Source organism: Schistocerca cancellata, chromosome 5, assembly GCF_023864275.1.
Source record: "Schistocerca cancellata isolate TAMUIC-IGC-003103 chromosome 5, iqSchCanc2.1, whole genome shotgun sequence".
NCBI classification, from domain to species: Eukaryota; Metazoa; Arthropoda; class Insecta; order Orthoptera; family Acrididae; genus Schistocerca; species Schistocerca cancellata.
Genome location: NC_064630.1, coordinates 208,429,038 through 208,501,126, shown reverse-complemented (window position 1 = coordinate 208,501,126; position 72,089 = coordinate 208,429,038).

Genomic DNA, 72,089 nt, shown 5'->3' with positions numbered 1-72,089 from the left:
TGGAAATATTTAATAAATTAAGATTATCTCTAACTTGTTCTTTTGGTGCTTTCGAGTAAGTTTTAGCTAAATAAAAACAATCTATTCCTTTATCTCTTCCTCTAGTAAAATATTGTCTAATGATATCTTGATTTTCAAGAATGAAATCATCAAATACTACTACTGAATTATCTTCTTGTTCATCTAGTGGTATAATTTTATCATTATTTTCAATAAAAGTAGCAATCTCCTCATTATGCGTATCTCCTACTTTTTCACAATTTTTTATAAATTCTCAATATACTGGTTGGTCCAAACTTTTAGAATAAATGGATGGATGATTTTTTTTTCAATTTAACCAATCAGGTGCTAGGTTATAATTATCAATCATTAATGTTGTTTTCCCACAACCACTTGTTCCTTTGATCGCACATTGAATAGAATTTGGTAAAATTTTACCATGTTTATTTTTAATTTTTTCAGGCATTCTTATTTTTGGTTCCCAATCTGTCATTTATTTAATAAAAATTTTTAATAGTAAATGAGCATATTATTTTTGTTAAGTGATAAGTCATGGCTTCCCAAAAAAAGATTGACTGTATCTATACAAGACAGCTTTCACTGGCTGATTGTATTCAACTTTTTTAACTCCAAATAATACAGGAAAAATAATAAAGTGAATTGCGATGGAGAAGTGACAGAAATTCCTGTAGATCACCACATTTTAAAAATTTAGAAAAATTTATTCATTAAAAAAATCCAAATTACAGCAGATGTAATTCTAAATAGAAATAGTATTGAAACTGATGTAAAATTGTGTAAGGATATAAAAGAAGATAATATTGTGATTGTGCTAGGATTTAATAATCAAATTGTTAATACAAATGAGAAAATTGTTGCTAATGATTTTCCTAAAATTATTCCATTCGAATTAATTTATATAAATTTTAATCTAGCTGATGGGATGGTTGTAAAGCATATTGATCATTTCCATAGAAAAACTAATATTATTTCTTCATTCAAGCCTAATTCAGAATTTATTGGACCAATAATTCAAGAACCAAGTTATCCTGAATACATTCCAATTTTTGAACCTATTCAGGATTTAGAAATTACTGTAACAGATGAAAATGATAATTTGATTGATTTTAATGGTGTTTATGTAACACCAATTTTAGAAATGTCTTAATAAATTTTATTCTTATTAACATGAATATAATCGAGACTTATCAGTTCTACTCATTCTCACTGAATGAGAAGACTAAATATAATCTAAATATCTGCAGCAAAAACACAGAGGTTAACATAAAAATTGGAGGTGGTTATGTTCATCCTAATCATGCTCAGTTGTACATGAGTTTAAGTATTTTCAGAGCTGATGGTACTGATTTTCCATCATACAATGGAAAATCTAATAGAAGGTTAATTAATAACTATGTGGCAAAGCTTCTCAAGGTCATCACTATAATCAAAGGAAACATGATTTTGTCTAGAATGGAACATCCATTCATTTCTCGATATGTTCTTATGTGATTGACATCGACTATAGCTCATAAGTTAACCATGGAGGGTCATATCCTTCATAATGGTAAGATAAAAAGTAAGAAAAATAAAGTACTTTTCCACCAGATTTGTTTGGTATGTTTGTAAGAGATTATAAAGAAGTGATGTGGGAGGGTGATTTAACTGTAATTTTTACTTGGAGTTCAATTGCTGGAGATGCTATTCATAGATGGACTGTTAAATATAATGCTGGAGTTGAAAAGAAAATATACTGTTCCGAAAGAAGGTAAAATTGTAGTGGGATCTATGAAAATTCTCAGTTTCATCACAAAATATTAACGAGAATATTCACTAGAGCCAGAAGAATAAAGACTAAAAAATAAAAAATTCCAGTTTCTTTCTTTGAATCGCAAACAGTTGAAATAGCCAGATAAGATGGAAAAAGAGAAATTTTGAACTAGATATCACTCATTATTATCGTTATTTAGAGTTTGATATGACTATTTTATTTTTATTGTGTTTCAAACTAATCGAGAAAATAATCATCTACTTGATTCTTCTTTATTTGATCATGTTAAGTTGCAGAATATCTACATAAAGAATGAACAAATGAAGATTTTCCTCAAGAAATTTGTAATCTAGATCCACCAAATAATTATCAGAAAGCAAATGATGCTTACTTTCATTTTAAGAGAGGTGTTCAGTTGAATGATGATGTCATTGTAAACCACTTCAGTTTTATTCAAATTATCCTATTTTTGTCATAAATATGTCTAGAAGGATAAATGTATTATGCAAGCAGAAAACTGCAATGAAATTAGTTGTCACTTTTAGAGATAACATTCTGAAAGGTACAACTGACTATATAGTCAGTTCTGGTAAGAAAAATTTAACATATGATTCTCAGCATACAATTTTGAGAGAAAATTTTTAATATTACTATTTTTTATTCTATATAAATGAATGCTTAATAATGCAAGCAGTTCTAATTTGTTTAAAAATATTAGTGAGCTTGAAGTAAATGAATTGTATCACATTACAGGATGTGAATATTTAAAAACTAGATATGGAGAGAAAATTCTTAAGGAGCTTGACAGTAAATTTAAAATTATTTTGCCTGATAGGTTTAATAAAATAATAACTACCTTGGGCTTTCAAATTTTTAAAGATGGTAATATTAAGCTAAAATATAAAGGAATGAAGAGAACTAAAAATAATTACATCGAATTTTACGTTCTGGAGTTCATTATGTGAGTAGTTTTTGGTTTATTTAACTTTTATATTTATTTCAGCAGGTAGAGTGGGTTTGATCATTAAATAATGCCTTAGGCGCTGAACCTGCCCACTTACTACTAGCACACATGAGTGACTTACCAATGTCTTTCCTAAAATAAGCGAAAAACTACGAAGCAGTTTTCCAGGATGGGTTGTCACATGTGTTAAACATCTCCAAAATTATTGTGACGACAAACCGTGAACTTACGAGGGCAATTCCAAAAGTAAGGTCCCCTATTTTTTTATAAGTACACAGTCCTGTTTATTTCTACAATGGTTTACATCAGTTTACAGCTTGAACATTTAGCTATTTTTCGACATAATCACCATTCCTGTCGATGCATTTTTGTAGATGCTGTGGCAGTTTTAGTATGTCCATGTCATACCAGCTCGCCGCCATGCTGTTCAGAAAGTTATGTACCTCTTCTTTCACCTCGTCGTCGGAGCTGAATCGCTTTCCGGCCAAATGTTCTTTTAACTTAGGGAACAGGTGATAGCCACTGGGCGCCAAGTCAGAATTATAGGTTGGGTGGGTAGTTATGTTCCACTGAAACAGTTGCAGGAGAGCAACGGTTTGCCGAGTGATGTGTGGGCGAACGTTATCATGGAGAATGTGTACACACTTGCTCAACATTCCTCTTCTCCGGTTCTGAATTGCCCGTTTGAGTTTCTACAGAGTCTCACAGTACCTGTCAGCGTTAATTGTGGTCCCAGTGGTCATAAAGTCGACCAACAATACCTGTTTCCGATCCCAAAGAACGGTTGTCATGACTTTACTGGCAGACTGCGTTTGTTTGAATTTCCGTAGCTTTGGCGAAGAAGGATACCGCCACTAGCGTGATTGTTGCTTTGTCTCAGGTGTAAAGAGGTTTGCCCATGTTTCGTCACCCGTGACAGATGAGTCCAGAAAGTTGCCCTGTTCGGCTGCAAGACGGTGAATAAATGCTCAGGAAACATCAATTCGTTGCCGCATGTGGTCCTCAGTCAGCATCTGTGGCACCCATCTTGCGCACACCTTCTGGTAGTTCAATGTTTCCGTTAAAATTCTGTGAGCGGTACTTCGGGAAACCTCAGGAACCAACGTGCAGAGATCATCCAGGGTGATCCGCCGATTTTCATTCATGCTTTGCTCAACCTTCAACACTGTCTCCTCAGAAACTGACGGTCTCCCGCTCCTTTGTTCGTCGTGAATTTCGGACCGATCAGCTGCAAACTCTCTACACCACTTATGAACATTTTTGACATCCGTGAACGACTCACCATACACTTCCGTTAATTGGTGATGGATTTCAGTCGGCGCTGTGCCCTTCGCGATCAAAAACTGAATAACTGCGCGCAATTCGCACTTGGCGGTAACATCTAACAGAAGCTCAATTCTCAACGGCTGCCAAGCCAAGAATTAGTCTCAGCGTGGCGTGCGCATATTTACACACAGCGCGTGAATCACTCTTCATAACAGAAACGGAGTTCTGTACTTTTAAAAAAATAGGATACCTTACTTTTGGGATAACCCTCGTACATTTCAGACAAAAATCGAGCTGTAAAACAGACCTTGAACCTAACCTCAATGTTTATGCAAAATGACATAGTGCAAATGTAAAATAATATAAGGGGCGATCAAAAAGTTTTCATTTGAGGACGTTGCTACAGCGTATATGAAACTCATCGCGAATCCGATGCTGGTATATAACTGCAGACATGTGGGCAAGGTGTCTTTTACTACGTCTCCGCCACAAATGTCGTAACGTGAACTATGGTGACGTTATTACCAAATGCGTCCAAACAGGACTAACGTGCTGTTGTTCATCTTGACTGCCGAAGGACAGACACCGGTACACATCCTTCGGAGAATGAAGGATGTGTGTGGGGCAGCATGTCTCTCAAAAACCAGCTTAGTGAAATGGTGCGTAAACTTCACGATAACGCACGTCCCCATATCTCAGATGCCGTAACGCAGAAGTTATGTCAAGCGATGCGAATCACAAGTTTTGTTACTATAGCATAAAAAAGTCAAGTGACCGTATTTGAATGTTTCGAAACGAGAACGTCATGTTTCCTAAAGTTTAACTCTTAAGTTTAACATAATTACAACTGAGTGATGGGTCCTACGCAGGTCATTAAAATGAAGGATAATATTCTCACAAGGCATAGCATTAGTCAGAAGTAAAAAGAATTCCCACAACCAAAATACGACAACAAGTGTATGTTAAGATATAGGCCATGACACTACAGGAGTTTCTAAATGTGACTAATACTCACTCGTACACATCCTTTAGCACTCCTCAAAGAATCACAAACTCTTGCAAACTTGCCTGACTGCCCTCATATTTCGAATCATGCATGTTACAAACGCTCCTCTAACAACAGCACATTTTATGTTAGTCCTCTGTCTCTCTCTCTCTCTCTCTCTTGTCTTACGCAGATGTCCCGACAGAACAGAATGAGTGATCTGCTTGAAAATTCTTCTGTTCTTGAGAATTATTGCTAAGACTTTGTTTTTAATTTTTGTATATCTTATTGCTAATGAATGCAGCAGAATACTGGTCGCCTTTCTGCACAAGAGTCAAGGAGATATGATACAAACGCAGACTGTAATTTTGTCTGACATTATCTGAACGATAGCTGCTAATTCCTGAAAGTAAGCTCGTACTGTTAACAACAAATGACATTAAAGAAAATGAATAATGGAACACTGATGTCAGACTTTCCAGACTCCTGAACAGGGGGTCGGCAAGATGTCTGCGAGATTACCACAAATATTACTCCAACTGTGAATGGGAAGGGTAACCCAGAATATTATGCCTTGTGACGTAACCGAATGACTAATTTTCGTGTTCGACTATCACTTACAACAAACATTGCTCAGATGTCAAATGTAACAGCATTCAGCTTTTGAATAAGATCCTGAACATGGGCTTTCCACGACAGCTTACTGTCAACCTAAACACCTATGAATTTTGCTAATGATATGCCCATTCTGTGTAATCAAAATGTCAATTTTAGTTTAAATGTGGGGTAAAAAATGTAAAACCTGAGTCTTACCGTATTAAGCATCAATTCATTTTCTACAAACCATGAACTTACATCTTGAAATGCACTGTTTGACACGCAGCCTATGTTGAACACAACGTCCTTTACTACCAAGCCAGCAAACATAAATATTTTAAGATCATCTGTCACATTAGAACGCATATTGGTGCATATGCATAAATAAGAAACAACACATATGGAATGTCTCCATAACAAAATCCCTATTGACTCTATACTGCCTGACCTCCCAGACAAAGCCAAAGTTTGTGTTAATTAGAGGTAGAAATTGGGGTGGTGCATAAATCTCATTCCTTGTCGTTCACTAAGGGTAAAGTTCAACAGAGCGAGTTATTTGTTTTGTTTCGCGCAGAAACTGGCGGTAAACAGCACCTGTTAATTTGATGAATAAAGCGTGCAGCCCTGTGAGTGTCGCCGGCAGTTTCTGCTTACAAATTGATACCAAACAGAAGCTGATACTGTGTCTGCTGTTCTTCGCATGCAATAACAGGTTCTATTTCACTGTTTACGTTGTTCACACTATATGGAGTTAGAAATCTTGCTCTGATGCAAGCACAGTCTAAAAACAATACTTACAGAATGAGATATTTAGGAGACACTTCGAGTAATTTTAACAACGTTTTAACAATGCAGGTATCCATTTTTTACATAGTTTGCAAAAAAGAGGATATCTAACGCATTACTAGTGGAATGTATGTAAAATCTCTTGTAAGCAATCTTGAAATAATTAAAATTTCAAAATATGTATGATAACACTCACTTGGAGCGAAATTATCACTGGTATTCACCATAAAAGTAAGTACGTTCCCACAATGGCTATGAAATACTGCATAATGTCAAGTTCTGAGATGTAAACAAATGCTGTTCGAAACTTAACTGCCAAGTTCGAAGCTTTGCCTTGGTCTTAACACTTTCCTAATGAACCCTACGAAAACCCAACTACTCTTTACTGAATGATTGTACCAGTTGGCTTAATGCCACATCCTAAATGATGCGCATATCTTAACTAGATCATTACTTAAAATGCCACTTACATTCACATGAATTTTTTATAAACACAAAAATAGAGGAATCACAAACACTGCGAATACATATTTATATACAGGATGGGTTACCTACATTTTTAACCTCAAATTAGGTTGACCTGTTAAAGACGTTTGTAATCTGTTTTCTACTGGACGAACAGTGACGAAGGGCTCATGAAATAAACAACAACGTGTTCTTGCAAACCTTTATTAATACATATAAAAGTATCAATTTAATTTTTCTAAGTCATCTATGCTATTTTTTGCAACGTAAACGGCATATCTTGGTGAGACAAATACACACCATTATAACTTTCTTTGTAGATCTTGCTAGATCTACAAAGAATTCAATGTAGGGATTTTTGTGCAGTTGTTGCAACCGTTGAATGATCGGCCACCAGATAGCTTACATCACACTCCAATGAAACTCGCGCGGTCGTAATGTTTACCCTACTCTCTACTGAAACTCGTGTTGCCGAGGCCAGAGACTCTTTGCCTGTTGTTTGTTGTCCTTCACAAGAGTTTACTGAAGTGCAGTGGAGCCGCTGTCTGTGTAGATCGGGTAAACACTATTCAATTCTTGACACCTTGGTTACTGACATCAAAAAATTCTGAAAATCAAAGTTTTGCCCCCAGAAAATTTATGAGGAAGGAAGACTGCTACCAATGAAGCTTCAGAAGTAGCGGTTCGTACAGTTACTGTACTAAATCTCCAAGCCAGTTCTCGTCTCAAATACAAATAGAGGCAGGCATCAATCAAAGAAACTGTCTGCGTAATCTTCATACATATAAATATCAGCAGCTGCTTGACAGTGATTTTCAGCTTCTCTCTGAATACGGTCAGTGCATTCCCCATCAAGATAATAATGTTGTTTGGAAAGTACTATTTACTGATGAGGAAATGGCCAAAAAATATGGGAGTGTAAATTGTAGAAGCATGTACTAATTGTAACCTTCCAGTATAATAATTTTTTTTGTTAATATTTTAACTCGTGAAAACTGATAAATTCTGACATAAGCAGCGCTACGCTTTGGTGCTGTGAAATCAGTCTGAAAAAATCTTACCTCATGATGGTATCGCCGGATAACGCTGTCTATATATCTGCTCGTAAATGGCACAGCTTAGTGCAATTCCTGGCCTATCTACTAATAGTGGACAACATTCGTCTGAGATTTGAATTATTAGAAAAACTGACTTTGCTTAGTGACACAGCTACACAGCTGGTGGTCTGGTTACTAAAGGACAAATGACTATGATCTGAGAAATTTTCTGAACTATTTAAATTATACCTTCCTTTTTTGTTGAATTGTAAAAATTATATTCTGAAAATCTTTTACATTATTGATAAAGATCTGGCATTGCATTATATGAAAAATTCAATATTACAAATCTGGGTCAACTGGTGCTGACGAATCACAAAAAGATTGAAACAAATTCATATTAACATCTCAGACAAGTGACTTAGCTTTGCGCATGCCAATAAAAATAATAAAATTTACCTTGCAGTAAATGGCTATGAACTGCGCTGTGCCAGCGACAGACTACTACTGCACTGCAGCAGCGAGTGACTGCAAAAACTACCGGGACTGCTGTGACCTGCGACTCTATTGCAGCAAAGATGTTTTCTGTCGGAGGTAGAGCGTGAGCAACACATCGAAATTACATTTGCTCCAGCAGGGTGGTGAACCCCTTACATAATGGTCAGCGTAATCGAATATTGGATTTGTCAGGTGATCAAACCAACAAAAGTGAAGTGTGAACTGTGTGGAGTGACACAATCTAATAGCACGTGATCTGCCCTTATTTAGTTGAAAGTATAGTGTACAGTGAAAAGTACAGACTCTTTTGATAAATATTTTACCGTAGTTATTAGAAAATATATCATTGAGAACTCGTCAGATGATGTGGCTCCAACATAATTTGAAGCGATATTGACCGTTAATCGACCGTGACTGTTTCAAAACTTTGGAAAGGTTTTCAGGTACCACTACCACTCACAAAATTTGTTGACTACTCAATTATTTATCAAGCGAAATTTTTTGAGGTGATAAATGTCTTTTTAGTGCCAGGGTCATAAGGTATCACGTCGAAACATGACGCTAAATATATAATTTAGCAGTCAACAAATCTTGGGATAGATAGCGGTATCTGAAAGCTTTATCATGTGGTTCCCGCATGATGGATATCCTGCACTTAATTAGTCACAGGTAAAACCAGCTTATTTCAAACCGATGCCTATACAGAAACAGTCCTTATAACACTCCTGTCTGCTACTACTGTACCATAACCTCAATGCTAGAAACAGGTTGTAACATAAAACTATTTTGTAAAAGCAACTATGGCACAAAGCAACAGAGCAGTGTTACCCTCTGAGAGGAATTTTGTTATGTTGACCGTGTTGTTCCTAACGGAAGTGGCTTATAGGAAATGAAAGTCAGAATTACGTAAACATTCGAACAGTAACAAACGGAATTTTGCCTATCTGCACTGTTTAATGGATAAAGAAAATGGTCGCCAGCCTAACTAGGCAAGAGAATGATTAACATTCTCGTTCAAGAAAATATTTATTAGTAATTTTAGTGGATAAACACAACCTAGACTTAGCCACACGCGAGTGCAATGAACTCTGACACACATATGTTTTAAGATTGAAGCTAACAGTTAGAGCAGCACAAACTATTTGCAAAATTATAAGAGATACCGAAACACCCTATTACTTTCAGGCTTACTTAAAGTGAATGGTCTTTATAACATTACTATTAACATGCACTTCTAATACACAAGATACACAAACACTTAGCAAACATGAATATATATGAAACTTCCTGGCAGATTAAAACTGTGTGCCCGACCGAGACTCGAACTCGGGACCTTTGCCTTTCGCGGGCAAGTGCTCTACCAACTGAGCTACCGAAGCACGACTCACGCCCAGTGCTCACAGCTTCACTTCTGCCAGTACCTCGTCTCCTATCTTCCAAACTTTACAGAAGCTTCGGTAGCTCAGTTGGTAGAGCACTTGCCCGCGAAAGGCAAAGGTCCCGAGTTCGAGTCTCGGTCGGGCACACAGTTTTAATCTGCCAGGAAGTTTCATATCAGCGCACACTCCGCTGCAGAGTGAAAATCTCATTCTGGAAACATCCCCCAGGCTGTGGCTAAGCCATGTCTCCGCAATATCCTTTCTTTCAGGAGTGCTAGTTCTGCTAGGTTCGCAGGAGAGCTTCTGTAAAGTTTGGAAAGTAGGAGACGAGGTACTGGCAGAAGTGAAGCTGTGAGCACCGGGCGTGAGTCGTGCTTCGGTAGCTCAGTTGGTATAGCACTTGCCCGCGAAAGGCAAAGGTCCCGAGTTCGAGTCTCGGTCGGGCACACAGTTTTAATCTGCCAGGAAGTTTCATATCAGCGCACACTCCGCTGCAGAGTGAAAATCTCACTCTGGAAACTTCCCCCAGGCTGTGGCTAAGCCATGTCTCCGCAATATCCTTTCTTTCAGGAGTGCTAGTTCTGCTAGGTTCGCAGGAGAGCTTCTGTAAAGTTTGGAAAGTAGGAGACGAGGTACTGGCAGAAGTGAAGCTGTGAGCACCGGGCGTGAGTCGTGCTTCGGTAGCTCAGTTGGTAGAGCACTTGCCCGCGAAAGGCAAAGGTCCCGAGTTCGAGTCTCGGTCGGGCACACAGTTTTAATCTGCCAGGAAGTTTCATATCAGCGCACACTCCGCGGCAGAGTGAAAATCTCATTCTGGAAACATCCCCCAGGCTGTGGCTAAGCCATGTCTCCGCAATATCCTTTCTTTCAGGAATGCTAGTTCTGCAGGTTTGCAGGAGAGCTTCTGTAAAGTTTGGAAGGTCGGAGACGAGGTACTGGCAGAATTGAAGCTGTGAGCACCGGGCGTGAGTCGTGCTTCGGTAGCTCAGTTGGTAGAGCACTTGCCCGCGAAGGGAAAGGTCCTGATACGAGTCTCGGTCGGGCACACAGTTTTAATCTGCCAGGAAGTTTCATATCAGCGCACACTCCACTGCAGAGTGAAAATCTCATTCTGGAAACATCCCCCAGGCTGTGGCTAAGCCATGTCTCCGCAATATCCTTTCTTTCAGGAGTGCTAGTTCTGCTAGGTTCGCAGGAGAGCTTCTGTAAAGTTTGGAAGGTCGGAGACGAGGTACTGGCAGAAGTGAAGCTGTGAGCACTGGGCGTGAGTCGTGCTTCGGTAGCTCAGTTGGTAGAGCACTTGCCCGCGAAAGGCAAAGGTCCCGAGTTCGAGTCTCGGTCGGGCACACAAATTTAATCTGCCAGGAAGTTTCATATCAGCGCACACTCCGCTGCAGAGTGAAAATCTCATTCTGGAAACATCCCCCAGGCTGTGGCTAAGCCATGTCTCCGCAATATCCTTTCTTTCAGGAATGCTAGTTCTGCAGGTTTGCAGGAGAGCTTCTGTAAAGTTTGGAAGGTAGGAGACGAGGTACTGGCAGAATTGAAGCTGTGAGCACCGGGCGTGAGTCGTGCTTCGGTAGCTCAGTTGGTAGAGCACTTGCCCGCGAAGGGAAAGGTCCTGATTTCGAGTCTCGGTCGGGCACACAGTTTTAATCTGCCAGGAAGTTTCATATCAGCGCACACTCCGCTGTAGAGTGAAAATCTCATTCTGGAAACATCCCCCAGGCTGTGGCTAAGCCATGTCTCCGCAATATCCTTTCTTTCAGGAGTGCTAGTTCTGCTAGGTTCGCAGGAGAGCTTCTGTAAAGTTTGGAAGATAGGAGACGAGGTACTGGCAGAAGTGAAGCTGTGAGCACTGGGCGTGAGTCGTGCTTCGGTAGCTCAGTTGGTAGAGCACTTGCCCGCGAAAGGCAAAGGTCCCGAGTTCGAGTCTCGGTCGGGCACACAGTTTTAATCTGCCAGGAAGTTTCATATCAGCGCACACTCCGCGGCAGAGTGAAAATCTCATTCTGGAAACATCCCCCAGGCTGTGGCTAAGCCATGTCTCCGCAATATCCTTTCTTTCAGGAGTGCTAGTTCTGCTAGGTTCGCAGGAGAGCTTCTGTAAAGTTTGGAAAGTAGGAGACGAGGTACTGGCAGAAGTTAAGCTGTGAGCACCGGGCGTGAGTCGTGCTTCGGTAGCTCAGTTGGTAGAGCACTTGCCCGCGAAAGGCAAAGGTCCCGAGTTCGAGTCTCGGTCGGGCACACAGTTTTAATCTGCCAGGAAGTTTCATATCAGCGCACACTCCGCTGCAGAGTGAAAATCTCATTCTGGAAACATCCCCCAGGCTGTGGCTAAGCCATGTCTCCGCAATATCCTTTCTTTCAGGAATGCTAGTTCTGCAGGTTTGCAGGAGAGCTTCTGTAAAGTTTGGAAGGTAGGAGACGAGGTACTGGCAGAATTGAAGCTGTGAGCACCGGGCGTGAGTAGTGCTTCGGTAGCTCAGTTGGTAGAGCACTTGCCCGCGAAGGGAAAGGTCCTGATTTCGAGTCTCGGTCGGGCACACAGTTTTAATCTGCCAGGAAGTTTCATATCAGCGCACACTCCGCTGCAGAGTGAAAATCTCATTCTGGAAACATCCCCCAGGCTGTGGCTAAGCCATGTCTCCGCAATATCCTTTCTTTCAGGAGTGCTAGTTCTGCTAGGTTCGCAGGAGAGCTTCTGTAAAGTTTGGAAAGTAGGAGACGAGGTACTGGCAGAAGTGAAGCTGTGAGCACCGGGCGTGAGTCGTGCTTCGGTAGCTCAGTTGGTAGAGCACTTGCCCGCGAAAGGCAAAGGTCCCGAGTTCGAGTCTCGGTCGGGCACACAGTTTTAATCTGCCAGGAAGTTTCATATCAGCGCACACTCCGCTGCAGAGTGAAAATCTCATTCTGGAAACATCCCCCAGGCTGTGGCTAAGCCATGTCTCCGTAATATCCTTTCTTTCAGGGGTGCTAGTTCTGCTAGGTTCGCAGGAGAGCTTCTGTAAAGTTTGGAAAGTAGGAGACGAGGTACTGGCAGAAGTGAAGCTGTGAGCACCGAGCGTGAGTCGTGCTTCGGTAGCTCAGTTGGTAGAGCACTTGCCCGCGAAAGGCAAAGGTCCCGAGTTCGAGTCTCGGTCGGGCACACAGTTTTAATCTGCCAGGAAGTTTCATATCAGCGCACACTCCACTGCAGAGTGAAAATCTCATTCTGGAAACATCCCCCAGGCTGTGGCTAAGCCATGTCCCCGCAATATCCTTTCTTTCAGGAGTGCTAGTTCTGCTAGGTTCGCAGGAGAGCTTCTGTAAAGTTTGGAAAGTAGGAGACGAGGTACTGGCAGAAGTGAAGCTGTGAGCACCGGGCGTGAGTCGTGCTTCGGTAGCTCAGTTGGTAGAGCACTTGCCCGCGAAAGGCAAAGGTCCCGAGTTCGAGTCTCGGTCGGGCACACAGTTTTAATCTGCCAGGAAGTTTCATATCAGCGCACACTCCGCTGCAGAGTGAAAATCTCATTCTGGAAACATCCCCCAGGCTGTGGCTAAGCCATGTCTCCGCAATATCCTTTCTTTCAGGAGTGCTAGTTCTGCTAGGTTCTCAGGAGAGCTTCTGTAAAGTTTGGAAAGTAGGAGACGAGGTACTGGCAGAAGTGAAGCTGTGAGCACCGGGCGTGAGTCGTGCTTCGGTAGCTCAGTTGGTAGAGCACTTGCCCGCGAAAGGCAAAGGTCCCGAGTTCGAGTCTCGGTCGGGCACACAGTTTTAATCTGCCAGGAAGTTTCATATCAGCGCACACTCCGCTGCAGAGTGAAAATCTCATTCTGGAAACATCCCCCAGGCTGTGGCTAAGCCATGTCTCCGCAATATCCTTTCTTTCAGGAATGCTAGTTCTGCAGGTTTGCAGGAGAGCTTCTGTAAAGTTTGGAAGGTAGGAGACGAGGTATTGGCAGAATTGAAGCTGTGAGCACCGGGCGTGAGTCGTGCTTCGGTAGCTCAGTTGGTAGAGCACTTGCCCGCGAAAGGCAAAGGTCCTGATTTCGAGTCTCGGTCGGGCACACAGTTTTAATCTGCCAGGAAGTTTCATATCAGCGCACACTCCGCTGCAGAGTGAAAATCTCATTCTGGAAACATCCCCCAGGCTGTGGCTAAGCCATGTCTCCGCAATATCCTTTCTTTCAGGAGTGCTAGTTCTGCTAGGTTCGCAGGAGAGCTTCTGTAAGGTTTGGAAGGTAGGAGACGAGGTACTGGCAGAAGTGAAGCTGTGAGCACCGGGCGTGAGTCGTGCTTCGGTTGCTCAGTTGGTAGAACACTTGCCCGCGAAAGGCAAAGGTCCCGAGTTCGAGTCTCGGTCGGGCACACAGTTTTAATCTGCCAGGAAGTTTCATATCAGCGCACACTCCGCTGCAGAGTGAAAATCTCATTCTGGAAACATCCCCCAGGCTGTGGCTAAGCCATGTCTCCGCAATATCCTTTCTTTCAGGAGTGCTAGTTCTGCAAGGTTCGCAGGTGAGCTTCTGTAAAGTTTGGAAGGTAGGAGACGAGGTACTGGCAGAAGTGAAGCTGTGAGCACCGGGCGTGAGTCGTGCTTCGGTAGCTCAGTTGGTAGAGCACTTGCCCGCGAAAGGCAAAGGTCCCGAGTTCGAGTCTCGGTCGGGCACACAGTTTTAATCTGCCAGGAAGTTTCATATCAGCGCACACTCCGCTGCAGAGTGAAAATCTCATTCTGATGAATATATATTGTTTCACAACTGCAGCTTTCTCACTTTTACTACAGCGAAACACAATACTGACCAAATTGCAAGAAACTGACTCACCTTTTTGAATTTACTACAGACAACCATGTGATCATTTACTTTATAAGCCTCAGTCTTAAGAACTTTTAATATTGAAATTGGCAACAGCACTTTAAATAGCAGTTTTAATAGGAAAATTATTTTCGAACAAACAACATTTACTTTAACTCACTCTATTGCCACATTAACATTAACTTTCGTTTTACTAAGTTCAAGAGGCATTAATTAGCAAAACTCTAGGTTTTAATTTCTTTTAGTAAGGACACTCGGATATCACTTCAGCTCAAACGGAGAGGAACCTGAGAGGTGTTGTGATGAGGAGAAAAATCAAGGTAGGTACATAAATTCAGTTATAAATTACCTTATATTTCAGCACATTAGCACGTCCATTAAGCTGATCCTTCACTGTACATCTTTATAGTATTATGTTACAGTGATTGCGCAATGTGGTGGCAACTGCATGTTGGTAGGTGGAATTGTAGGCAGAATTGCTGGACTCTGTCATTTCTTGGTGGCGATGATAGATACAAACACCAGAATAGTTTCAGCTATTTATCCATCCATCCGAGGCCTTGGAAAGAAGCAGGAAAAGCCTCTCTCGGAATCAGCACAATAGGCATCTTTTACATGGCAGTGCACGGACTCGTAGCTCGTCCCTGACTGCTGGCTCGTCTCCGACTGACTATCAGTTCCACCTTTTCCACCTAGGCCAACCACAATTTGCGCCTGCTACACAGTTTCGTTCCCGAGGGGAACCACTACACCTTTTACATACAAACTAACTAAGAACCCTAAGTGAAGGTCAGCAGTTTACATAACAGCGAACAAATACATTAAATAAAACAGAACATTTTCACATATTGACCCTTCTACCAAAAATTATTCACACAAAATTACAATCATATACAGTAAGTTTTGTTCCCTCCAAATGGGACAAAGCATTTACAGTACAGATACACTACTTTGCATAGAATCAAGTCACGACATCAAAGGTTTGACAAAGAAAAGAGTACACAATTTTATGTTATCGATTCAGACACATTTACAGACGATCAACAATGTAACATTAAATAAAGCAAAAAAAAAAAAAATCCATACAGCATAAGAGCTGTGGTGTTACATCCTGTTCAGAGGCACGCAACACAATTTCCTGAGCAGGCGCTGTTGTTTTTCTTCCTCTGAGGTCATGTGAAGCATGCAGTCAACAACGAGATTCAAAAAATGTGTGTGAAATCTTATGGGACTTAACTGCTAAGGTCATCAGTCCCTAAGCCTACACATTACTTAACCAAAATTATCCTAAGGACAAACACACACACCCATGCCCGAGGGAGGACTAGAACCTCCGCCGGGATCAGCCGCACAGTCCATGACTGTAGCGCCTTAAACCGCTCGGCTAATCAACAAGATTCCAAGGACTATGGAAGACATAAGATAGCGAATTACTGTAGTGTGTAAAGCGATTACTCCAGTTAATTCGACAACAGTGGATTCATCAGTGATTCAGGGCGTACGAAAGTGTCCCAGTGCAAATGTTTCTGTCTTTGCATACGTCATTTAAAAAATTCGCCACTAGAAATGTAACGGAACACTTCTTTATTACTTCTTTTTGTTACGATCACTAGTTAATTTGGTGTGTTGTGGGCTTGCTGTACTAGTTTAGTGTACGATTTTTACCGGTGGACAAACGACACAGCTTACAGGCTGATTCGTTTTATGTGACGCGTACTACTTCTGTATCAGGAACGATATCCAGATGTGCGACAGCCATGAAATCTTAAGTTCCCTCTTATAACTTAGGGAGACTGAGAGCAAACGGAATCATACAGTAAAACGTAAAAGTGAATATTGGCTATTTTGGACCAAGATATACCTTACTTCTGCCGTACCTATCTAACTATCTCCATTCGCTCTTTGTGCAATTAGCGGTATAGTCATACATTTTTTGAATGTCAATGTAAGTTTTCTTCGATATTTAGTACTTAATCTTTCGTAAAAGGTTCTGAAACTTTGGCTTATAAATTGTGTTTCACCTTCAGTAGATATCAAAATGGGAAATGTGGAAGTAACAACTTTCCAGTATATAACCTATGAAGCATTTACGGAAGATTAAGTACTATAAAAGGAATAAACGTAAAGAAGCATCCGGAACCTGTATGACTACACTGATCATTAGACAAAGAGAGATTAGAGGCACTCGAATAAGTATCGCAGAAGTAAGATTAATCTTGGTCCAAGAACACCGTGTAGCTCATGGCCAATTCTCGCTTGTATTTTTTGCATTATGGTTTCGTTCGCTAACAGTTGCCCAAAGCTCTGAGTGGGAACCTATATCGATTACATGGCTGTTATCGGTCGGGGTACCGTTCCTGATACATATGTGCGTAAAATTAGTCAGTAGGGGTAGGTGAATTACCTGTATGTAAAACAAACAGAATAATTTTATTCTCATCTCAAGTAATAAATTTTATCCCGAAAGTTCTAGTAGTTTTGTCACTAACAAACATCCCTTGTCGATCGTCGGATGTTCTCATGGACACCTGACGATTTGTTGCACATTGTAGAAGATAAAAAGAAGTTAATTATTCCACGTTAATGCCGGTTGGACTACTTTCTAGAGATATAATATTTTCGTTTGGTATGAAACATGTTTAAACTTTTGTAAAGTCATAAGCACTAGAATGACGCTATGACATAATTGGGCGGTGCAAGTATTCTTGGAAGTTAGGTAGACTTCCTGGTGGTGTACCATTCAATGACCTCGACAACAACAAAAGAAGCACTAAAGGCCACGTATTTTTACTCCGTGGTTTCTTGTTAGATCTACAGAAACATTTACATGACTGAGTTTATCTCAGCGAGATCTGCTAGTCTGGCGAAAAGAATAGCATAGTTCTTTAAAAAATTTGACACCTGTTTTTATGTTGTCAATGAAGTAGCGAAAACACACCGTTGTTTGTTTTAGGAGTCCCTTGTCACTGTCCGTCAACGTGAAAACAAATTATAAATATTACATATGCGTCTGACTGCATCCCAAGACGAACATAAACCATATTAAAAGAGAGCCAAAATGTGGTCTGTTTTCACGGGACTGCGCGAGGTGGACCAGCCATTAGAACAGTGGATTCGTATTCGGGAGGACGACGTTTGAAATTCCCGCCCAGCCATCCTAATTTAGGTTTTAATTTAATTTCGCAAATCGCCTAAGGTGAATTCTTGGATAGTTACTTTGAATTGTCACCTCAATTTCCTTCCACATCCTTCTCCAATTCGACTTTGAAGTCCGTCTTAAATTACCTCATCCTCGACAGGATGTTAAACCATAATCTTCATTCTTTTCTTCTACAGGTGCTCATATTGCTTTGTCCAACCACTATACATAGTGGCACTCGCCATTCGTGTTTCTGACAGCACGGAGACCCTCCTATCACACCGGTATTGAGATTATCAACTTTTCACACCGTAATCTATATGGTGTTCAATACACTTCCAAAAAATTTTCTGTATGTAGACACTATATTAGGACGAGCGTATTTGTTACTTGTGCAGCGACATATTCAAACTGCGAACTAGAGTAGCTATCGAACATTCATCGATACTTTTTCAGTGTGGTGTGAGGAGCATCGATCAGCGATTTTTGGGAACGAGAGGGGATGTGGGAAAGGCTCAAAGTGGGATGAGAGGGTAATTATGCATAGCTTGACACTTACAACGGCACAGTAATCACCTACTTGTTGTTTCCAGGGTGTATCATAATTAACGGCAAAGGCAGATGTTGATGAACGTACACGATGACAAATCAGTAGTACCAAACATGGGCGCACAAACGAGTTTTTGCGAGATAATTGTTGCTACGTGGTTACGGTATTGTAATGTGAATGTTAGACGGACAGAATTCACTGCCAGCAGAAAGTGGACATGTCTTACTTCGTATCTCTGTGGAATAAAGAGGGCTGTGCAATGACGGTGTAGGAGAGAAATCTGCAGATTAATACATTGATACGATGAAAGAAGATCTGGCTATGGCTTGCCCATGATATGTTGCAACTTTCGGGATGTACTACCTTTACATTACTTACTATTCGAAAAAATACATAGGGATTTCTGATGGTTACCTGCAACAATCCTTACAGTTGAGTAAAAGCTGTCTTACTAAATCCTACTGATGCTCATGCTTTATGAGTGGAGATTGCAGCTCAAACTGGCATTCGACAGCTATAATGATCAGATTTTCGAATTAATTATCTGAAATGAGTATTGAAATACACTCTAAGCGAAAAAAGAAAAAGCGACGAGCACCACGAAAGAATTATCCCAATGCAGTGGAAATCGGAGGACATAATGTACATAGAGAGACAAACTAATGATAAAAATTTCGAAAAAATTGGATTTATTCAAGAGTAATAACTTCACAAAGCCGCCAAGTCAGTAACGCATTAGTCTACCTCTGGCCTTGTGCAATATAATATCCCTTAGCCCGTGCCAACTGACAAGAGTTGTGGATCGATCAGCTGATCGGTTCAACGACCTTCCTATTGTTATTAGATTAAAGATAACATATATCACGAGGTGGTACGTTTGGCCTGCGCTCCATGGCGAGCGGACAAAATGAAGAAAACGGGGATGTAAAAAGACTTTGTTACGAAACAGGATAACGAGAGGACATGTATGATGTGTGTGCAATGAAACAGTCATTGATAGCCGCCATATTGTATAATTTGTGATTTTTGAGGTTCGCAAGCGATATGTAACGTTAACGTGAAGTTTAGTAACGGCCATAATACAGTCTGTTGCATTTCAAAAGTAATTGCGCTTATTGAATTTTGATCAGAGGATTCTGTGGTGAGGTGTTATTTACTACAAACTTCTATAGGACTTCCAACATTTGGTGGTCGATGTTTGCTGTAGAACCTGCTTCAATAACACTGTCAAAACCATAGAGAAGGTTTTGTCTGCTAAAACGAACTCATAGCACTCTCAGACAATCATCGAATAACCAAATGTGAATGGCACTGTTCCAATTCGAAAAAATCCTTTAGAAGTTTTCTTTCTCTTACATTTCAAGAATTTTACAGGCAGCCGTCGGAGTCGGCAGCTGCTTCTGCAGCACGAGAGTAACTTGTCTACGGGTACAAAATTATGTGCACTGTGGGAGTTGTCGACGCTGCTCGGGATACTGTCCTTCACAGACATACAAACAGACAGAACAAACACACTAGTTCAATGCAACGAATTTAATATTACTTGAAACATTAAGTTATTCTTTTGACCAGAAGTAATATTATGAAAATGGCCTACAAGGAGTGAAACATAGACTCTGTCATCTATTTCGTGACCAAAAACAAATTAATACATAATCATTCAGTTACATGTATTTATTGTATATATATATATATTGTGATTTTTTGTGATAAATGTGTATTTTATATTATGTATATGTACTAATGTTGTGCTTTGTATAATTTCATGTACATCTGAGAGAATCATTCTATGTGATCTTCATCAGATATCAGACAGCCACAACAACACGGGTCCATCACATATGAACTTCATGAGGTTCTACTGAGCGGTAAAGGCAAGCACAAGAATGACATGATAATTCATTGCACACATTAGTCTGGTCGTCGTAGATAACGACTGGGTTAGGTATATTTGCAGATTTAGCTATTATATGTTTTAATATATACTGAGTGATATGTGTTTTTGTATTGATGTGTTCAAAATTGTGGAGATATATTCTGGTGTATAGAACCTGGGGATTTTCTTGGGATAAAGCTGAATTGCGTCCAAAGCAACGTAATTATAAGAACAGTGAACAAATGAATTCTTATGGTTACAACCAGATCACAGATCAAAATGCAGAGAGAACGGAAAGTGAAAGTGCAGCCCAGTGCTGATGTACAAAACCCAGTGCAAAAGGTAGATACGAGCCAAGGACAAGATCCTACAGTTGAGCACTTAAATCAAATAAAACTTTTCATAAATACCGTAATTAGTTTAACTGCAGAACAGTCTCACATGTCTGCTATTCAAATGACTATGTCTGCTATGCAAGCGAATATTTCAACAACAGTTGAAAATTTAGCTCCGGAACAGTAAGACATGTCTGCTACTCAGACGAAACTGTTTTGTGATCAAGCGAATATGTCAGCTGCGCAGGTGGCTCTTTCTGCAAATATAGTAAGCATGGCTGCGGAACAGGAAAATACAGTGGATAAAGCAACAAATGTGAAAACTACTGAGAGCAATTTAGTTACAGAACAAGCAGAGTTAGCCGAGAAAGTAAAGGGTATAAAAAATAAAGTGAACGAACTGCCCACAAGGGGACATTTTGTAAAGATATTAGCTCATGTGAGTGCTTTGACAAATGAAGACACAGACATCCGGAAAGAAATAAATGGTATCAAGCATACCCACTAACAGTTTCCGATAGAAATAGAGTAAACAGTGAAATTGAAACTGTGCGGGGAAGACAACAAACGGAAGAAATAGATGTACAAAACATGGCCACAACAGTAAAGGAATTAGCGTCAGGATGTGAAGGGCGAGTGGAACAGAAGTTCCAAGAAAACACACAGCAGTTTAAACAACAAGTAGGTGACCGGGCACTAGATAAGGAACAGCAGGTGATATTGTCTGTTAATAAAGGTATCAAGGAAGCGGTAGAGAATCTACATCTACATGTACGTGATTACTCTGCTATTCAAATAAAGTGCCTGGCAGAGGGTTCAACGAACCACCTTCAAGATGTCTCTCTACCGTTCCACTCTCGAACGGCATGCAGGAGAAACGAGCACTTAAATTTTTCTGTGCTAGCCCTGATTCATCTTATTTTATCGTGATGATCATTTCTCCCTATGTAGGTGGGTGCCAACAGAATGTTTTCGTAATCGGAGGAGAAAACTGGCGATTGAAATTTCACGAGAAGATCCCGTCGCAACGAAAAACACCTCTGTTTTAAGGATTACCACTCCAATTCATGTACCATGTCTGTGACACTATCTCCCATATTTCGAGATAATACAAAACGAGCTGCCCTTCTTTGTACTTTTTCGATGTCATCCGTCAGTCCCACCTGATGCGGATCGCACACCGCACAGCAATACTCCAGAATAGGGCGGACAAGCGTGGTGTAAGGACTCTCTTTATTAGACCTGTTGCACCTTCTAAGTGTTCTGCCAATGAATTGCAGTCTTTGGTTTGCTCTACCCTCAATATTATCTATATGATCGCTCCAATTTCGGTTATTTGTAATTGTAATCCCTAAGTATTTAGTTGAATTTACAGCCTTTAGATTTGTGTGACTTATCGCGTAATCGAAACTGAGCGGATTTCTTTTAGTTCTCATGTGAATAACTTCACACTTTTCCTTATTCAGGGTCAATTGTCACTTTTAGCACCATACAGATATCTTATATAAATCATTTTTCAAGTCTTTTGATCATCTGATGACTTAACAAGACGGTAAATGACAGTATCATCTGCAAACAATCTAAGACGGCTACTCAGCTTGTCTCCTATGTCGTTAATATAGATCAGGAACAATAGAGGGCCTATAACACTTCCTTGGAGAACGCCGGATATTATTCCTGTTTTACTTGATGACTTTCCGTCTATTACTACGAACTGTGACCTTTCTGACAGGAAATCACGAATCCAGTCGCACAACTGAGGCGATATTCCGTAGGCATGCAGTTTGGTTAGAAGACGTTTGTGAAGAACGGTGTCGAAAGCCTTCTGGAGATCTAAAAATACGGAATCAATTTGACATCCCCTGTCGATAGCACTTATTACTTCATGAGTATAAAGAGCTAGTTGGTTTCACAAGAACGATATTTTCTGAAACCGTGCTGACTATGTGTCAATAAATCGTTTTCTTCGAGGTACTTCATAATGCTCGAATACAGTATATGTTCCAAAAACCTACTACAAATCTACGTTAGTGACATAGGCCTGTAATTCAGCGGATTACTCCTACTCCCCTTTTTGGGTATCGGTGTGACTTGAACAATTTTCCAGTCTTTAGGTACGCATCTTTCTGTGAGCGAGTGGTTGTATATAATTGCTAAATATGGTGCTATTTTATCAGCATACTCTGAGATGAACCTGACGTATTCAATCTGGACCGGAGGACTTGCCTTTATTAAGTGATTTAAGCTGCTTCGTTACTCCGAGGATATCTACTTTTATGTTTCTCATCTTGGCAGTTTTTCGTGATTGGAATTCAGGAATATTTACTTCGTCTTCTTTGGTGAAGGAGTTTAGGAAAACCGTGTTTAATAACTCTGCTTTAGTGGCACTGTTGTTATCGCGCAGTGAAGGTATTGATTGCGTCTTGTCACTGGTGTGCTTTGTATATGACCAGTATCTTATTGGGTTTTCTGCCAGATTTCGAGACAGAATTTCGTTGTGGAAATTATTAAAAGCATCTCGCATTGAAGTACGCGCCACATTTTGAACTTCTGTAAAACTTTGCCAATTTTGGGGATGTTGCGTTCTTTTATATTTGGAATGCTTTTTTCGTTGCTTCTGCAACAATGATCTGACCCGTTTTGTGTACCATGGGGGATCAGTACCATCACTTATTAATTTATGTGGTATAAGTCTCTCAATTGCTGCCGATACTATCTCTTTGAAAACATTCCACAACTTTTCTACACTTACATGATCAGATCGGGAGGAGTGAAGACTGTCTCTTAAAAAGGCGTTAAGAGCATTTTTATCAGCTTTTTTAAATAGATATATTTTGTGTTTCTTTTTGATGGTTGTAGGTGTTACGGTATTCAGCATAGCAGCAACTGCCTTTTGATCGCTAATCCCTGTATTCATCACAATACTCACTATTTGTCTATGATTATTTGTTGCTAAAAGGTAAAGTAGGTAAAGTATGCTTTCGCAACCATTTACCCTTCGAGTGGGCTCATGAACTAATTGTTCAAAGTAATTTTCTGAGAAAGCATTCAGGACAATTTCGGATGACGTTTTATGCCTGCTGCAGGCTTTAAATGTATAATTCTTCCAGAATACCGACTATAAGTGTATGAGACGTTTTGAAATGAGACTCAAGTTTTCTTTGAACTGTTCAGCAACTATATCTTCTGAGTCGGGGGGGGGGGGGGGGGGGGGGGGGCGGGGTCGGTAAAACGTTCCAATTAATAGCTTAGTCTGATTGTCAGCTATAACCTCTATCCATACTATTTCACACGAACTATCTACTTCAATTTCGCTACAAGGCAAACTACCTCTGACAGCAATAAATACTCCACCACGAACTGAATTTAATCTATCCTCTCTGAACACTGTTAGATCGTTTGAAAAAATTTCGGCTGAACTTATTTCCTACAACTATTGGAGCTTCAGTGCTTTCTATTAGGGCTCTGGTTCTTTCGCAACAGAGCTACGACAATTTACAAGTACAATACTAATCGTTCCTACAACTATATTACTGTGTTTTACCTGCCCACTTTTAGACGGACGCCCCTTCTGTGGCTCCCTGAGACCCTCTAACCTAAAAAACCGGCCACGTCCCCTCCACACAGCCCCCGCTACCCGTGTTGCCGCCTCCGGTGTGTAGTGCACTCCTGACCTATTAAGCGGAAACCGGAAACCCACCACCCCATGGCACAAGTCAAGGAATCTGCAGCCATACATGGTCACAGAACCGCCTGAGCCTCTGATTCAGACCCTCCACTCGGCTCTGTACCAAAGAATCACAGTCGGTTCTGTCGGCAATGCTGCAGATGGTGAGCTCCACCTTAATCTCGGAAGCAAGACTGGCAGTCTTTACCATTTTCGCTAGCCGCCCGAAACCAGACAGAATCTGTTCCGATCCAAAGCGACCCACGTCATTGGCACCGACGTGAGTCACCACCTGCAGCTGGCAGCACCCTGTAATCTTCACGGCATCCGGAAGCACCCTTTCCACATCTGTAATAACTCACCCCAAAATGCATATGGAGTGCACACTGGCTTCCTTCCCCTCCTTGGCAGCCATGTTCCTAAGGGGCCCCATTACGCGCCTAGCGTTGGAGCTCCCAACTACCAGAAAACACACCAACTGTGAACGCCGAGACCTTGCGGGCCGTGAAGCTTCCTCTGGAACAGGGTGGACGACTGTATCCGGCTCAGAGACATCGATCGTCAGCCACAGATAACGCCCGAAACCTGTTCGTCAAACAAACGAGGAAGGCCCTATGATTGGCCCCTCAGAAAGTTTTTCGCTGCCTGTCAGACTTTGGAATGATCTCCCTCTCGACCATGCGTGAGGGGTCAACTTCAGTGCAGGCAGTACCCTGGGCGGCCACAGCAGTGGACTGATTGTAGGACACATGGGACGTGCTCAACGTCCCTTGCATGCCCGCGTTCGATCCCCCACAGTGACGTCACTTGGCAGCAGCCTCGAGCTGTGTGACAGAAGCCAAAGCAGCCTGGAGCTGTGAGTGAAGGGTCACCAACTCAGCTCGCATCTGTATACAACAGTCACAGTTCCTACCCATTACTGCAGTCGCTCCTGTTTGAAGCTCGTAAAAATATGTAACAAGCGAACGGTGTACTCGCCTTATTAGTAGCAGGAACTAGCGGTGCGCTCTCGCTGACGGTCTAACAGACACTGTATACTGTATACTGAGTGAAGGCGTACTGCTACCTCGCCAAATAGATCAAGAGTTGAAGGAAGTTCGTGAGCAGATAGTAACCTAGTTCCAAAGATGGAAAGGAGAAGTTACACAGATTTTGGGAACATTCACTCAAAGAATAGAAGAACTGTGGGGGGTGGCTACTGAAGAAAGAAAGGAAGACAGTCTAGAGTGAATATCTAAAGGCAGAAATCAGGGCTCTATGTATAATTATGGGGGGTGATGAGCAGTACCCAGATACAAGCCCAAACAACAGATGTATGAAAGTATATCACCTATGAGTGATTCTACCAGATCTATCAAGGAAGAGAAAATGTTAAATCATAGGGAATACCAAATATTTTTTTCTGGGAAAGAAAACATTAAATCCTGTCGTACTTGTCAGATGATTCAGAGGAGTGTTACCATGAGCTTAGTCTGATCGACAGAAAACCGAATATTTGTCAGGATATATCCAAGGCGATGGTAGTCGGTGGGTGACTGTCATAATAGACAAGAATTTGAGAAGGCATTCCTCAACAGATATCAGTCAAGAAGCTTTCAGGCTAGATTGAAGAGGGAAGTACATAACCCAGAATCCTTCTCTTACCGAAAGGGGAACTTGGAAGGAGAGACTTCGAAAAATATTTGAATAAAACAAGACATTGGAATGAGCCAATAGATCACAAAAGTGTGACAATGATCATCATAGCTCAGCTTCAGATGGAAAACTACTGCATCTTTCAGAAGATAATCTGGAAGAATTCATGTCTGCAGTAGATTAAATCGATTTGCTACAGGAGTAACGAAGAGGAAAAAATAATTATAATAAATCCTGTCAAATGGAAAATAGACAGATAAGTTATAACAGTAATAACGGAAGAATGAATGGAAGACAAATGGATAATATTCATCGAACCAATATGAATAATGGTTACAACAATGCAGCAAACTGTATGGAACAGCAGAATAACGGAAGAAATTATGAGCAGAACAGAAACAGACAGAGGCGATTTGAAAGGAGGTACAATCCTAAAGAGGGGCAGTAGCCTTTTCATCAATTGCAGGGGCAACAGTCTGGATGATTGACTGATCTGGCCTTGTAACACTAACCAAAACGGCCTTGCTGTGCTGGTACTGAGAACAGCTGAAAGTAAAGGGAAACTACAGCCGTAATTTGTCCCGAGGGCATACAGCTTTACTGTATGGTTAAATGATGATGGCGTTCTCTTGAACAAAATATTCCGGAGGTAAAATAGTCCCCATTCCAATCTCTGGGCAGGGACTACTCAGGAGGACTTTGTTATCAGGAGAAAGAATGGCGTTCTACGGATCGGAGCGTGGAATGTCAGATCCCTTAATCGGGCAGGTAGATTAGAAAATTTAAAAAGGGAAATGGATAGGTTAAAGTTAGATATAGTGGGAATTAGTGAAGTTCGGTGGCAGGAGGAACAAGACTTCTGGTCAAGTGAATACAGGGTTATAAATACAAAATCAAATAGGGGTAAATCAGGAGTAGGTTTAATAATGAATAGCAACGTAGGAATGCGGGTAAGCTACTACAAACAGCATAGTGAACGCATTATTGTGGCCAAGATAGGTACGAAGCCCACGCCCACCACAGTAGTACAAGTTTATATGCCAACTAGCTCCGCAGATGACGAAGATATTGATGAACTGTATGATGAGATAAAAGAAATTATTCAGATAGTGAAGGGAGACGAAAATTTAATAGTCGTGGGTGACTGGAAGTCGACAGTAGGAAAAGGAAGAGAAGGAAACGTAGTCGGAGAATATGGAATGGGGCTAAGTAACGAAAGAGGAAGCCGACTGGTAGAATTTTGCACAGAGCATAACTTAATCATAGCTAACACTTGGTTCAAGAATCATAAAAGCAGGTTGTAAACATAGAAGAAGCCTGGAGATACTGGAAGGTCTCAGATAAATTACATAATGGTAAGACAGAAATTCAGGAACCAGGTTTTACATTGTAAGACATTTCCAGGGGCAGATGTGGACTCTGACCACAATGTATTGTTTATGAACTGTAGATTAAAACTAAATAAACTGCAAATAGGTGGGAATTTGAGGAGATGGGACCTGTATAAACTGACAGAACCAGAGGTTGTGTAGAATATCAGAGACAACATTACGGGACGATTGACAGGAATGGGGGAAAGAAGAGGAATAGGTAGCCTTGAGAGATGAAATAGTGAAGGTCGCAGAGGATCAAGTAGGTAAAAAGACAAGGGCTAATAGAAATCCTTGGGTAAAAGAAGAAGCATTGAATATAACTGATGAAAGGAGAAAATATAAAAATGCAGTAAATGAAGCAGGCAAAAGGGAATACAAACGTCTCAAAAATTAGATCGACAGGAAGTGCAAAATGGCTAAGCAGGGATGGCTAGAGGACAAATGTAAGGATGTAGAGGCGCATATCACTAGGGGTAAGATGGATACTGCCTCATCATCATCATTATCAGTTATCTGCTATATTAGCAGGTCCTTTGCCTCTCCATTTTCTGCGATCCAGTGCTTCCTTCTTAAGGCTGCTGTATATTGTTCCGTCCATCATGTCATCCAGTATCTGGAATCTCTTCCTTCCTCGCTTCCTTTTCCCTTCTACATAACCTTCTAAAACTGTTTTTATCAGTCCGTCATTCTTTCTTAATATATGCCCAATCCAATTTCTTTTTCTTCTCTTTATTACATCTAGTAACTGTCTTTTCTCTCCCACTCTTCTCAGTACCTCTTCATTTTTTACTCTGTCCATCCATCCATCTACATCTACATCTACATTTATACTCCGCAAGCCACCCAACGGTGTGTGGCGGTGGGCACTTTACGTGCCACTTTCATTACCTCCCTTTCCTGTTCCAGTCGCGTATGGTTCGCGGGAAGAACGACTGTCTGAAAGCCTCTGTGCGCGCTCTAATCTCTCTAATTTTACATTCGTGATCTCCTCGGGAGGTATAAGTAGGGGGAAGCAATATATTCGATACCTCATCCAGAAACGCACCCTCTCGAAACCTGGCGAGCAAAGCTACACCGCGATGCAGAGCGCCTCTCTTGCAGAGTCTGCCACTTGAGTTTGTTAAACATCTCCGTAACGCTATCACGGTTACCAAATAACCCTGTGACGAAACGCGCCGCTCTTCTTTGGATCTTCTCTATCTCCTCTGTCAACCCGATCTGGTACGGATCCCACACTGATGAGCAATACTCAAGTATAGGTCGAACGAGTGTTTTGTAAGCCACCTCCTTTGTTGATGGACTACATTTTCTAAGGACTCTCCCAATGAATCTCAACCTGGTACCCGCCTTACCAACAATTAATTTTATATGATCATTCCACTTCAAATCGTTCCGCACGCATACTCCCAGATATTTTACAGAAGTAACTGCTACCAGTGTTTGTTCCGCTATCATATAATCATACAATAAAGGATCCTTCTTTCTATGTATTCGCAATACATTACATTTGTCTATGTTAAGGGTCAGTTGCCACTCCCTGCACCAAGTGCCTATCCGCTGCAGATCTTCCTGCATTTCGCTACAATTTTCTAATGCTGCAACTTCTCTGTATACTACAGCATCATCCGCGAAAAGCCGCATGGAACTTCCGACATTATCTACTAGGTCATTTATATATATTGTGAAAAGCAATGGTCCCATAACACTCCCCTGTGGCACGCCAGACGTTACTTTAATGTCTGTAGACGTCTCTCCGTTGATAACAACATGCTGTGTTCTGTTTGCTAAAAACTCTTCAATCCAGCCACACAGCTGGTCTGATATTCCGTAGGCTCTTACTTTGTTTATCAGGCGACAGTGCGGAACTGTATCGAACGCCTTCCGGAAGTCAAGAAAAATAGCATCTACCTGGGAGCCTGTATCTAATATTTTCTGGGTCTCATGAACAAATAAAGCGAGTTGGGTCTCACACGATCGCTGTTTCCGGAATCCATGTTGATTCCTACATAGTAGATTCTGAGTTTCCAAAAACGACATGATACTCGAGCAAAACACATGTTCTAAAATTCTACAACAGATCGACGTCAGAGATATAGGTCTATAGTTTTGCGCATCTGCTCGACGACCCTTCTTGAAGACTGGGACTACCTGTGCTCTTTTCCAATCATTTGGAACCTTCTGTTCCTCTAGAGACTTGCGGTACACGGCTGTTAGAAGGGGGGCAAGTTCTTTCGCGTACTCTGTGTAGAATCGAATTGGTATCCCGTCAGGTCCAGTGGACTTTCCTCTGTTGAGTGATTCCAGTTGCTTTTCTATTCCTTGTACACTTATTTCGATGTCAGCCATTTTTTCGTTTGTGCGAGGATTTAGAGAAGGAACTGCAGTGCAGTCTTCCTCTGTGAAACAGCTTTGGAAAAAGATGTTTAGTATTTCAGCTTTACGCTTGTCATCCTCTGTTTCAATGCCATCATCATCCCGGAGTGTCTGGACATGATGTTTCGAGCCACTTACTGATTTAACGTAAGACCAGAACTTCCTAGGATTTTCTGTCAAGTCGGTACCTAGTATTTTACTTTCGAATTCACTGAACGCTTCACGCATAGCCCTCCTTACGCTAACTTTGACATCGTTTAGCTTCTGTTTGTCTGAGAGGTTTTGGCTGCGTTTAAACTTGGAGTGAAGCTCTCTTTGCTTTCGCAGTAGTTTCCTAACTTTGTTGTTGTACCACGGTGGGTTTTTCCCGTCCCTCACAGTTTTACTCGGCACGTACCTGTCTAAAACGCATTTTACGATTGCCTTGAACTTTTTCCATAAACACTCAACATTGTCAGTGTCGGAACAGAAATTTTCGTTTTGATCTGTTAGGTAGTCTGAAATCTGCCTTCTATTACTCTTGCTAAACAGATAAACCTTCCTCCCTTTTTTTTATATTCCTATTAACTTCCATATTCAGGGATGCTGCAACGGCCTTATGATCACTGATTCCCTGTTCTGCACTTACAGAGTCGTAAAGTTCGGGTCTGTTTGTTATCAGTAGGTCCAAAATGTTATCTCCACGAGTCGGTTCTCTGTTTAATTGCTCGAGGTAATTTTCGGATAGTGCACTCAGTATAATGTCACTCGATGCTCTGTCCCTACCACCCGTCCTAAACATCTGAGTGTCCCAGTCTATATCTGGTAAATTGAAATCTCCACCTAAGACCATAACATGCTGAGAAAATTTATGTGAAATGTATTCCAGATTTTCTCTCAGTTGTTCTGCCACTAATGCTGCTGAGTCGGGGGGTCGGTAAAAGGAGCCAATTATTAACCTAGCTCGGTTGTTAAGTGTAACCTCCACCCATAATAATTCACAGGAACTATCCACTTCTACTTCACTACAGGATAAACTACTACTAACAGCGACGAACACTCCACCACCGGTTGCATGCAATCTATCCTTTCTAAACACCATCTGTGCCTTTGTAAAAATTTCGGCAGAATTTATCTCTGGCTTCAGCCAGCTTTCTGTACCTATAACGATTTCAGCTTCGGTGCTTTCTATCAGCGCTTGAAGTTCCGGTACTTTACCAACGCAGCTTCGACAGTTTACAATTACAATACCGATTGCTGCTTGGTCCCCGCATGTTCTGACTTTGCCCCGCACCCGTTGAGGCTGTTGCCCTTTCTGCACTTGCCCGAGGCCATCTAACCTAAAAAACCGCCCAGCCCACGCCACACAACCCCTGCTACCCGTGTAGCCGCTTGTTGCGTGTAGTGGACTCCTGACCTATCCAGCGGAACCCGAAACCCCACCACCCTATGGCGCAAGTCGAGGAATCTGCAGCCCACACGGTCGCAGAACAGTCTCAGCCTCTGATTCAGACCCTCCACTCGGCTCTGTACCAAAGGTCCGCAGTCAGTCCTGTCGACGATGCTGCAGATGGTGAGCTCTGCTTTCATCCTGCTAGCGAGACTGGCAGTCTTCACCAAATCAGATAGCCGCCGGAAGCCAGAGAGGATTTCCTCCGATCCATAGCGACACACATCATTGGTGCCGACATGAGCGACCACCTGCAGATGGGTGCACCCTGTACCCTTCATGGCATCCGGAAGGACCCTTTCCACATCTGGAATGACTCCCCCCGGTATGCACACGGAGTGCACTTTGGTTTCCTTCCCCTCCCTTGCTGCCATATCCCTAAGGGGCCCCATTACGCGCCTGACGTTGGAGCTCCCAACTACCAGTAAGCCCACCCTCTGCGACTGCCCGGATCTTGCAGACTGAGGGGCAACCTCTGGAACAGGACAAGCAGCCATGTCAGGCCGAAGATCAGTATCAGCCTGAGACAGAGCCTGAAACCGGTTCGTCAGACAAACTGGAGTGGCCTTCCGTTCAGCCCTCCGGAATGTCTTTCGCCCCCTGCCACACCTTGAGACGACCTCCCACTCTACCACAGGTGAGGGATCAGCCTCAATGCGGGCAGTATCCCGGGCAACCACAGTCGTGGTCCGATCGGGGAATGCGTGGGACGAGCTGGCCGTCCCCGACAAACCCCCATCCGGACCCCCACATTGATTCCCATTGGCAACAGCTTCAAGCTGTGTGACCGAAGCCAACACTGCCTGAAGCTGGGAGCGAAGGGATGCCAACTCAGCCTGCATCCGAACACAGCAGTTGCAGTCCCTATCCATGCTAAAAACTGTTGTGCAAAGAACGTCTGAACTAATCTACAGAGAGCGCAAACAAAACGACACAAAATTTAAACGGTTATTAAAATACAAGATTGCCTAGTAAATGCAGTAATGCTGGTACTTGCGTACTGCTGACACACTGCTCGGCGGCGGAAGGAGACTACGCGATTTTACACTATTCGGGTACTAAAACGCGATGCTACAACTCTCAAATACTATAATACGCCCGAAATTTATGAATTAAACAATGCAAGTACCAAAAACACGCAAAGAAATTAAGAATTAAACTATGTAACAAATGAGTGAGCTAGGAGTATACGACTTGCTGCTGCAGCTGCTTATCCAACGGCGGCAGGGAGCACACTGACTGACCAACCGACACTGGCCGTTCAAAACAAAAACAGATGACAGACGACTACGCGAATTTACACTATTCAGGTACTAAAACGCGATGCTACAACTCTCAAATACTATAATACGCCCGAAATTTATGAATTAAACAATGCAAGTACCAAAAACACGCAAAGAAATTAAGAATTACACTATGTAAGAAATGAGTTAGCTAGGAGTATACGACTTGCTGCTGCAGCTGCTTATCCAACGGCGGCAGGGAGCACACTGACTGTGACCAAACGACACTGGCCGTTCAAAACAAAAACAGATGACAGACGACTACGCGAATTTACACTATTCTACATCTACATCTACATCTATACTCCGCGAGCCACCTTACGGTGTGTGGCGGAGGGTACTTATTGTACCACTATCTGATCCCCCCTTCCCTGTTCCATTCACGAATTGTTCGTGAAGTGTTAATTTACGTGCAGTGATATAGTTATTCTTTGACTTAGCTTTTGTTAGTTATTCCGTGCTGTTCATGTCTACACAATTCATTCATGTGTGCAGTGTTATGTTATTGCTAAATATATGTGGGAATAAAGGAATTGTTTTCTCCAACACCCACACAATCATCGAATGACCAAATGCGAATGGCAGCGTTCCAATTCGAGGAGATCATACAGAAGTTTTATTTCTCTTACATTTCATTAATTTTAGAGGCAGCTGCTTCTACACCACGAGAGTAGCTTGTCTACAGGTAAACATTATTTATACTGTGGGAGTAGTCGACGCCGCTCGGGATATTGACCTTCACCGACATACAAACAAAGAGACTAAACTCACTAGTTCAGTACAACGAATTTAATATTACCAGCTTAAAACATTAATTTCTTCTTTTGGGCAACAGTAATATTACAGCAAGCAATTATTCGGCATGGCATTGAATAATAGAGTTGTTGGGTGACCTCATAAGGTATATCACGCCAAATTCTGTCCAATTGGCGCGTCTGATCGTCAAAATCCCGAGCTGGTTAGAGGGGCCTACCCACAATGCTCCAAACGATTTCAATGTGGGAGAGATCTGGCCATCTTGCTGGCCAGGGTAGGGTTCGTTAAGCATGAAGACAAGCAGTAAAAAGTCTAGCCGTGTGCGCGCGGGCATTCCCTTTCTGAAATAGATGCCCAGGACGGATTGCCATGAAGGGCAACAAAAGGGAGCGTAAATATCGTTGACGTACTGCTATGCTGTCTGGGTGCCGTGGATGACAACCAAAGGCTTCCTGCTATGAGAAGCAACTGCGCGCCAGACAGTCAGACAGCCACCCCCAGACAATCATCACTCGTATGTTGTTGGGCCGTATGGCGGACGACAGTCGGGTTGGTATCCCAACGCTGTCCCATAGTGCTCAGAGCCATTTGAACCATTTGAACACTTCCAGGCGCACTACTTACCATGCACTGGACGCTTGTTGAAGTTCTGTGTGAGGAGCGCGTGACAGACCTCCTTGTGCAGCTCAGGCACTTTGGCTAGCGTGAGCCAACCAGGCGAGTCGTCACGGATTGTCAGTTGCGAGGAAGCACGGTCAGCCGGAAGTTCCACTCTGGTGCTGTATTTTGTTTAGTTCTGACCGACCTGGAACCGATTTGTGTACTGTGAGGTGTTGGACACTGGCTGCGGTTTTCTCATGCCGCATCATATTTGGGTGAGATTGTAAATTGCTCTCAAATTAAACAACAGTTTCACGTGTATCCAAGTGCACTCATTTTGGTCCATTTGTTTTTTGAGTCATGGTTAACCACAGCAAATTATCGTGCGTGTTCAGTTGTAATGATACTTAGCCTTCCTTTTTCATCAGTTCACAATCATGTGTCCACATGAATAGCGATATACAGTCGTACGTTATTCATTTCTCAGTATATGTAGCATCCAGCCCCTCCCCGTTTCAATTATATATGAGCAAACTGCTGTAATAAAAGTACTTTTGCGAAGATCTCGAAAACTTGGTATACTATATTGCTTTGTTTAATGTCGGACATTAGTCGTAGTCCCCTTTCTAAAACTCCTTGTTACGTATCTCAAATAACGAACATTATACTGAATTTTCAGGAATTTCCGCATACGTCTGCGTTGTTAAAGCGTCCTTTGTTCGTCTTTGGAACCACCAGGTCTTGCAAGTTCACGATCAAAACTGGTCATACCTGAATCTTGCCGTATTTAACGGCTTCGCTTACACAGGAAAACAACTCGTTTCCAACCACCAATTTTACGTAATATTCTAGTTTTCTGGTTGTTATTTTTGTAGCAGTTCGCTGATGAATACCGTTCTACCAGCAACTCCGTTTCAGATCAGCTGTCTTAATAAGTTATTTCGGAAAATGACTGGAACTCGGCGGTTAATATTTTTGAATGCGACTTATCAGATTTCGGTGCTAGTTCATATCTAACAAATGGAATGAAGGCATTGCACAAGCATTCGTCCATAAGCCGAAACGTCTTTAAACGAGGAATCTATTAGATGGGTGTCATCGGTTAAACAGATGTTTCAGAATTTAGCTGAATATTTAAATTAAAGTTTCAAGATAACCTTTAGCTTCCAGCATGTTACAGAAAACTGCTGGAAAAAGAGGAAACCTGCTCAGTACTTATCAAAACGTGCTCATCCGGCCGAGATCGAATACCAGTGATTAAAGGGTTTCTGGTATGCAAATGTGTGCATGAGAGTCATCATACAGGCTGGTTAAAACTGAAAGCTAATTATTTATTATAGTAAAATGATTACTGTTTCCTCACAAATTATAACCAACATTTCATTGACAGTTTCACTTTTATTTTTATTTATTGTCCGCGGCTCGTGGTCTCGAGGTCGCGTTCTCGCTTCCCGAGCACGGAGTCCCGGGTTCGATTCCCGGCGGGTTCAGGGATTTTCATCTGCCTCGAGACGGCTGGGTGTTTGTGTTGTCCTCATCATTTCATCATCATTCATGGAAGTGGCGAGATTGGACTGAGCATAGGTCGGGAATTTGTACGGTCGCTGATAACCGCTCAGTTGAGCGCCCCACAAACCATCATCATCTTTTATTTATTATTTGGAAAACTACTAAAGCTATTTAATTTTGTACTGGTAGGAACGAGATATGTATAAATCCGAAATGGCTATTTTGGTTCACACAAAGACAGTTGATAGAATGATACATTAATTTTCATTTTAATGCTTTTATGTTGTCTTACTATATTCCTCTTCATATGTATTTTCTGGTATCCATGAATAAATTCCTCATCTCTTTGTTTGGTTGCCTTTGTCACTACGAGGCATTTACGGTGCATTATAACCTACAGTAATTTCGACTGTAATGAGTATCACAATGACGTATTAGCGCCTCCTATCGCAGCGTCTTTAGTGACTATTGACTCACTGAATAATTTACATGTAGTTATTTCTATGCCATATGGAAGTGGAAGGACGTGAAGGATTCAACGACCAGGGCGTATTAGCGCCTCCTATCGCAGCGTCTTTAGTGACTATTGACTTACTGAATAATTTACATGTAGTTATTTCTATGCCATATGGAAGTGGAAGGACGTGAAGGATTCAACGACCAGTCGATGACGCCATTAGAAAGCACAAGCTCAGACTGAGGAAAGAGAGTTAAACAACTCAGCCAATCCTAGGTAACTAACCCAATATTTTCGTTTATCGATTTACGGAGAGCACATAAAACCCTCAGCTGGAAGACCGAACGGGGAGATGAATTCCAGTCTTACGGAAAGTGGTCTATCTCCTACGGAATGTGGTCCAGCTTCTTAACCACTAAGCCAGCTCATTCGGCGAAGCCTTAGAATAATCTGTTCCGAGACAGGGAATATTAATAGCCGAAAGGGCCACTGTCATATCGCGAACAAACGCCAGAAATCACGGTGTGAAATCGAAGTGTTAGAAAACGCTCGATATGTGATTCGAAACCAGAAACACACTTACAATCGGCAATTTTCAAATTCACTCTAACACTTTCTTCCGAATGAAGTCCCTACATTTGGCATTCTGACGACGATGACTTCATGGGCTACGGATAATGAAACACTCATATTGTGGCCGTTTGAAGCCTGGAATGGAAGTTTCAGCCTCATGTCCATTCCTTTATTGCTGGAGTACAGCCCCGAAACAAACGCTCGATAACTGATTCCACACAAGAAAGACATTTATAGTGTGTCGTTCTCAAATTCCCTCTAACACCTCCTTCAAAGCGAGGTCACTCCATACAGGCTGTTAACAGTGATAGTATGGACTGCGGATAATGAGATGCTAGCATGGAGGAAATTCTTCTCCACTCTCGGCGAGTTAAAATGAATATTAAATGAAACTCTGATTCGAAAACGATTTCTTATATAACGAAAATGAGAGCTGATGAGGTGAATAGACTTGGTGAGTAGAGAGACAAATGGATTTTCCATGCAACGGTTTCATGCCGCTGTCGCACCTATTGAGCGATGGCTTTCGGCTCACGTCAGCAACCCTGCGTGTAAATGTTTATTAACGCCCAAATTAGGTGAAAGAGTATTAATTATTTATGTTCAACTAGAGTGGAACGACGACGAGTTTTCCAGTAAAGAAGTGCTACCTCCTCAGACAGAAGCCCTTGTCGTATTTCGGTTCACCCATCTGATGTGTTGTGCCAAATAAATTGAAATGTGGAGGACATCGGACAAACTCGAGACCTTGCAGTTTTTGCTCTTTCGTTTATTTCTAAGCAGTTCGTAACAGAATGCAATTAATGACATCTTTATAATCGTGAACAATGTCTTTGATGGACTTATTCTGCAATAAGATGTATAAGATGTATATACTCTTTTTTATAAGAGATGATCTAAGTTATTAAGAACGTTATGATGGACATAGTTTAAGCAGTCCGCCGCGTGTCAAGAATGTCTCTGTTACCAACAAGAATGAAATACCATCAGATTCCTCTTTTGCAATTAAAAATTAAAAACTAAAATGTATATATGAACAATTAATATAATCAAATGAGACGAGTACTGGCGGAATGATGGACATATCTGAGTTTAGTATGTATTCAGGCCAGAGCAATTAAACAAGAAGAAATGATAATACATGGATTCACGATGTAACTGAAGGTAATCGAAGTAATAACTCATAAGTGTCTTGTAATCCTACATCAGTTGCCTACGTGGCCTATATACTCCCTGAAGATCAGTGCAATCATGCATAAAAATACGTCGTAGAAACCAGCTGCTTATAGATCAATTACACTATAATCAAAGATTTTACCTGCTCCACATTGCAATAAATAAAGTATATGAGTATTTTGAACGGATAATCTAGTACGTAAAGGGAAATGAAAATCTAATAGCTATGATAGATTGTGATGCGGTTGTAGGGGAAGGAGCAGAAGAAGCGATTACGGAACAAAATAGGCTTGGTACTAGGAATGCTAGAGGAGAAACACTAATGCGTTGTGGAACAAATTTCTGCTGGTAACGGCGAATACTCTGCTAAAGAACCACAAGAGGAGGAGGTATACTTGGAAAATTCTGGGAGATATTCGACGATTTTAGTTAGATTACACTATGCTCAGGCAGAAATTCTGAAATCAGATACTGGATTGTATGGCGTACCCAAGAGCAGATGTAAACTCCGATAACGATTTAGTAGTGATAAAGAGTAGGCTGAAGTTCAAAACTAAACAGAAAGAATCAATATCTACATCTACATCTACATCTATACTCCGCGAGCCACCTTACGGTGTGTGGCGGAGGGTACTTATTGTACCACTATCTGATCCCCCCTTCCCTGTTCCATTCACGAATTGTGCGTGGGAAGAACGACTGCTTGTAAGTCTCCGTATTTGCTCTAATTTCTCGGATCTTTTCGTTGTGATCATTACGCGAGATATATGTGGGCGGTAGTAATATGTTGCCCATCTCTTCCCGGAATGTGCTCTCTCGTAATTTCGATAATAAACCTCTCCGTATTGCGTAACGCCTTTCTTGAAGTGTCCGCCACTGGAGCTTGTTCAGCATCTCCGTAACGCTCTCGCGCTGACTAAATGTCCCCATGACGAATCGCGCTGCTTTTCGCTGGATCATGTCTATCTCTTCTATTAATCCAACCTGGTAAGGGTCCCATACTGATGAGCAATACTCAAGAATCGGACGAACAAGCGTTTTGTAAGCTACTTCTTTCGTCGATGAGTCACATTTTCTTAGAATTCTTCCTATGAATCTCAACCTGGCGCCTGCTTTTCCCACTATTTGTTTTATGTGATCATTCCATTTCAGATCGCTCCGGATAGTAACTCCTAAGTATTTTACGGTCGTTACCGCTTCCAATGATTTACCACCTATGGCATAATCGTACTGGAATGGATTTCTGCCCCTATGTATGCGCATTATATTACATTTATCTACGTTTAGGGAAAGCTGCCAGCTGTCGCACCATGCATTAATCCTCTGCAGGTCTTCCTGGAGTACGTACGAGTCTTCTGATGTTGCTACTTTCTTGTAGACAACCGTGTCATCTGCAAATAGCCTCACGGAGCTACCGATGTTGTCAACTAAGTCATTTATGTATATTGTAAACAATAAAGGTCCTATCACGCTTCCTTGCGGTACTCCCGAAATTACCTCTACATCTGCAGATTTTGAACCGTTAAGAATGACATGTTGTGTTCTTTCTTCTAGGAAATCCTGAATCCAATCACAAACCTGGTCCGATATTCCGTAAGCTCGTATTTTTTTCACTAAACGTAAGTGCGGAACCGTATCAAATGCCTTCCTGAAGTCCAGGAATACGGCATCAATCTGCTCGCCAGTGTCTACGGCACTGTGAATTTCTTGGGCAAATAGGGCGAGCTGAGTTTCACATGATCTCTGTTTGCGGAATCCATGTTGGTTATGATGAAGGAGATTTGTATTATCTAAGAACGTCATAATACGAGAACACAAAACATGTTCCATTATTCTACAACAGATTGACGTAAGCGAAATAGGCCTATAATTATTCGCATCTGATTTATGACCCTTCTTGAAAATGGGAACGACCTGCGCTTTCTTCCAGTCGCTAGGTACTTTACGTTCTTCCAGCGATCTACGATAAATTGCTGATAGAAAGGGGGCAAGTTCTTTAGCATAATCAATGTAGAATCTTAAGGGTATCTCGTCTGGTCCGGATGCTTTTCCGCTACTAAGTGATAGCAGTTGTTTTTCAATTCCGATATCGTTTATTTCAATATTTTCCATTTTGGCGTCCGTGCGACGGCTGAAGTCAGGGACCGTGTTACGATTTTCCGCAGTGAAACAGTTTCGGAACACTGAATTCAGTATTTCTGCCTTTCTTCGGTCGTCCTCTGTTTCGGTGCCATCGTGGTCAACGAGTGACTGAATAGGGGATTTAGATCCGCTTACCGATTTTACATATGACCAAAACTTTTTAGGGTTCTTGTTTAGATTGTTTGCCAATGTTTTATGTTCGAATTCGTTGAATGCTTCTCTCATTGCTCTCTTTACGCTCTTTTTCGCTTCGTTCAGCTTTTCCTTATCAGCTATGATTCGACTACTCTTAAACCTATGATGAAGCTTTCTTTGTTTCCGTAGTGCCTTTCGTACATGATTGTTATACCACGGTGGATCTTTCCCCTCGCTTTGTACCTTAGTCGGTACGAACTTATCTAAGGCGTACTGGACGATGTTTCTGAATTTTTTCCATTTTTGTTCCACATCCTCTTCCTCAGAAATGAACGTTTGAAGGTGGTCACTCAGATATTCTGCGATTTGTGCCCTATCACTCTTGTTAAGCAAATATATTTTCCTTCCTTTCTTGGCATTTCTTATTACACTTGTAGTCATTGATGCAACCACTGACTTATGATCACTGATACCCTCTTCTACATTCACGGAGTCGAAAAGTTCCGGTCTATTTGTTGCTATGAGGTCTAAAACGTTAGCTTCACGAGTTGGTTCTCTAACTATCTGCTCGAAGTAATTCTCGGACAAGGCAGTCAGGATAATGTCACAAGAGTCTCTGTCCCTGGCTCCAGTTCTGATTGTGTGACTATCCCATTCTATACCTGGTAGATTGAAGTCTCCCCCTATTACAATAGTATGATCACGAAACTTCTTCACGACGTTCTACAGGTTCTCTCTGAGGCGCTCAACTACTACGGTTGCTGATGCAGGTGGTCTATAGAAGCATCCGACTATCATATCTGACCCACCTTTGATACTTAGCTTAACCCAGATTATTTCACATTCGCATTCGCTAATAACTTCACTGGATATTATTGAATTCTTTACTGCTATAAATACTCCTCCACCATTGGCGTTTATCCTATCCTTGCGGTATATATTCCATTCTGTGTCTAGGATTTCGTTACTGTTCACTTCCGGTTTTAACCAACTTTCCGTTCCTAATACTATATGCGCACTATTTCCTTCAATAAGAGATACTAATTCAGGAACCTTGCCCTGGATACTCCTGCAGTTTACCAATATTACGTTAACTTTTCCTGTTTTTGGTCTCTGAGGACGGACGTTCTTTATCAACGATGATAATGTCCTCTCTGGTAAGCCGTCAGGTATTTTATCGTTTCGCCCAAGGGGGGGTCCCTCTAACCTAAAAAACCCCCGTGTGCACGCCACACGTACTCTGCTACCCTAATAGCTGCTTCCGGTGTGTAGTGCACGCCTGACCTGTCTAGGGGGGCCCTACAGTTCTCCATCCAATAACGGAGGTCGATGAATTTGCAACCATTATAGTCGCAGAGTCGTCTGAGCCTCTGGTTTAGACCCTCCACACGGCTCCAAACCAGAGGACCGCGATCGACTCTGGGCACTATGCTGCAGATATTAAGCTCAGCTTGCACTTCGCGTGCGATGCTGGTTGTCTTCACCAAATCAGCCAGCCGCCGGAAGGAACCAAGGATGGCCTCAGAACCCAAGCGGCAGGCGTCATTCGTTCCGACATGTGCTACTATCTGCAGCCGGTCACACTCAGTGCGTTCAATAGCTGCCGGAAGGGCCTCCTCCACATTACGGACGAGACCCCCCGGCAAGCACACCGAGTGCACACTGGCATTCTTCCCCGACCTACCCGCTATTTTCCTGAGGGGCTCCATAACCCGCCTAACGTTGGAGCTCCCTATAACTAATAGGCCCGCCCTCTGTGACTGTCGGGACCTTGCCGGAGAATCGGCCACTGGCCCAACAGGCGAGGCATCCTGTGGTGGCTCGGAAACGATGCCATCACCACTAGGAAGCACCCCGTACCTGTTGGAAAGGGGTAAGGCAGCTGCCACGCGGCCAGATCCCACCTTCGCCTTTCGGCCAGGCACGCGCGAGCCCACCACTGTCCGCCATTCACCCTGGAGTGATGGCTGACCGGTAAGATGCTCACTGCCGGAAGACGCAGCGACATCAGGGGTTCCATGTGATTCCAAGGCCACCGAAGTAGGCATAGGTCTCACCACAGTTGCCCCAACGCCACTACGAGCCGACGCCTGCGCCTCGAGCTCGATGAGCCTAACAGACAAAGCCTCCACCTGCCCCCGAAGAGTGGCCAATTCTCCTTGCGTCCGCTCACAACAACCACAGTCCCTACACATGACTATGTTTACCCTACCCTATACGGTGACAAATTCCCAAGATAATCTTCTGATGAGCTAGGTTTTCCCAGAAAAACTATTTAAAAGCTAAGCGCAGCAAATAAGTACAAAAACGCTTTATACAAACAGTACTCGCTGCTGCTGGTGCTCTCGCTCTGGCTGTCACAAGACAACTGCTGATTCAAGTGACTAGTGGCTAACGGCCGCGAAACAAACAAAGACGGTTTTAGGGCGCTTTCTGTTCTAAACGATCAAGTAAACACTAAGAAATCTAACACGAAAACTACGTAAAGTTTTATCAAGAACTGTTAGTTACTATGCAGAGCAGATAAACACAAATAGAATCCCTTCCTTAGTGGAAGGTCGTAAACAAAATGCAAAATAAACGCTTTATACAAACAGTACTCGCTGCTGCTGGTGCTCTCGCACCAGTGGGATACGGAAGTACTAAGGAAAGAAGAGATACACTTGCAGTTCTTTAAGACTATAGATACTGCCATTAATAGTAGCTCAGTAGGCCGTCAAGTTGAAGATGTAATCACAGAAGTTTGTAAGAAAAACATAGGTGTAAAGGGGACAACTGCGAAGAAACCATGGCAACAGAGGATATATTTCGGTTGATCCATGAACGAAGGAAATACAAAAATGTTGAGGAAAATTCAGGAGTACAGAAATAAAAGACGCGGAGGAATGAAATAAAATGGAAATGCAGGGAGGCTAAGACGAAATTGATGCATGAAAAATGTGATGAAATCGAAAAAGAAGTGACTGTCGGAAGGGCTGTGTCAGCACACAGAAGAGTCGAAACAGCTTTATGTGAAATTAAAACCAAGGATGCTGACATTAAGAGTGTAATGGGGATTCCACTGTTAAATGCAGAGGAGAGAGCTCATAGGTGGAAAGATCACATTGAGAGGGAAAGTTTGACTGATGTGACAGAAGAAGAAACAGGAGTCGATACAGAACAGAAAGAGGATCCAGTATTGGAATCAGATTTTAAAAGAGCTTTGGAAGATTTAATTTCAATAAGTCACAAACGATAGATAACATTCCATCAGAGTTTCTAAAATCATTGGGAGAAGTGGCAACAAAACGACTAATCACGTTGGTGTATAGAATGTATGAGCTGCGAGAGCTGACAAGTGCAAGAATTATCGCACAATCAGCTTAACACCTCATGCATCCAAGTTGCTGACAAGAAAAATATACAGAAGAATGGGAAATAAAACTGAGAATGTGCTAGATGACGATCAATTTGGCTTTGGGAAAGGGAAAGAAAGCAGAGTGGCAGCTCTGAGGTTGCGGTTGGTAATGGAAACACGACTAAAGAAAAATCAAAACACGTTCATAGCATCTGTCGACCTGGAAAAAGCTTTCTGCAGTATAAAATGGTGCAAGATGTTTGTAATTCTGGGGAAAATAGGAGTAAGCTATATGGAGAGACAGAATAAGACTGCAAGACCAAGACCGAAGTGCTCGGTTTAAAAAGTATGTAAGACAGGAATGTCGTCTTTCACCTCACCCTTCAATCTGTAGATCTAAGAAGCAATGACTGAAATAAAAGAAAGAGTCAAGAGCAGAATTAAAATTCAAGGTGACAGGATACCAATTATGCGACTTGCTGATGACATTGCTATTCGGAGTGAAAGTGAAGAAGTATTAGAAAGTCTGCGGAATGGAATGTCAGTCTAACAAGTATAGGATACGTACTGACAATAAGACGAAGAAAGACGAAATTTGTGAGATGTTGCAGAAATGAAGACAGCGAGAAACTTAACATCACGATTGATGGTCAAGAACTAGATGGAAGTTAAGGAATTCTGCTACCTAGGCAGCAAAATAATCTATGACTGACGGAGCAAGGAGAACGTCACAAGCAGACTAGGCAAAAATGGCATTTCCGGCCAAGATGATTCTATTAGTATGAAACATACCTCTTAATTTGAGGAAGAACTTTCTGAGAATGTACGTGAGGAGCACAAAATTTATGGTAGTGAAACAGGAGAGAATCGAAGCAATTGAGACGTGGTCCTACAGACGAATGGTAAAAATTAGTTGGACTGATAAGACAATAATGCGGACGTTCTGCACAGAACTGCAGACGAAAACACTGACAAGAAGGAGGGACAGTATGATAGGACATCTGCTAAGACGTCAGGGAATAAGTTCCATCGTACTAGAGGGGGCTGTAGATAGAGATTAATATACAGCCAGCAAATAATTGAGAACGTGCTACTCCGAGATGAAGAGGTTGGCATAGAAGAGGAATTTGTGGCGGGCCGCATCGAACCAATTAGAAGACAGAGAGAGAAAAGACAGAGAGAGAAAAGACAGAGAGAGAAAAGTAGATGGTCCAATTTGTTGAGGGACGTTTCGTCACGGGATCGTTCAGTGACCTCGAATGTAACACGGAGGTGATCCATCTCCAGTGGTAGACGCCTCAAGGGAGGCAGCGGGGAATATGGAGGCTGCTTTTATTGAAATTTCGAGAAAGTGCGTTCCAAAGAGTGTCAAGCAACATACATCGCACAAGTTGGATACGCACAGTTGGCTAAGGGAACAGGAATATGGAGGGATCGTAGTAGCACCGGAAGTACCCTCTGCACACGCAGTGAAATGAACAGCAAAGAATAGAATTAATAACTTAGAGACTAACGTTATGGGGTAACTAGTCTTCAAGAAAAGAAATAAAGTCTTCATTGCTCATTAATGTGCTGTAAAAGTAATATCTGGTGCTCAGACATGCAAATCTAGTGGATATTTTAAGATTTGAACATTTTTTCTCATGCTTCACAGTTTATATCATCATGAAGTTTCTAGTAAATAACTCACTGCCGTTCAGGAGGAACGAACAAGCCCGTAATTACAAACCAGAAGAAACAATGACATTCATTACTCCGCATTAAGGTTTTCATTCGCACAAAAAGTGTGCAAAAACTGCCAAAAAAATTTTGATCACCTACCCAGTGAGACAAAATTCGTGGCGGATAGCAGAATTCAACTTGAAAACAAACTGAAAAAGTTTCTCATTGACAGCTCCTCCTATTCCGCAGAAGAAATTCTGTTTTTTGTAATATGTAAGAGGTGACGAATAGGAATTACTAAATCACGTGTGCATCACGTGTGCATCTTTTTTTAAAGAAAAACATGTGAATGGTTATCATGTAGCCAAACTTATGTATTAGTGTGTAGTGTGAATGTAAAATTACTCGTTCCACATCACTACGATTAATCATACAAAGGTCAATGGAGCTTAAAACTAATAACGGAATTAGACTTATCTGCAATAGAGAAAGGAATATCAGCAGTCCGATACGACAACCAATAAAATACAAGGGAGGTAAGGTTTTATATTTTGTCGCTGTTGATGATGTATAACATTCTAGTGTGTACTGTACTAGATTGTTGAATCTTCTTAGCACAATATATCAGTAACCTAGCTCGTTATCGACAGGTTCTTCCTGACGTACTGAAGAATCGCAAGACTGCATTTTCCTTACAGACAGTCTCGTCCATCTTTCAGTACGACATGGTGCACCTATTGGTGGTGACAAGACATTACATTGTCGAAATATTGTCCCAAGCAGATTCAACAATCAGGTAACACACTGCGAGAGTGTTACCCAGACAAGGGCGAATTTCTGTTCGATACGAACGGTGCTGAGGGCTTAGAAGCGGACAGTGGTTCTGTGAACTTTCTTGTCTTTGGGATGGGGTCGACGGCATGACGATGCAGAAGGCAACGGTAACCACTGCATTGGAGACACGCTACATGTATCCACAGCACATGTGGCCTGTAATTCAAAAATTGTCATCATGATCTCTCAAGTTGCAAAAGATTCCACAATAGTCCCCCTTTCAGATCTCGAGGATGGCCTTCCACGGAGGAGCTGATCAAGGGACGAAGATTGAATAATCAATGAAGAGATACCGTTCTACAAGTCGGGGCGTGGAATGACAGAAGCTCGAACGAGGTAAAGATTATACAAAATCTGAAAACGGAGATGCAAAGGCTAAATCCAGATATAGTAGTGATCAGTGAAGTGAAATGGAAAGGAAACAGGGTTCAAATGGTTCAAATGGCTCTGAGCACTATGGGACTCAACTGCTGAGGTCATTAGTCCCCTAGAACTTAGAACTAGTTAAACCTAACTAACCTAAGGACATCACAAACATCCATGCTCGAGGCAGGATTCGAACCTGCGACCACAGCGGTCTTGCGGTTCCAGACTGCAGCGCCTTTAACCGCACGGCCACTGCGGCCGGCAAAGGAAACAGCGATTTCTGGTCAGATGAGTATAGGTTAATATCAACAGCAGGTCAGTGATAGGGTTGTTCTTACCAGAATCGACAGTAAACCAACACCGACAACGAAAAATGGTTCAAATGGCTCTGAGCACTACGGGACTCAACATCTGAGGTCAACAGTCCCCTAGACTTAGAACTACTTAAACATAAGGACATCACACACATCCATGCCCGAGGCAGGATTCGAACCTGCAACTGTGGCGGCAGAGTGGTGCCAGATTGGAGCGCTTAGAACCGCTCGGCCACCGCGGCCGGCACCGACAACGATAGTTCCGGTATACATGCCGACGTCGCAAACTCAGGATGAAGTGATAGAGAAAGTATATGAGAATATTGAAACGGTAATACAGCATGTAAAGGGCTATGAAAATCTAATAGTCACGGGAGACTGGAATGCAGTTGTAGGGGAAGGAGTAAATGAAAAATTACAGGAGAAATGGGCTTGGAGCAAGAAATGAGAGAGGAGAAAGACTGATTGAGTTCTGTAATAAATTTCATCTAGTAACAGCAAATACTCTGCTCAAGAATCACAATAGGAGGAGATATATTTGGAAAATACTGGGGGATACGGGAAGATTTCAGTCAGATTACATCATGGTCCGACAGAGATTCCGAAATCAGACACTACATTGTAAACTTACCAAGGAGCATATGTAGACTGAGATAACAATGGAGTAGTGATGAGGTGTAGGCTGAAGTTTAACACATTAATCACGAAAAATCAATACGCAAAGAAGTGGGATATGGAGGCACTAAGGAATGAAGAGATACTCTTGAAGTTCTTGATGGCTATAGATATACTAATAAGGAATAGCTCGGTAGGCAGTACAGTTGAAGAGGAATGGACATCTGTAAAAAGAGCAATCACAGAAGTTGGAAAGAAAAACGTAGGTACAAATAAGGTAACTGAAAAGAAACCATTTTAGTTGATTGAGGAAAGAAGGAAGTACAAAAACGTTCAGGGAAATTCAGGTATGCAGAAAATCAGGTCGCTGAGGAATGAAATAAATAGGAAAAGCAGGGAAGCTAGGACGAAATGGCTACATGGAAAATGTGAAGAAATCGAAAAAGAAATTATTGTCAGGACGACTGACTCAGCATATGGGAAAGTCAAAACAATCTCCAGTGAAATTAAAAGCAATGTTGGTAAACGTTGGTAACATTAAGAGTGCAATGGGCATTCCATTGTTAAATGCAGAGGAGAAAGCGAATAGGTGGAAAGAGTAAATTGAAGGCCTCTTGGGGGATGGGGGGAAGGTAGTACTGGGACAAAAGGGGTATGGACCAAAGTACCGTTATCCAAGATGGCAGCGATGACGTTATCCAAGATGGCAGCGAAGACATTACCCAAGATGGCGGCGATGACGTCATCCAAGATGGCGGCCGTGACGTCATCCAATATGACAGCTGTGACATCAATCAAGATAGGGGGCTTTAGGTAGGAATTTTCAATTTTGGCAGGAAAGTGCCACGCCCACTTCCCCCAGAAAAATGAGGCAAGTTTCAAATTCCTACAGGATAATACACCTCACCACGCTTATCTCTACTAGGCAAAGAAAATGGCGAGAGAAAACGATACTTGTGCTACCTCCACTAACCTAAGTCGCCCGACCGCTGCATTCTCCTACGAACTGGCACCAATTTTAACAAGGTGTGTACGCCACTGGGTGTGGACTGCAACTGCCTTAGTTCATATCGTTGCCACCAGAGGGCGCTCTCATCTGTGATGTCAGATCATGACGCAAGTGCCGTTATTCAAGACGGCAGCATACAGTGTATCCAATACAAGCTCCAGAGCCCAACTGGCTTAGTTCATATCGTCGCCGTCAGAGGACGCTACCGTGACGTCGGTTGATGACAAAAGACCGTCTGCTCTCACTCTCTCTCTCTCTCTCTCTCTCTCACACACACACACACACGTTATAACTGGAGACACGATGCGTGAGCAGCCCACGAGCGAGCGACCACTGACGTCACAGCCTCCAGCCTAGATCTTTACACTCGCGCCGGACATGGTCTTCTGTAAATATGCTATAAAATTTAACTGAACACATGTGACACCAACATCGCTCATCTAATGTATTAATTACCTAAGTACTTAATTACATTTGAATTTTAATCTTATTCAGTAACTGAATTTACTGTTTCAATATTCAATGATCAAATGAGATGTTCCACATTTTCCCACTATGAGTGCAGTATTCATTCATGACCTAGCACCCCCCAACCCAAGAATGCTGCACTCCTATTGGCTACTGTATTAGTCACGTGATTCGACTTCATAGAACCTAGGACTTGGAATCAATTCTCGCGAATGCCACACCCACCTGGATTTGGAATCAAATAGTTAAAGTCTCCGCCACGATCCTCAACATAGCACCACGTCCCCTTACCAACCCATGTTGGTGGGCTAATGTACACTAACGTGCACTAACCTGTACTAACGTGCTCAGTGCATCACGACATCCAAGATGGTGGGACGAAATGGCGGGAAAACAGATCGGAACACGTCATTATTTTGCAGGCTGTGTCTCCACCACGAGATTTAGTACACATTACTGCCACCAGATTGTACTGTCATACCTCCCATGACTTGATCCCAAATCGTGGTCTTTAGGGGCGAGAATGGTGCCAAAATGACTCAGGCTGCGCTGGGCTGCTGGGGAGATTAAAGAAGGGGTGCACTCTATTTATTTTCGAATACTTTATTTACGTATTGAATATTTTTATCACACTAATACAAAACACATGCTTGGGCTCACGTCGCACAGCCCACAAATCTCTAAATTACCACTAAATAACGCTCTTCAGACACGCAAACAACTCCTAATTTACCCAAATAATTTAAGTACAGATATTCACCATTCAGACACCCCCTAAGTAATGCAGCACAGTGATGTGTAGACATGGTCACTACACAAACTGTCCAAATAACTCATAGCACAGCGTACAGACCTGCTCGCAAAATAATCTAACAGACACGCAACCAACGTACGCAGACACTGCCCCCTGTCCACTAGAGCGCATATGAGGCTAAAAACAGCCACACCAAGTGACGCGGCCGTCAGCTGTCAAACCACACACAGCTGCCCACAGGCATGACGCGGATACATCTGTTTTCATACTTGACGCTAGAAAATTCCTATCCAAATACGTGTTCATCTTCTCTCCCTGGAGGCACCACCTTATCGTAGCACTGTCCGTGCGGGTGGGATACTTCGCGTGTTCCTGTGATGCTGAGAGCTATACCGGTGGTAGCGTAGCTACTGGCAGGTTCAACCTAGCCGGTCAGGTCTCAGCAGAGGAGCCAGACGAAGTGTGCCTCACAACGACCTACCGTCCTTTCCTCCCTTTCCCTTCCAGTCCCTTCCCTTTCCTTTTTCCCTTCTGTCAGTCTCTTCATCGGTGTAGGAGGCGGGTAATATCGATAGGTAAACACTCACGGCTTCTGTAACGACGAAGCAAGGCACCTGTGATGTGCCTTAAGGGCGTATGTCAGGATACTTCCAGTGGCATATGGCCATTCACTGCATCCACTGCCTCTTGCCAGTCGTATCGGCCCTACGATCCACTGCCAACCAGAGGCAGAGGACGAGAGAGTGGATCTGCATCTGCGCAACTGCTTATCCACTTTAAATACCTTCACGCGCAGATGACTCCGGCAAAGTTTCAATGGACTATGAGCTTTGAAAGTCCTGCGGCGATGGAGTACTGATGGTGAGGCAAGGGTTTGGTGTACCTGAACCTTAGTTGGTGCTCTGCACGTTAGGCGGTCAGACGGTGATGGTCGTTCTGGTACTTATGAGAGACAGGAGGACTGGTTCGGCAGCTCGTCAGACGACAAAGCAGCCCTATTTAGGATCGCTCTGCTTTCCCTAATCCAGGGAGGGGCCTAGAAAAGGTGGCTTAAACATAGCCTGTCTCAACCCAGCACAAGTGGCAAACTGCGGTCACTTGTTCACTAACATATGCGGTTAAAAAATAATAAAATAAACAGTTACCTTAAATATCTAATGATTGGAGTCTGGAACGTCCGTACTTTACAGGATAACGACCATAATCAGTGCCCAGAGAGAAAGACAGGACTTATCGCAAGGGAATTGGCTAGGTATAACATCGACATTACCGCCATAAGTGAAACACATTTTAGTGACTCTGGACAGTTATGTGAACCGCTCGGAGGTTATACCTACTACTGGAGTGGAAAATCATCCACTGAAAGGGCGGAAAGTGGGGTAGGCTTTGCCATACGCAATAAATTGGCATGCTCACTAACAGAACTCTCAAAAGGTATCAGTGACAGAATAATAACACTCAGACTTCACCTGGCATCCAAGAAATATCTTCACTTGATCAATGTATACGCACCTACATTGCCATCTCCGGATGAAGAGAAGAACAAGTTCTACCAAGACCTCCGACATGTCCTTAGGGATATTCCTTCTGCAGATAAACTTCTGTTACTTGGTGATTTTAATGCTCGTGTTGGGAATGATTTCAGTGCTTGGAATGGAGTCCTCGGTCGCCATGGGATTGGAAAATGCAACTCGAATGGTTTGGATCTTCTAACTCTATGTGCCGAGTTTGAACTCTGTCTGACAAATACATATTTTCGTCTGCCTGAAAAATATAAAACGACATGGATGCATCCGCGATCTAAACACTGGCTCCTTCTTGGATTATGTGATAGTACGGAAAAAAGACCTTGGTGACGTACTGGTCACACGTGCAATGAGAGGCGCTCAGGGATGGACAGACCATCGACTCGTGAGGTCCAAATTAAAGATAACTTTGAAGGCATCACGCCGAGCTTCACACAAAATACCAAAAAAATTGTCCTGCAAAATCTTGGCCAATGATCAGACTATGAGAGCAAAACTGGCTGAAAAATTTGGTGTCGATGGCCTTTTGATATCTGAATCTACCCCTGTGGATGAACAGTGGAGTGCATACGCTAGCAGACTGCGTGGCTGTGCTTCAGAAGTCTTGGGAAAGCCTCAGAAGAAGCACCAGGACTGGTTTGACGACTCAGATCCAGAGATCAGAAAGCTAATTAATGATTTCAGAACCTCTCTTCGCACCCCTGATGATAACAAGCGTAGAGCAGCGCATTACAATCTGAAAGTGAAGGTACGTTCTCTCAAAGACAGTTGGTGGGCAAATAAAGCAAATGAAATACAGTTATATGCCGACACACACTAAACGGGCAGATTCTTTGAGTCCCTGAAAACTATCTTTGGTCCAAGAGTTGGGAAGATAGCACCAGCCTATAACAAAGATAAAAGTTGTCGGCTGACGCAACAGAGTGACATCCTGTCTCGGTGGGCGGAACATTTTAATGAAGTTCTTAATCCCGACCATCAGACAACCGATATTCCATACATAGAAGCACTTGAAGACCTGCCAGTTGAGGAACAACTTGCGGATGCCCCTTCCTACGATGAATTCATTTCAGCACTGGCTAAGCTGAAAAATGACAAAACAGCAGGATTAGGTAACTTGTCATCAGAGATATATAAATATGGGGGGCCAAACATCAAGAAACCATTGTTTGCTCTGATCTTAAGGATTTGGGAGTATGAAATGATTCCACAAGACTGGAAAGATGCTTGTATTTCCAAGATCTATAAAGGCAAGGGTGACATATCAGACTGCAGCTCCCACAGGGGCATTTCACTTCTCTCAGCAGCGGGAAAAGTCCTTGCCCACATAATTAACACCCGGTTAACACACTTTGCAGAAAAACTGCTACCAGAGACCCAGTGTGGCTTTCGCCCAAACAGAGGCACAGTGGATGCCATATTTGTTGTCAAACAAATGCAAGAGAAAAGCTTAGAGCAACATCGGCCTTTGTTCATGTGCTTTGTAGACCTGGAAAAAGCTTTTGATCGTGTCCCACGGGAAGCTCTCTGGATCATACTAAAGAAAACTGGGTGCCCTGACAAAATTGTCAGTTTGATTCGGCAGTTTCATGAAAACATGATGGCAAAAATCCGCCATGAGGACAAGCTCTCAGAACAGTTTCCCGTGACATGTGGTGTAAAACAAGGCTGTGTTCTGGCTACCACACTCTTCTCACTTTACTTCGCAGTTGTTATGAGAGACGCGACCAAAGCCTGTAGTAATCAAATTAGTATCCATCTTGGAGATTCTCTACGCGGATGATGTATGAATGATGGCTAATTCTTGCGAAACTCTTCAGACTTACATAAATCTGCTAAATGCCTCCTGCAGAAAATTTGGCTTAGCCATTAGCATCACTAAGACGCAAGTTCTCAAACAGCCACTTAGAGGTCTGAATGCAGATAACTCCAGTATTGAGATAAATAACAAACCCTTGCAAAATGTGTCAAATTTCAAATACCTGGGGAGCCAAATTAGAAGTGACAACAGCCTGACAACGGAAATCGCAGCGCGTATAGCCAGCGCAGCCTCAGCCTTCGGTAAGCTCGATGACCGAGTATGGAAATCACATGATCTCAAACTACAAACAAAAATTGCAGTCTACAAAGCAGTAGTATTATCCACCTTACTCTATGCCTCGGAAACCTGGTGCTGTTACAAAGCTGACATTAAGAAGTTAAATAAATTTCATCTTCGATGTCTGAGATCAATTATGCGCATCAATTGCGAAGACCGTGTCCCAAACACGGAGATTTTGCGCCGCGTGAAACTGGCTGGTATTGAAGCTTTAATAATGAAACATCAGCTGACATGGAGTGGTCACATAGTACGCATGGATGACAGTAGGCTACCTAAAGCGGTGTTCTACTCGCAGCTCTCGTGCGGGAAGAGGAGGAAAGGTGGTCAACACCTGCGATATAAAGACACCACTAAACGCCACCTTGCAGCTTGTGGCATTCCAAGCAACCGTTGGGAGGAGCTAGCATTGCACCGATCGGAGTGGCGATCAACTGTACATAAGAGCATCGAACAATTCGAGCAAAAGCGTCTAATGAACCTGGATCCTAAAAGAGAGCTCCGAAAATCTCAGCTCAAGCCTGTCTACACGTATACTTACAACTCTGCTGGTCAACTTCACTGTGCTTCATGCAACAGGATATTCAAAGCGAAATTCGGATTCGCGAGCCACATCCGAGCCTACCACAACAAGGAAAGAGAAGACTGACGGAGTCGCTGTCGCCGGACACGGCGAGGAGGACATCATCATCATCTAGACGCCGGTGATGACACGATCGGACGGGAGCGAAGACTCACATACAGAGCACAGATACTCCAAGTTTACCGCGCGCACATGCGGTTGACGCAGGCGATGCACGTGAAATTTGCGTCTATACAGTTTCCCCTTATACTGACGTCACATATCTCCAAGGCACAGCCCCCATACTCGAGACACCTCAGGCCAGCATTGTCTGTATCGCAGATAGCTGAATAGCGCAGGCTGCTTCCATCTAACGGAACATACGTGACATGCTCAGCTGAGTGTACCAGCCTCAGCATGGCTCACGCCGCGTCTCCCGGCGAAACGTCTGCATGGCAGCTCGCCATCTAACAACGTTCCCAGTAATATTCTTACGTCACATAGCTTTGTAAAAAAATAAAAATTAATAGCCAAGTCGACCTCTTGGGAATTGTATATTCTCCCAGAAATACACTCCTGGAAATGGAAAAAAGTACACATTGACACCGGTGTGTCAGACCCACCATACTTGCTCCGGACACTGCGAGAGGGCTGTACAAGCAATAATCACACGCACGGCACAGCGGACACACCAGGAACCGCGGTGTTGGCCGTCGAATGGCGCTAGCTGCGCAGCATTTGTGCACCGCCGCCGTCAGTGTCAGCCAGTTTGCCGTGGCATACGGAGATCCATCGCAGTCTTTAACACTGGTAGCATGCCGCGACAGCGTGGACGTGAACCGTATGTGCAGTTGACGGACTTTGAGCGAGGGCATATAGTGGGCATGCGGGAGGCCGGGTGGACGTACCGCCGAATTGCTCAACACGTGGGGCGTGAGGTCTCCACAGTACATCGATGTTGTCGCCAGTGGTCGGCGGAAGGTGCACGTGCCCGTCGACCTGGGACCGGACCGCAGCGACGCATGGATGCACGCCAAGACCGTAGGACCCTACGCATTGCCGTAGGGGACCGCACCGCCACTTCCCAGCAAATTAGGGACACTGTTGCTCCTGGGGTATCGGCGAGGACTGGGACTGGATGAAGCGTCGTCTCACGCGGTCTGCACGTCCAGCACGAACGCTGGTCCAACTGAGGCGCCAGGTGGAAATGGCATGGCAAGCCGTTCCACAGGACTACATCCAGCATCTCTACGATCGTCTCCATGGGAGAATAGCAGCCTGCATTGCTGCGAAAGGTGGATATACACTGTAGTAGTGCCGACATTGTGCATGCTCTGTTGCCTGTGTCTATGTGCCTGTGGTTCTGTCAGTGTGATCATGTGATGTATCTGACCCCAGGAATGTGTCAATAAAGTTTCCCCTTCCTGGGACAATGAATTCACGGTGTTCTTATTTCAGTTTCCAGGAGTGTAGTTAACGCTAGCTTTCTAGATGTCACAGCTTGTATGCACGGAAATTCCTACTCTAAGAGAATCTGTTTACGAAAATAATACGGAATGCACTCATCCCAGCGTTCCTAACGTCTAATTCCTCCAGATTTTAACGTATGCAAACGTTCCCTCCGCTATGTAAAGACCCCTATATCCCAGCACAACGGTCGGCCGGTGTGGCCGAGCGGTTCTAGGCGCTACAGTCTGGAACCGCGCGACCGCTACGGTCGCAGTTTCGAATCCTGCCTCCGGCATGGATGTGTGTGATGTTCTTAGGTTAGGTTTAAGTAGTTCTAAGTTTTAGGGGACTGATGACCTCAGAAGTTAAGTCCCATAGTGCTCAGAGCCATTTTGAACTAGCACAAAGGATGTCAATGAATCAAGCATTCTGATTGGCTCTTATCGAATTTACATGCCGAATTACTTATGCCGCCTGTATTGAAGCACCATCCACCTATTCTTTCTGTGGCTTTCAGCGCTTATTTTACACAGATCGCTAAATTCCATTGACAAACGCGCAAAATTGTCTCCACATTATCAAATACATATAAAACTCAAAAGAATAGTGCAAGCCAGGAACATATTTACCACTGTAACTACAATTAAATATTACTATTGCTGCTACAGTTTTACACCAATCAATCTACAGGTAATCTCTCCTCTCGACAACTGTGGTTCAGATGGCTCTGAGCACAATAAGACATAACATCTGAGGTCATTTGTCCCCTAGAACTTAGAACTACTTAAACCTAACTAACCTAAGGACATCACACACATCCATGCCCGAGGCAGAATTCGAACCTGTGACTGTAGCAGTCATGCAGTTCTGGACTGAAGCGCCTAGGAGCACTCGGCCACCACAGCCAGCTGATAACTGTGCTTCAGTATCTATAGCGCATATAATTTTCCACTTAAAAACTCTCACTTATACAATCGTCATTATCAATCTGCTCAATCTATACGTCCCTCACAATGGGACACACAGTCATCCTCTCTAGTCATGCCATAACGTAAACCGTACTAACGTTACAATGCAATATATACACGTTTTACACATTGTAAGCCACACTAACTTTACAGTACAATATATACACATTTTAGACAAACAATGCAGTTATCTTTATATCTAAACAGCACGTGAAACAATTATCATATGCCTACACTCACACCAGCTATATGTTACCATGCTCCCCAGTACTAGGGAAGCACCATCAGCCTTTTCTTTCTTTCTACAGACGCCACATTCGGCCGTAATAAACTACTTTACACTGATCACCACTTTGCACCAACAACTAAATTTCGCAAAGTGCCATACATAGCGTCAAATACGTAGACACACCTATTCATTTACACTCTCCTCCCACTGGGGCTAGGAGCTTGAATATTAGTGTGTGAAACCGATCTCCAACTCAGCAATATATCAACACGTACCTTATCGATGAGGTAAACATACAACTCATATTCTACACCATACAAAATCACCCATTTTACATCAGAAAGCAGTCAGTGAATCGAAGTCACTCTCAGGACTGATGTACAAAGACAGACTCGTTTCCCCCTCGGAACAAATGCAGTACTGTTTCTGGTCCGGGTCTGCCTGCTTGCTTGCGTTTCTACAGACATCTCCAGACTCTGGGATTACAGGAACACACCTATTTTCACAATAATATTGTATCATTTTCGCCGTACTTCCCAATATCAAGCACACAGAAGTAGTCTACCGATCGCTAGCGCAATATAATTCCGAAGATATAGACTGGAAATTATTTCTCTACGAGCCCCAAACTTTGGCGAAGTGCAGCGTGCTGTAAACCACTGAGTAACTCGAAAAAAATAGAGGAAACTGATATTTCCACTCTCTTATACCGATGTCGGTGATGTAACAGATACCAAATCATCCCTATAATTTACAAGCCAACTAAGATCTTTTCCATGTCTAGAGAACAAGCAACCATTCTTCCACATGCCAGATGCAAACACCACAATCGAACTTCTCTCAACCAAATAAAGGCGCGAAATGTGCAGAAGGAGTGAACGGAACAATTTACATGGCAGCGAATAACAGTCGAGCGCAAACACACCTACATACACAATCTTCTCAAATTTCCACTTGATCACGAAAGCCACCCATCTTACGATCGCGGTCTCAATTGAGCGTCATTCGACAATGAGGCATGTATTGGAAATACACCATGCTGTCGGCAGTAGCTCTCGAAATACAAAAATCAATACCTTTCATATGACTCGATACACTCTTCTCTTTGCTATCGCAGTACTCCAAGTCAAATCCATACTCTACTTATGACCGGACATAGTCATTCCCTCTAGACAAACACAAACTTTGCAAACCTTATGCTCAAATGCGAACATATCATGCACCCAGCAATACTATGTATAATGCTTCGTCAATGGATGATGGCGTATTATAGGAAATAATGCTCACCCAAAATCAACGATCTGTGTGCATTTCTCTTAGATTTCTTTCTGCGAGTGTTACCACTGTGTCTTAGAAAGAGAGACGTAATCAGTAAGATGTTAAAGAAAAAACTCGATCACAGCAACTACCGTACATTACTGTCACAAGTGATCTTAGTTCTACAGATTCCCACAAGTATCCGGGTTAAAAGCTATACCCACTTTACAAATGGTAGTACGACATTAACTCTGAATGAGGTAGATTTTTCGGACAAATGCCATGACAGTGATCGTAGGAGTGTGCAATCCCATTATGAACCCTCGGGATAAAATTACCAATTTTGAAAGTTATTCGGCTCAGGATCGTAGTATTTAAGCGGTATTTGCCACTCCCTCAAACGGATAATTCTATACTATTTCAAGCGCATTCGCTCTCGATACCATGTAACATGTTCCTTGATATATCCACGGAGTTACAGTCGATGACTGATTGAGGAGGAGCACAACCAGTAGTAGTAGATGATGTGCGGATCGAGGTCGTAAGAAAATGTACACTAGCTTCACAAATCTCTAGTGTTACACTATCCGCTAGAAATCATGTCCATCATTTGCAAACTGGTCTTTCTATTCAAGTACATACCTGCATATGCTCACAGCAACAAGTGAACCATATTTCAGGCACTCTCATATCTTTAAACGAATCACCTTCCTTGAACCTATCTGCTACAGTAAAATTACAACATGCCTTTAGTCACAACCTACACATCGTTCACCCGCACCCATTTCTACAGTTTCGCGCATTTGTTCGCTCCAATTTAAGTCAGAACTGAGCAGAAGTCGGGAAAGGACATATACAACACATTTAGCACTCCATATAGAAATAGAACGACCACATTTACTGCAACAGGACCGTGTTTTGACCATTCGACGGAAATGCGCGCAATGTCCATCCGCGTCCATTCAAATCAATCAGCCAGACATCATATACTCTTTATTCTCTACCCCCCCCCCCAACATAGAAAAATTATGAACTATAAAAGTTCATCCTATTTACAAGTCACCTAGGCAGCGATGAGCGTGCAATGATGTATAGCTGCGGTGGTCCTCCAGTGTGGAAAAAGACATTTCACAACACTTCCCCAGAATAGCGTAGCATGCAGTCATCCAAACATTCCTAACGGTGTACCCAGATCCTCGCATTAAAATGCTACTGCTACTGCTGTTGTCTCTATGACACAATCCTATTAAATATACAGACACCACAGAGACTACTTTAAAGTTTGTTCACCTATAGACCAAAGATCGTATGAGACGCTCCCTCTGGTCCTGTTAGTTGTTTCAAACACTGTTTCCTAACAAGCTTTTGTACAACACCAAATATTTCATTTTTTCTGCAACGACTTCGATGCCTGTGTCAGGCTCTAAACTGACATTAAGACGCTCTGATCGACGGCCTCTCACAGAAAACTAGACACCGCACTGTGTAAATCATTTTCTTACTGTAACTACGATAACACGCGACACACAGTGGATGTTTTAAATAAAAGACACTTACAACATAAGGAAACTAGAAGACTTTGGCTGTGTTGTGGGGAATTTCCAAACTGATGTCTGAAAGCTTTTGAGGACCTCTACATTTAAACTTATATGTCACAATGACGGAATATAAGATGGCTCTGTATTCCATTTCGAGTGATTCCTCATTTTTCACTCATGTACGCGATCACTGTTTCACTGCTAGCAACCCCCAGAAGCTGTCACCCAACCACAAAACTCATTCCCCAGTTCAAACAAGACTTGTCAGTCAATCATTACGTGGTAACCATCAGCGCACCAATGCACGGAAGCGGTGGAAAAGACACCACCCATGTATTGTAATATTAAGCAACCAATTGGTAGTGCGAACAATTTTACCAGTTTTACAGTAACTCCAGCACTGGCCAATCATGTGACAGCATGTTTCCCCAATTTCAGTATCATAGCTAAACCATCCCTCCTCTACTTTGCGAGTATCATTGCGATCATGGATAGATCACTGCTCAATACACCCATTCACTGTTAATTCTCAAACACATAAATCATCAAAGTATACAAGACAGCGCTCTACATATTTCTAAGACCTCGAGTATAGTACTTAATTTACGATCCATATTTTTGTGTATGGGAGTCACATAGCATTCTCCCTGCCTTACGGTAAAATTAGAGAGTGAAAGACCACCTCCCGTCATTGATCAACCTGCCATGCAGCACCGTTACCGAATTAATCTGCAACTGATCAGAAGAATAAGACCGCTACACTCCACGTCTCGTGAATTAATCGAGCTTTCCGAGTCCTAACCCGTCCAGGTACACCAGTTTTCTCGAGATGGGACCATGTCGACGATCTTAGCACTCCTTATCGATGTATAGTTACAGATTTCAAAGAGCCATAATGTAACAGTAGATAGTTAAGAAGAACAAGAAAGTACTCATTTTTATACACGATGTAGTTCCAGACGGGTGGAGTTCGACACATTTTTACGTAAATCATCCAAGCTATCAAGTCTAAAGTATTGTTCTAGAGTCTAGGATCGGTACCTGGAAGATGTTGGTAAGAGAGAGGACGTAAACACACACACTCCTAAGGTTACAACGTTCTGCACTTAAAATGGGTCTATAATGTTAGATCGCCTACGTTTCCGACCTATCAGTCGTATGGAAAGTAGCATTGTTAATACTGCATTGTGAGAAATGTATTTCAAGTGCATAACATATATCCTTCTTCCTGGTTTCTCTGCGATGAACTATCTTATCGAACCATAAAACGAAAAACAAAGTACATCCGTAAAACGCTCGCTCTGCGTGATACGAGCTCAATATAGCTTTATGGAGACGTATAGCGTCCACTGTTCACATCCGATCACGGTTCAGAAATCATACGATCCCTCCATAAGGTCTATATAAAACGATCGTTAGCAGTGGGGGATACATTCTACATGGAAACAAATAAACGCATAGCAGCAGCGTGCTACAAGTGAAAATTACAAGTCATTCTGTCACTAACTCTGTGAGCACCACATCTGTCGGGCAATTGTGTACACAGGGTTTGCATCGCCTCACAAGATCCTGTCGCTAACTTCATTATGACGCTGAAGTCTCTATTTTACACCCAAGATGCGACAGGGGGTATCGCATAAATCAAAGTTGGTTTAGAGGACGGTGTCAAATTTCATCACACATGAGATGGAAGTCCTGTGATGACCGATACGTTTAAAGTTAACGTCCGCAAGTATATAATGTTTTAAACCACATGGTAGAGTCGAAACTTGAATAGTTGCTTGGTTGCTATTTCCCCCAGTGATTTTAGAAATTGCAGTGTATTGTTATCATGTTCAGCCGTATTTGATCTCAAATCTTCCAGACGATTTTTAGTAGTAACTCCAGTCCTGTATCCCCAAAGTCTTCCTTATCGATGTGAATTTCTTCTTGTATCAAGTCGTCAGACAAGTTCTTCCCCTCACAGAAGATTTCAGTGAACTATTTCCACTTATTCGCTTTTTCCTGTGCGTTTAACAGTGGAATTCCCATTGCACCCTTAATACTATCACCCCTAGTTTTAATTTTACCGAAGATTGTTCCGTCTTTTCTATGTTGTAAGTTTTTCCAAAGATATTTTTTTTTCGATTACTTCAAATTTTTCCTACAGCTGTTTCGCCTTGGCTGCCCTGCATTAATATTTATTGCATTGTGTTGCAGGATTCCTGTCTTCCCCTGAACATTTTTGTACTTCCTCCCTTCGTCCATCGATTGAGTTATTTTCTACCCAAGGATTCTTCACACTAGCCATCCTTGTACCTGCATAACGTCTGTAATTGTCCTTTTTTTAGAGATGTACTATTCACTTCAGCTATACCGCCTTCTGTGAAAACTCTTTTCACAGTATCCACATCTTCACTGAATTTCAAACAAATCTCATCATTCCTCTGTGCTACATTATTCACTTCTACCCATATTGATTCTTCCAATCGATTCCCTTTGCCTTTAGTATACTTTTATCATTATTAAATTGTGATTTGAATCTATATCTGCTCCTGAGTTCGCTTGACACTCCAGTGTCTGATTTCGGAATCTCTCTTCAATTACGATGTAATACAGCTGGAGTCTTTCCATATCCCCGCCTCTTTCCAACTATACCTCCTCCTCCTGTGATCCTGAATAGAGTTTGCGCTGTTACCATCTGAAATTTATTGCAGAATTTAATCATTCTCGTTTTTCATTCCCACTGCCAGACCACACTCCCCCAGAATCCTCTCTTCTATTCCTTACGCTACAGCCACGTTCCAATCCACAAAATTATTAGATTTTCGTCTCCCTTTACACATTGAATTACCAGTTAACTACCCTCATACACCTTGTCTTCTGCTTGCGAAGGCAGCACGAATATCTCAGCTATAATTGTCGGCGTGGGTTTCCTGTCGAATCTGATGAGGAAAACCCTATCACTGAACTGTTCACTGTAGTTCACTCTCTGCCCTACTTTTCTATTCGTAACGAATTCTACTTCTATTACGCCGTTTTGTACTGCTGTTGATATTACCCTGTATTCATCTCACAGGAAATCATTTATGTCTTTCTATTTCACTACACTGTCCACCACCGTATCTAGATTGAGCCTTTGCATTTCTTCAGATTTTTTAGCTTTCCTTTTACGTTCAAAATTGAATATTCCTTGCTCCGAGTCGTAGAATATTACCTCTCCGTTGGTTATTCGATCTTTTTCTTTTTACCTCCTATACCTTGGTAGACATCTACTAGAGATCCGAATGTGGGACTAATTCGGAGTCTTTAGTCAATGGAGAGATAATTGACACTTTCCAACTAAAGGTAGGTTTGGAAGATATCACAGCGTGATAATAACATAATCAATAGACTGAAGAATAATACAAACCAGCAGAAAAATACCCCTAACGGAGCACAAAAAGTGAGAATACGTTCATACTTACTTTAAGCGACACAGATTGAAAAAATGTGGTGCCATATGCCTCTTTCTAATTCTTCAGCCCCTTTAAAAATTTTCATACCCACTAGATCATCACTGTAGTGCTCTCATAACAATCAACTCCCAGTCGCCTTTCTCACTCATACATTCATCCCAAGTCTTTGTCATTTTATATTTGTGTGTCTCTGTTATTGTCTTCTGTGTCACAGCCGCAGCCCCCTTCGTTCTGGCCTACTACTACAGTGTACTCTTGCTTTCACTGTCACCCTCTTGCTCTCTCTTACTGAGTCCGCAGCTCGTGGTCGTGCGGTAGCGTTCTCGCTTCCCACGCCCGGGTTCCCGGGTTCGATTGCCGGCGGGGTCAGGGATTTTCTCTGCCTCGTGATGACTGGGTGTTGTGTGATGTCCTTAGGTTAGTTAGGTTTAAGTAGTTCTAAGTTCTAGGGACTGATGACCATAGATGTTAAGTCCCACAGTGCTCAGAGCCATTTTCTCTTACCGATAATATCTCATTCCTTCCTTCCAACTGCTGCTGTCACTTCTCACTGTCACTATGTCTCTATTCCCCGTTGTTATTGTCCCCTCTGTCCGCAGCTCATGGTGTAGTGACTAGCGTTGCTACGTCTGGATCACGGGGTCCCGGGTTCGATTCCCGGCTGGGTTGGGGATTTTCTCTGGGAGATTGGGTGTTCGTATTGTCCTCATCATTTCATAATCATCCTCGTCAATCGTGTCAGTGCCTAGAGCGGACTGTGAAAAAATCGGGACTTCGTAAGGGTTGATGACCGCGCAGCATCATCATTGTCCCCTCTCATTATCACTGGCTTTCTCCGATCGATTTGCACTTTTTTTTTTTGAGTCCTCTCCCCTGCCACTGTCTCCTTCACTCTTTTCTTAGCACGGTTCTTTCATCGTCAACTACACTAAAGCGCGAAAGGAACGTATAGGCATGCGTATTCAAATACAGAGATACGGAAACAGCCTGAATAGGGCGTTGCAGTTGTCATTTCATGACTGCACGACACAGAGCTTTACGCCTCACCTGGGCCCGTCAATACCGAGATTAGAATATTGATGACTGGAAACATGTTTCCTGATCGGACGAGTCTCGTTTCAAATTGTATCCAGCTGATGGACGTGTACGTGTATAAAGACAGTCTCATGAATCCATGGATCCTAAATGTCAGCAGGGGATTGTTCAGGCTAGTGGAGGCTCTGTTATGGTACGGGGCGTGTGCATCTGGAGTTATTTGGGACCCCTGATACGCCTAAATACGACTGTAACATGTGACACGTACTTAAGCATCCTATCTGATCACCGGCATCCATTCATGTCCATTGTGCATTTCGACGGACTTGGACAATTCCAGAAGGACAGTGCGACACTTCACACGTCCAAAATTGCTACAGAGTGGCTCAAGGAACACTCTTCTGAGTTTAAACACTTCCGCTGGCCATCAAGCAGCCCAGACAAGAACATTATTGAGCATATATGTGATGCCTTGCAATGTGCTCTTCAGAGGTGTCCACCCCACCGTACTCTTACGGATTTATGGGCAGCCCTGCAGGATTCATGGTATCAACTCCCTCTTCACTACTTCAGACATTAGTCGAGTCCACGCCACGTCGTGTTGCAGCACTTCTGCGAGCTCGCGGGGCCCCTACAAGATATTAGGGAGGTGCACCAGTTTCTTTAGCTCCGTAATGTATGTTCCACTGCAACTGTGTCCCTCTCACACTCTCTCTCACCGTCATTGTCTCTTTCTCTCCTTGTGTAACACAACCACTGTTTGCTGTCTTCCACTAGTTATTACTTATACGTCTCTTTGCCGCTGCCACTGTCTTCTTCTCTCTAACAACGAGAAAGTGCGGATGTGTTCGCATACCAAAAATTTTGGGGAAAATTTTAGAGGTGCTGAGGAAGGTAGACTGTAGCAGCTGGTACCATACTTTTCACTCATAGACTTTTAAAGTAGGCGGGATCATATCTGTATTCCTATAGACACATTTTTCCGTTGGTTCCCTGTAACACATATGAAAAGAAATCCATCGGTCACTAAAATTTAGATAGTTCAGATGTGAAAATGAAATAACGCAAAAATAATTCCACACCTCAGACCGGATTTTACGTACAAAAAAATTTTGCGTGCGCTTCAGTATTACAACATTGGGTTCCTAGATGATAACGTTATTACTTCACAGTATATTTCCCCGTGCTGTCACTTTATAAATTGCGGTTTGACCTCACACCGGATTTTATGTGCGTATTTTACTTGTACGAGTAGTGGAACTTTGAAATTCTGTATCTTGAAAGTGGATACAGATATGAAGACTCTCCGGAATACATAGCAAAAATTAGCCCTTTGCTTCTCATAGCCGTCTCGGAATCTGCAGCTGTGTATTGGTACCCAAAAAACAATTTTTTGGGGTGTTCCTCGATAACGGATAAGAATTTTGAAATCGGGGAGATATCTCTTCTACATACGTGGCTTGAGAATATACCGTTAAAATTTGAGCAAACTGCTGTGGTTATTTATTATTTAGATTTCGCCTAATACCGTATTTTACGTGTAGAAGTGGGGTTACTTTGAATCTCTATATGTTCTAAATGTATCGTAAGAATTTCAGCAATTTGTTGTTCGTAGCCTTTTTGCAACCTTCTGACGGGTGGCGGTGAAAATATAGTAAAAAACCCTTTCCTTGCCGTTTTCCGAGGAACTACCCATGAATGGAGCCTTCATAAATCCCATCAAGCCCACCGTAGACCACATCGAATTTAAAAAAAGAAAATAAAAATAAAAAAGTTTGCTCCATTTGCCTAAGCAGGAGGATCCTGTACTGTAGTATAGTGGCACCGAGACTATCCTTCTGTTGAGTATAAGAATGGTCCCCAGCCCAAGGGCTATACAAAATACTTGACCCTATCTTTTTATCACCAATAGAATCCGAGGTATGAGCACCAGAAAATCCCGCTTTTACGCTCGGAGTTTTGGAACATAGCAGGTATGTATACTGTCGCATGCATGAACATAGCAGGTATGTATACTGTCGCATGCATATCTATTAAAATGCGGTCAAGGGAGTCCTGTTTACTAAACATATATCTCAGTTAATGGCTATCAACTCTGCCGTAAGTAACGTTACATGTTGCCAACATTATACGTTGTTTCTGGACAGCGGTAGACATGAAAGTATATCCTGTCCTGTTCATGTTTTAGAACTGTCAGTGCAAATGATGGTAGCACTCCGATATTACTGAAGAACTGAGAGGAAGAGACGCGTAAATGTCAAGGGAGCAATTGGTACTTCAGGTCCTTGTAGTCTTGGTAATAACGAATGTGGAGATTTTTCTGATGCACTGGAACGTATAATTAAACATTCGGATTTACGAGCTTGAGCTGTAACACTGAGAACACCGTGAACATTAAAGCCGGCTTCGCAGGCGAACTATGTCAGAAAACGACCAAAGCGTCGTACGGAAAACCAGAAAGAGATAGAAAAGTCGTCGTAGGCCAGTCGCAGAGTTCCCAACTAGAAATACCAACAGCATAACTGAATCTATGTAACAGATCTGATATGGCTTGTAACGAATAGCGTCATAGAGAGCACATTAGTACACCGTGTCAGCTGGCTTTATACAGTGGTCTCCGGCACATACCGCCGCTTCTTGCCCCTCCTTGCAGGCCGGCCGCGGTGGCCGAGCGGTTCTAGGCGCTTCAATCCGGAACTGCGCGACTGTTACGGTCGCAGGTTCGAATGCTGCTTCGTTTATAGATGTGTGTGATGTCCTTAGGTTAGTTAGTTTCAAGTCGTTCTAAGTTCTAGGGGGCTGATGATCTCAGATGTTAAGTCCTATAGCGCTCAGAGCCATTTTTGAACCCTCATTGCAGGGCATCAACCCAGGATCACTGTAATTTGTAGACGATACCATTTGTGTTGTGGGCAAACATATTACAATCTCTCACATACGTCTCATGAAGTGGCTGCAATAAGAAAATGAAGTGTTAGTACGAAGATTTTTACCGAGAGACAATCTGCAGCAGAAGTCATGTCTTTCGTTTTCTCGATAAATAAGAGACAACATTCTTTCAGGAGTTTTGTGTGCCTATAAATGGATGGATTGACATCTTAATATGTAGATTGAATTTCGATCTATTTGCGTACTTCGCAAGTCATCATACAGTACGTGGCAAAGGACACCCTGTACCACTACTAGTCATTTGCTTCCCTATTCCACTCGCAAATAGAGCAAGGGGGAAAAAGACTGTCTGTATGCATCCATATGAGTACTAATTTCTCGTATCCTATTTTCACGGTTCTTGAAAGAAATGTATTTTGGTGGCAGTAGAATCCTTCTGTCGCCAGCTTCAGACATCGGTTCTCTAAATTTTCTCAATAGTTTTCCTCAAAAAGAACATCGTCTTCCCTCCAGCGACTCCCATTTGTGTTCTAAAAGGCATACACCAACTATTTTATCAGGAACTAATAGACACGCTTCTAGACTACTGTATTGTGAGGGAAACTCAGATCTGTAGGATTATACACACTTGAGATGGTGTGGATTGTAGAAAAATATTTCCTTATTGTTCACTGGGTGAGTCTTTCCGGCATATTTCGAAAACACATCTCAGAATGTTTCGATTTGCAGATGGGATGAGAGGATGCATGTTGTTCAACATTTTGGTACTTGGCCCAGTGACATTTAAGCTTCTAATCCTTCTCAGGATAGGACAGCTTTTGCGAGTGTGGAATCATTAACATTTCTCTGGAACAGCAAGCAGTGGCTTGTTGGCTGGGAGTGGTACAGCCCTGACGTGCAGGTGGAGGTTCACGACCAGTGGCAGTGGTGGCATATGTTCACTTGCAGTCCGGTGGTAGAGGCCGGCATGGGGGTGGAGATGTTGCACGGGTGGAGAAGAGAGAGAAAAATCCTAGTGTCCACAAAGACCGACAGATGTCAGCAGTATTAGTGAGGAAGTAGTAAACTGAAAGTCTATATGAGTTACTTCCACCAGTATGACATGACAACCAACAGGCAGAATGTAATTAGCACTGGATGTCTTCAGCTATCTGATGATGGATATCAGCTAATTGGTTATCGGAGGAAGTGACTACCTAGCCTGTGGGAAGCCCACAGAGATATCACAGAAGCGTTTGTAATGGCTACTTGGCGAGTGTAATCCGACTCCGACTGGAGAAAAAAATTACTCACCATTCAAAGGGACTCTCATGATCAGTTTAAATAATTAGTCAATCAATTTCGTATCAATGATGGGTTGCTCGGTGGGTGAAAGCATGGACGAGAGTACCACGGATATAATTTGTGAGCTGGAGGAGTAGTACTCAGGCGGTTTTTCTAACCAATACGCTGGTTGAGCAGCAACAAGAGCCAACATATGTGTTTTTACATGGGAATTTGAGGAGATTCAAGATAGTCAGTATTCGCGCTGGGCGATTATTCCCCATTATTATGTAAACTGATCAGTTGATGGCTGGGCGGTCGTGGTGACAGTCTCTCTGGTCTCTGAGCATCTGGTACAGCCAGTATGTTGATTCTGAGAGATGGGTACACAGCTGCCAGTGTGGCTGACGCGAGTTCAGGCCTCGAGTCCTCTACCGGCTGATGTGGCCACAGCTCTCATCATTCCTGCAGTCGGTAGGCAGTGTGTGCTTTGCAATCATGAGTGTGTGCGATCAAAATGTTAGTTTGGCTAGATATGTTCAGTGTAAGATCAAACATTGTGGTGGTGATGAGTAGGGCAGTTCATGGAGGAGGGTGCTTGTTTTCTCAAATGGTGGTTCACACAAGACCTCAGATATGCACTATTTAGCACTGTGATCTATTTGTGGTGGAAATTTAATAAGTTAATTTGCATATTGTATGAGTGTGATTCTCAAACGTTGAATATACGTTTTATAACAAAGAAGAATCATTGTAAAATGGTGGTGAGAGTTTTAGCGATCTACTTGAATTACGTATTCCAGAGCTTCTTTCCCTACCTTGTGTCCTGTAAACTGTTGAAAAACTAAAGGAAGTAACCACCTGCGAGACAGAAGGTGAGAGAAAGAGAGACAGAGACATAAAGAGAGAGAGAGAGAGAGAGACAGACCATCGGACTGCGTCATCACTGACAGTGGTGTCTCTGTGTGCAGTGTGATCTCACACTCACCACGAAGTTCACTATGCAACCTCTGACAGTGGTTTCATTGCAGTCTCGCAGTTGGCACAGTGCACCCTCAGTCCAGTCCACCAAAAACCATTATTTGTTGAAAATTATTCCCCCTACACTTGTCCATTACCACCTCCCTCCATTCCTCATGTAAGAGGATATGGATGCACTCTTCATCTGTATGGTTGCAGGCAATACACATATTAAACTTATCTTTGTGCAACACCAAGATCTCATCATGTGAAAACATTTCCCACCAAAAATAAAGACCTCACCTTACTCTCCAGCTTTTTTCCTACCAATTCACAAATGGGGGACTGGAGGGGAAATGGGGAACAGGGAGTGGGGGAGGAGTGGAGAGGGCTGGGGAAATTTCCCAGGAGGGGGAAACATGGCTCAGAACTGAATTGTGGAGGGGTTGCAAGAAAAAGAGTCCCAGGATCGGCATTCCTTTTCCCAGAGAGCTGGGGGAAGAGGAGGAAGAGCAGGAAGGTTGGGAGATTTCTCATAAGGACAGACTACCCCAGGGAGTCGTAAATCAACCCTACAGGCTCATAAATCAATTGGCATATCAATAGGTTAAGGGATGGTGGGAGTGGCATAATTCGCCCCAGATCGTTTGCTTGCACCTGAACGTATGCAGTCCTCGCTAATAAAATGCGCCACAATTGGCTTTATCCCACTACTGATAGCTCTGTTGGCCTTTGTCGAGTAATCAGCAAGAGCAGAGTGGTCGACTAGCGCATTCTATGCGTCTGCATGTGGACAGGTTTCTAGCCTAAACAATACATTTGGCTCATTAGATGCAAATTGTTATGGTGGTTGTATAGAGTGACTGACACTACCCTTCATTCACATAGTTCAATTTTTGACAGATTTTGAACTACACTGTATCTTTCTCGTGGTGTTCTCTCCCGATCCTTTCTGGTGACAGTTAATTTTATCAGCACATCAGGTGTTGGTTATCTCAATATTTGCAGACATTATAGAATTCGTATTCAATTTTGATGTATTACTTTTTGTGAAGTCAGTTTCAAATTGTTTGGATTTTTAATTTGTTAAAGGTATGTTTGTGAAGTTTGTCTTGTAAATAATGTTGTCTAACGTTTTGTGTAGAGTTGAATGATTAGAGCGATTAAGCTGGTTACATGTAGGAGTTTAACAGGAAAGAAGTTAGTTAGAACGTGAAAGAATATTGGGAGCCGGAAGTCGTCTATGTGTTACAGTGGTAGGACACCGTGACAAGTCGATCGGCGGAGCGAATTAGGCAACACGAAGGAGAACGTTGTATCACCGGCCAGCGGAGGACGTGACGAGAAACAACTCGATACACGCTGGGGTACGAACATCGAGTGCTGTAATTGGGTCAGTTACGCCAGCCGAGCAACACCAGCTTGTCCCACCGACCTACTGGTGAAGAAGAACAGCAGACATCAGCGGCGAAAAGCCATATTTCAGGACCAGCAACGAGCTTGTCATCATCGTCCGTCATGAGGCGTTGACGTGTCGCAGAGCCTGTGTCAGCGTCGTCGCGGAGAATATTACGAGCGGGAGCAAACCTCGCCCAGAGGGTCCACAACCCATGTATTACAGTTCGTCAATAAATGTTGTTATTCTGTCATCAGGAGCCATCAGTGGACACACCATCGCCATCTTCTTCTTCACTCCGAGAAGAGAAACCACGTTCGAATCCGGCTACAGGCAGTGGCTGTTAACATGGCACGTTTACACTGTGTCAGGAGTGGGAAGTTTTACCAAGTGCACTTAGTCACAGCTAAACCCAGTCTTCCTCATACTAACCAGATGGACTTTTAAATACTGTTAAATATTTTGGTAACCCTACAGCCATGATAAACTATGTCCCAGTTATAAATTAAACCCTCTACCCTATTGAAGCTCTGACGGAGTGTTACGGTGACGAGTTCATATCAATTTATAGAAACAGAATAACACTTAGAGCTGGATGTGTTGTTTTAAGTAAAGTAGATCACTTTTTATTTTACTGAGGGATGAGACTCCTCCAAATGCATATTCGATATTATCTGCAAAGAATGTAGTCTTAGTAGATAGAAAGAATGGGGTGCAAATCAAGTTCTGAAGAGAGTGAGTTTCTGCATTTTGGTTGATCTAGCTTTCCTGCCTTGTCCGGCAAGGGAAAGTTCTTTGGATTGTAACAATCTTCATTGAAACACTCAAGACTCGTGGCCAACTGCGTTTTTATATCCGCCATGATACCGCCTACTCTGGATGAGGGCACTTCCACAGGCACCACTGTGCCAGGGAAATGGACCCTTAGCTTGATGTCCATTGCCCCGAAGCCCAGTGCCTTCCCAAATGGAAAGGAACTTACTCCTCAGCATGTGTGGGGAGCTAACGGCTTGCCTAATAAATATATTGTTCCCTACATAGTCATGCTTCTACCACAGTACAGGTATCTGATGACACCAACATGTGCTGGTTACCACTGGGCGACCTCCACTGCATGGTGCACACTATTGTTTTCTTTGCAACAAAAAGAGAAGGAGGGAGAGAGAGAGAGAGAGAGAGAGAGAAAAGGTGAGGAGACAGAGAGAGAGAAAATACATGGTTTAAATAAGAAAAATGTGGAGCAAGCTATGTTTTAACAGGGAATCTGCCTTGGAGATGAAGTCTGTGAAAAGATACAGAGCATAACTCCACCAAAAGAAATGATGAAGCGCTGCAACATCTTGCGGCCCTGTGCTCGCAGTATACTCACTTACAATAGAGCTGTACACCGTCTGGAGGGGGGGGGGGGGGGGGGCGAGAGGAAAATTCACGATGGGAGTGGCCCGTGTGGCTCACATTGCGTCTGGAGGGGGGGGGGGGGTGAATTCACGAGGGTCGTGGCCCATGACGCCGACATCGGATAACCCCATTTGAGGCTTACATGGTAGCGCAGTAGTTCCACTCACAACGCCGGATTCAATCTGGTCGGCCTCTGTGTTGCTCTCAGTGATGTAGCAAAATCTGTAGGGCATGTCATGCTGATGTTTGACGCATTCTAATGGCAACAAGCACCAGCAAGACAAACACAGATATCGTCGTTGTCAACACTACATCTGTACCACCCAGCGGGGTCAGGGATTTTCTCTGCCTCGTGATGACTGGGTGTTGTGTGATGTCCTTAGGTTAGTTAGGTTTAAGTAGTTCTAAGTTCTAGGGGACTGATGACCATAGATGTTAAGTCCCATAGTGCTTAGAGCCATTTGAACATCTGTACCAGGTGGGTCCTAATAAAGTTGAGGCTTTAATATTTACAGTGCATAGTCTCGCCAGATTAATAAAGGATGCTTCATTGAACAAATTAGTGTTCTCAGAACAGTATGTATCATTCATTAAATCTGCATGGGGCTCTCAAGTTTGGTGCTGTATACCGATTACCCAGTGCCGCTTTTGGTTGGTGATGCAGACACTGCAATGTCGACTAAGGAAATGTGATTCTAACTGCCAGATTTCCTCTACTACAGCCGATATTCTCTCCATTGTAGACGATCTACAGTATTTGAAACGAGTGGCATTATCAAGTTCGTTCTTACTTTTAAAAACCGCTGCTAAACTGAAGGGAGATTTTTGTGCAGCAATGAAGAAACAGAATCATTGTGACGAAGAAGCTGTCCACTTCCTGTATTTAATTTAATTTATGCTGCCTTTACGCTGACTATACCAGGGACTGAAATAGTAGATTTTCAGGTGCCATTTACGGAATATAGATGACGATCGTAAAACCAATATTTGACCGGCTAGTAAAAACTATTCATATTTTAACACGGAGACTTATCAGACAAAATCTGTTTCTGACATTCGATTTTCGTCTTCCGAAATTTGTGTCGCAGGTAAACATAGCATTTTGGATGGAGGATGGTCTTGCCTTGCTCAGATCGCAGCGAAGAATGTGGAAACCAACTTATGCTCAT